General features: G+C 32.2%; 6 protein-coding genes across 15 annotated transcripts in view; 1 reads left to right on the top strand and 5 right to left on the bottom strand.

The window, feature by feature from the left end:
* Positions 1-3,182, bottom strand: part of LOC109817604 (uncharacterized) — a 3,527-nt gene extending 345 nt beyond the window's left edge. The window contains exons 1-4 of the mRNA XM_020382910.3: positions 1,915-3,182; positions 1,765-1,816; positions 1,619-1,686; positions 1-1,312 (exon numbers count right to left, since the gene is read on the bottom strand). The exon at positions 1-1,312 is cut by the window's left edge and continues 345 nt beyond it. Coding sequence (XP_020238499.1) covers positions 761-1,312; positions 1,619-1,686; positions 1,765-1,816; positions 1,915-2,061 — 819 coding nt within the window. The 5' untranslated portion in view covers positions 2,062-3,182 and the 3' untranslated portion in view covers positions 1-760. The remainder of the gene's footprint in view (positions 1,313-1,618; positions 1,687-1,764; positions 1,817-1,914) is intronic.
* A 14,237-nt stretch (positions 3,183-17,419) lies between these two features.
* On the top strand, positions 17,420-22,734 carry LOC109817614 (lipase class 3 family protein). The gene is made up of 7 exons (XM_083063047.1): positions 17,420-17,973; positions 18,107-18,304; positions 19,774-20,046; positions 20,318-20,420; positions 20,947-21,065; positions 21,323-21,499; positions 21,758-22,734. The coding sequence occupies exons 1-7, from the start codon at positions 17,668-17,670 to the stop codon at positions 22,502-22,504; spliced, it is 1,923 nt and encodes a 640-aa protein (XP_082919173.1). The 5' UTR covers positions 17,420-17,667; the 3' UTR covers positions 22,505-22,734.
* Positions 22,735-24,205: 1,471 nt separating this feature from the next.
* Positions 24,206-26,906, bottom strand: LOC109817613 (uncharacterized). The gene is made up of 8 exons (XM_020382926.3): positions 26,605-26,906; positions 26,408-26,538; positions 26,250-26,327; positions 25,962-26,006; positions 25,808-25,852; positions 25,646-25,697; positions 24,900-24,996; positions 24,206-24,518 (listed from the first exon to the last, which is right to left on the bottom strand). The coding sequence occupies exons 1-8, from the start codon at positions 26,846-26,848 to the stop codon at positions 24,353-24,355; spliced, it is 858 nt and encodes a 285-aa protein (XP_020238515.1). The 5' UTR covers positions 26,849-26,906; the 3' UTR covers positions 24,206-24,352.
* Positions 26,907-27,676: 770 nt separating this feature from the next.
* LOC109817602 (putative protein phosphatase 2C 34) lies at positions 27,677-32,152 on the bottom strand. Of its 9 annotated transcripts, none has more exons than XM_083063062.1 (6): positions 31,777-32,152; positions 30,924-31,200; positions 30,253-30,561; positions 28,729-28,846; positions 28,423-28,646; positions 27,677-28,016 (listed from the first exon to the last, which is right to left on the bottom strand). In XM_083063062.1, exons 2-6 carry the CDS (start codon positions 31,164-31,166, stop codon positions 27,831-27,833), a joined length of 1,080 nt encoding a protein of 359 aa, XP_082919188.1. In that variant the 5' UTR covers positions 31,167-31,200; positions 31,777-32,152; the 3' UTR covers positions 27,677-27,830. The 9 variants fall into 9 exon arrangements, with proteins under 9 accessions (XP_082919188.1, XP_020238497.1, XP_029131095.1 ...); XM_020382908.3 differs by having other exon boundaries at positions 31,880-32,152; XM_029275262.2 differs by having other exon boundaries at positions 30,924-31,171; positions 31,880-32,152.
* Positions 32,153-33,344: 1,192 nt separating this feature from the next.
* On the bottom strand, positions 33,345-51,928 carry PLDP1 (phospholipase D P1). Of its 2 annotated transcripts, XM_020382913.3 has the most exons (20): positions 51,468-51,928; positions 50,767-50,868; positions 50,490-50,614; positions 50,261-50,402; positions 48,411-48,581; positions 45,816-45,989; positions 45,124-45,366; positions 44,873-44,989; positions 43,638-43,777; positions 43,362-43,511; positions 41,398-41,554; positions 40,759-41,292; positions 40,270-40,380; positions 38,174-38,320; positions 37,895-38,092; positions 37,722-37,823; positions 36,801-36,932; positions 36,648-36,713; positions 33,947-34,008; positions 33,345-33,851 (listed from the first exon to the last, which is right to left on the bottom strand). In XM_020382913.3, the coding sequence occupies exons 1-20, from the start codon at positions 51,717-51,719 to the stop codon at positions 33,605-33,607; spliced, it is 3,372 nt and encodes a 1,123-aa protein (XP_020238502.1). In that variant the 5' UTR covers positions 51,720-51,928; the 3' UTR covers positions 33,345-33,604. The 2 variants fall into 2 exon arrangements, with proteins under 2 accessions (XP_020238502.1, XP_020238503.1); XM_020382914.3 differs by lacking the exon at positions 51,468-51,928 and having other exon boundaries at positions 50,490-50,589; positions 50,767-50,874.
* Positions 51,929-69,178: 17,250 nt separating this feature from the next.
* LOC109817621 (ethylene-responsive transcription factor RAP2-3) lies at positions 69,179-71,244 on the bottom strand. Its single transcript, XM_020382934.3, has 2 exons — positions 70,993-71,244; positions 69,179-70,083 (listed from the first exon to the last, which is right to left on the bottom strand). The coding sequence occupies exons 1-2, from the start codon at positions 71,156-71,158 to the stop codon at positions 69,524-69,526; spliced, it is 726 nt and encodes a 241-aa protein (XP_020238523.2). The 5' UTR covers positions 71,159-71,244; the 3' UTR covers positions 69,179-69,523.
* Positions 71,245-72,089: the final 845 nt, after the last annotated feature.

Genomic DNA, 72,089 nt, shown 5'->3' with positions numbered 1-72,089 from the left:
CTTTGCCATTGTCAGTTTTCATTTTGTGACTTTGAAAGAAATTTGTGACTATGTTTTCATTCAACAGCACTGTTTTGTTAGATATCCTGTGGTTTTGATTTTGAGATCAAATTGATCTGATATACTCTATTTCAAATTGACATAAATATAGATTTTTGTGGTAATCTTGGGAGAAAGAAATACCGGATGCCCTGGTTTCGACTGAGGTAGAGAAAGGGTTTCTGCAGTCCTTGTTAACAAAAATTGATATGGAAATGAAGAAAATCTCTAGTAATTTTGAAACTGGAGATAGGTCACATATTGTATGTAGATAAATCTATTGTGCACAACCTCTTTTCCCCTTATCCTCTTTATATTTGTCACATTATACATTGAGTTTTAATAGATTTTAAATGTACTATGGCAATTTTTATTAACCGCATCAGTTAACTGATGCTGCTAATTACATTTGCCCTGAAACCTTAATATTTTGACTAAAATGACAATTGCGGATTACTTTTTAAAACCTGGGTGATAATAATGTATATATGAATGCTTTAGATTGCATTCATTGCTGCATTTTTGCGAAGGCCAAAATAAAGACTTGTGTTATTGTTGGTAACAAACATTTGTTAGTATTTGGCTGTTTCATTTTAAAATAGCCAGCCAATGCGCATTGATGCTCTTAGGTACTAAGCAGCCCCATAGCTAATACAGATTCACAATGAAAATGCAATTAGCCAATCACATTGCACCAATTGAATGTATAAATGTTTAAAGACTATGATGGGACATAAGCAAATTTACTTGTGAGCATAGTCCTTTCTGATCTGACCTCAAAAACCGGGGAGGCACACTTAGCTTCTCCCTTGTCATTGTGCACAACATTTTGTGTATGCAAGAACCAACATGCTTCAGAATTCTTGTAAACATGGTCTCTCACATGAGGGTAACCTTGGTACAAGTTTTTCATTGGATTGAAAACAGGGATTTCTCTCTCAATTTTAGGATGTAACCTGTTCCCATGTCTATAATCTGCTGGATTGTAGAGGGGAGATTCTTTCTTTGAAATTGAATTTGCATGAAGACAATTCTCTATCACCCTGGCCTCCTCCTTCAGTCTTTCTCTCATCTCCCTGATATTTCTCCGAACTTTGTGTGATCTTGACACGCTAGTAATGTTCCATGTCTTCAAACTTGAAGCTGAAGCATTGGAATTGCGAGGGACTTTTTTTGTTGTGTATGGAATTCTATTGCACTCAATGCAGAATTTCTTATGTCTTTCGAAGTCAAAAGCTTTCCTTTTTGCAGCATCAGATAGACATACATATGCCTACAGAAAAAACAATGGAATGGAGGCATGAAATGATTTGTGCTCATTATTAAAGAATTCTCATTAATGAAAAAAAACATTATAGTTTAAACTCAATTCATAATAGATGTAAAAAAATTTATATCGTGAACCTATCAGAAACATCCGGATTAGCCGATTTGGTTTTGGTATGACTTTCAAGGCCGTAATTATAAAAGTTAATAAATTTACATTACAGTTCATGACAATTTATGGTTTGTTATTAGAAGATAAGATTAGTATATAAACTATTTACTCAAAACATTATAATATATATCACAAACTAACCTCAGAGACAAGCTTGAATGCAATTTCAGACTTGGGGTGTTTGTTCTTGTCTGGATGAAGTTGCAAGGCTGCATCGAAATAACAGTCTTTGTTATGCAAAAGAAAACACATACAGCATAAAACCATAAAAATGAGTAAAACCCTACCAAGTTTATGGTATTGCTTCCGAATGGTGTTTACCCCTGCATTGTCTTCCACCTATGAGAACCCAATATAAAAAGATTTGCATCATATGAAAGAACACAAAAAAGTGGTATATTAATTTTTCATCAACAAAAAAAGGATCAAATACTTACACCAAGAATGCAATACCAATCTATGAATGGTGGCTTAGAATTGTTTGAGACAAGTCTATGAACACACACAATTGAACGAGTGGAAATGGAGCAAACCTCCAACACTAACTGGGTCTTGTAATCTGATTCTTGTCCCATTTTTCCCATCTGAAGTGGGAAGGAAAAAAGGGTTACAAATAGTGAAAAGTAGTGTTTGTTTTCGTTGGTTTTGAAGGCAGTAATAAATAACTAGTAACGGTGGTGGAGCGGTTTGGAATAGAAAGCAAACATTGCGGAGTAGATTTTTTTAAAGTGGGTCAGTTGGTGGGAACAAACATGTAGAGAGAGATGGAGATGTTAACGTTAATCTCTCCAAATGGCACCTCTTGAGACATTTGGCTGTAACGTTTTTTCTTTAATACGGTTTTAAGACCTATTGGGATTTAAATTTAAATAGAATTATTAAGTGCTGGTTTAATTTTCTAGTTTTCAAACTCTTTGATCTACCCTATATTTGTTGCAAGTTGCAACCAATAACACACCCTGCCACTGGAAATAGATTAATTCATCTTGAGCAACTGATGTTGTTAAAGTTTACTTTGATTATGTTATTTATCAAATTTTGGAGAAATTTTTATATAAGAATTTGGCACATTTAGGTTACTAAAAATATAGCACATGCATGGTGCAATATAACTGGACATATATTAAATTAAAGGCTTGAAATTAATTTTATTTAATTTTAAAACTAACACATTTTATTTTTAAAATTATTATTTTGGATGTTAACTTTAGAGTATCTTTTAAATAAATAAAAAATTATGTCAAACAAGACTAAGTTTAATTATTAGATGAGATCTCAACAACTAAAATATTACCACCATATTATTTTCAAAGATTCTTTTCGATTTTATGATTCAATATATAAGACTACAGTGAAGAGTTAGAAATCCACCTAGTATTGGTGAAAGAAAAATGATATTTAGATACTCGCATAGGTTCTATACTAATTCTTAATTGAAGGTCCTTAATTAAGGATAGAAATATGTTAGGTTATATCAAATTGTAAATAGATAGATAAAGTCTATTTTATAAAATTAAAGTTTAAGTTTGATATATTATTTATTATATTTATTGGTCTACGCATGATTAAATTCTTTCACAAATCTAATTTTACTTATTAATTAATTTAAAAGTCTATTTTATATTAATAATATTAAAAAAAACTAAATTTAATTTTAAATAAGTTAACAAATATATATTTAATTACAGGTGTAAGTTTTTTTTTTAAATTTTCATAATAAAAAATAGTTTATTCTATTATTATTAAAATTTAAATTTTAAAATAAAAATAAAAAAATTAACATTAAAGGTATGTACACTCATACAATAACGTACACTTACATACATACGTAATGAAAGAAGATAATTTTATTTAAAAAAAAAAATTTCTAAATATCTCCATACATCCCCATATGAAATAATCTGAATAAACAAACATGAATATAAATGAAAAAATCAGGCAAAGATGGGACTCCTAAGTTTTCTATTTTCTATTTCATATAACCAAAGAATGTAAAACGTTTAATTAAATAAATAAAAATGTTAAAAATAATAATAATTTAATTTTTATATCACAAATTTATTTATTTAATCATATGGTTAATAATATAATGTGTATATTATTAATAATATAATGTATAGTGACACTTCTAGGATTTTATGTCATCATAGCATCGTGAATGGTTTGTGAGTTACTAAACTTGCATGTGCTTCTTACTCTAGTGAGCAAGAAGAGGATTTTCCAGTTTGATGTCTTGCCTTTGATAGTTTTATCTTTTAAAGAGGCATGCTGATTTTGTCATCCAGTTGGCCAATAGGTTTGATGTCTTGCCTTTGATAGTTTTATCTTTTAATGAGAATCTCAGGTTGCGGGGTATTACTATGGTTTCTTGGTACTACCTATGGCTACGTGGTTTCTCTTCAAAAACGTTTGATCATCTATTTTTATCATTGTGTATTTGTGTGATTGTCTTTTGAATTTAAGGATTGACTTGTTTTTATCCTTCTCTTAGTGTTACACTATTATGTAAATAATATGACATTCACATTACACGAATGTTTCATTTTAGAATAAGTTAAAAATCGATTCTAAATAATAAAAATTGACATAAAATTATATTTATTGTTGATTATTCGTCAATTTTTTAGCTGACTTTAATTAAATTGACACAATTTTTTTGTGTCAATTATATTTATCGTTGATCATCCATCAATTTTTTAGCTCACTCTAATCAAATTGACACAATTTTTTTGTGTCGATCAAGTCGATAAAAATATTTTTTATAGTCGATTTATTGTCAATGAAGACAATACTAACTTAATAATTTTATTTATTTTAATTTTTTATTATCGTTTTAGCGGACACTAAGTCTAGTTTATTTTCTTTTTCTATTCTTCCTTTTTCAGCTTACCATTTATCCGCCTAAACTTAGCATTGTTGAGACTCGGTCCTGAACCCTCAATGTATTAAAGTAACTTAATAACCAACTGCACCATGACACATTATGCGTATATAAGATTGAACAAAATTATTTTTATCACTTTTAAAATATGTATAGTATCGGAAAAGTCGATGCTATTTTTTTAAATATAACGTTAATTTTTTTGACACTAACATAAATTAAATTTAATGTTAGAAAAGTCGATGTTTTATTTAAATAATAGCTTCGACTTTTTTTTGTACTAAATTTAATTTAAGTTTATGTCAGAAAAGTTGATGTTATATTTAAATAAATAGCATCGACTTTTTCGATATTAAACTTAATTTAAGTTAGTATTAATTTTTCTGACATTAAATTTAATTTAAATTTATTGTTAAAAAAGTGAATACTACATCTTAAATTGATCGACAGTATTTATATCAATTATTAACCGACACTTATTTTCAGTAAATATTTCAATGTTTTTTTTTTTTTAGTGTCACTGTATTTGATAGATGTCAACACATAAATATACATTTTCTTTTTTGTATTATCACATAAATATACATTAACCCATACAATTCATTAGTTGAATCTTTGGCATAAAATGTTACCGTGGCCTGGGCTGGGTGATGAAAAAAATAATTATCTATTTGTCTTTCATATTGATATTGTGCACTTATGTTCAAAGAGCGTATCATTTTCCATCTTTTTCTTGGGATTCATCATATGACAGTTATTGAGTATTAGTGTAATGTAACAACTAGAATTTCAATGCCTTCAATTAGTATAAGTTGAGAAGTAACATTATTTTTCATTCTTTTAACACTTTTTTTTATTAGTTCGAAGATATATGAATTTGATTTGTTTGGGAATATGATTTATTAAATGAAAAATAAAACTCATTATTTTTTGTGAATAATAAAACCCATATTTAAGAAGACTCACAAATTTTATCTAATAAAAGAGTGTGTTAAAAAGGAAGAAAAAGTGTTAAAAGTATTACTAATATTTCTCAAAAAAAAAAAAAAAAAAAATTGTCCTGGTTCAAGATGATTATGGTATTGAATTTTCCAAGTTCGGACAAAAGGGCTTTCACTATTACCATTTTTTTAATCGTTTAACTGTTTTAAATAGTTTATGAAAATAATCTGATTGATCACACCATTTTTTAATCTTACCTTACACTTGTACCGTTGACCAACGTGTAAATACTAAATAATGATTTTTTTTTCTTTGAAAAGCTAAATAACAAACAAAAAAGGCTTACTATATAATGAAGGTAGATATTGATCGCGTACCAATATTTAATTATTCACATTTTTCACTTGTATAAAAGTATCTCTTATTCTAAATGTTCTTTCTATACATTGCACATATTTGAAACAAAGAATGGTTTTTATTTTATTTTATTATTATTATTATCATCAATCAATTTTATTGATGAGTAATTTTTATTAGAAAAGTTAACTAACTATAATTAGTGAGATATAATAATATAAAAATTATTCTTCACTTATAAATATTAGTATAATCATATCACTAATTCCTAACATCCATTTTCATCCATTATTTTTTTCATTTACCATACTTGAACTATATCTTACCTTGTTTTTATAACATGCATTGGTAATAGATACTTTAGTAATGACAAAAGAGTAGAAAAGTGTAAATTGTCAAATTTGTACGTTATGTAGCTCATAGTCCAATAAAGAGGTCAATAGAATATGATGGAATTGAAAAGGCAAGCAAATTAAAGAAAATGCAGAGTTGGGAGTATGGGTTGGAGTATCAAAGTCTAAGCAACTGTGGCAGTCATTTGCTAATGTGGGAATGGGATATCCAAGTTCATGGCATCCCTAGGGAAAAGTGAACTAACTCATCCCTACCTATGTAAACATCTTTCAAAAATTTAATTGGAAAGTCTGACCTATACTTTGAATGCATTAAGTGTGGGCTTTCACCCCTTTATCACTTTTTTAAATATGATTATATCGGTATCCAAGGTGAATTTTATTATTTGTTATTTGTCAATTATATTTAATACTTTTTACACTTTATAATAAAATCAACTACTAATAATTATTGCAAAACCCATTTTGGACACCATATTATATCTATTCCTTGCACTAAAATTTACTAATATGTATTCTAACTTTTTAGCCAATAAAATTTCCAGCCATATCATGATTTATTAGAAGTTTTGTTTTTAATATTAAATTATCCGAATTTTAATATTATATATGGAAAGTATCACTTAAGACACGTTTAATACATCAAATATTTTTATTTATTTTTTTTTAACTTTTAACTTGAAAATCTTAATTTTTTATGTTTGACAACTATTTAAAAAAATTCAAAAAATATAATTTTTATTTCACTTTTTCACAAAAACATTTTTATGAAATGTTAGGAATTCAACATTTTCAAATTAGAGAAAAAATTATATATATATATATATATATAAATCACAATATTCTTTTTAAAATAGAACATGTGTATATAAAGTTGATATTCATCTTTTCAAAGTCTTTTTTTTCTTTCTCTCACTCTCACTAGTCATTCCCCCTCCCTCCCTCTTTCTCTCTTTCCCTCTCCTCTATTTCTCTCTCTCTCTATCTTTCTTATATCTCATTATTTGTTGATCTTGTCAATTTTAAAAATATTATTAAAGTTTATTTTGTTTCAAAATTTTAATGATATTTGTTAACATTTAAATTTTTTTGAATAAAATGAAATTATATATTTTTATCTTTCTTAATTATAAGGTAACATTTTTCTTTGTTTGTTTCTTTTGTTGAATTCTATATTTAAATAATTTTAACTACAAGTTCTAAACTTTTTAAAATAGTTTAATGACTTAATATCATATTTATAATAAGATTTGAATAAATAAATATATGTAATAAAGTTATTTTAATAAAGGATATTTTTATAAAAAAAATATTCATATACTCAATAATATATATACTAGTATAATGAACATGAAAATCTTTAATTTTCGAGAATTCTTCATGAATATTTCCTACCATTTTTATGAGTAATTAAATAAATTTTAGTTTATATACAGATAAAACTTTTTTTTAGTTATTCTCAAGATTTATGATTGTTAAAATTACAAATCTTGAGAATCATAATTATTGAATATGAAAAATTTCCTCCCCTATTAAACACCCTCATACTATATTAGACTACTTAGATTAAAATCGATAAAATTGACCAATTGCTAGACATTGAAACAATATGTGTAAAGTTTCTAAAATTTTAATCGAGATGTCTTTATTATATTTCTGGTTGATTAAAAAAAAAAAAAAAAAAGACTACTACTAGATAACCATAAAGAGACATGATTTTTTTTCTTTCTTTCATAAGAGTTGGTTTGGTTGGTAAAAGTTAAAACTGTATTTTAATAAAAGCACACGTTTATAACCCATTATTAATATTAATAATTTATTTGTGGGTAATTACATTACTTTTGTGAGTACAATTTTGAATCAATATATTTGACACCGATAATATTTTAGGATCTAACTCAATTCAACTTAAATAAAAATATGTATCATTTTAGATAAGTAAATTGACATTTGTATTTTTTTAATTAACAGTAATTTTAAAAAAAAATAATTATTTGATATAAAATTATTAAATAATGTAATAATTGATAAAAATTATAAAATGTGGAATTTTACCTTGACATGCTGACAAAACAATCAGTAAACCACTGCTCCACCCCTATGTATACAAGTACAAACTACAAAGAATGAAAATTATGAGAGGCATACAAGAAACCTTGGACAAAAGAAAAGGGCCAAACAAAACAAAAGTTGAAGTCCAATTCATATGTTATTGTTACAACCTACCACTATGGCCCAAACTTTACCTTGAGAATTTCAAAGAAAAACTAAGCCGAATACATATAACAGCATTAGGCTAATATTCCTTAATAAGTCCCCACTCAAGTCAATATTTTTTATTCATCCAGTCAAGTCAGGGAAATTTGAATTAAGAGTAATGTAATATAGATTATTAAGACCCTTCATATTAGAGGAAAGAGTTGAAGATGAATAAATCATTCAACCCTGGTGGTGTGTTAAACACTTAAAGTTATAAATCCTTAGCATTCCTTACTTTCCTCATCATTCTCAAATGAAAAGAATGTGTCTATCATGTTAGCCTCGTATTTATCACTTTGCTTATGGACGTGGCTTTTCATCATATCACTTAAATTCCAGAGAACAGAAGCTTTCTTGAATGAATGACCAAATGAAGTATTGAATACTAAATCATTAACTAGATATCAAATTATTGACCAGAAAATTGATAACAGCGAGCAAAGTAGCAGCACCCTTATCTGCATCCAAGTTTGAACAAGACAACTACCTCAATCAGCTCAAGCAAAACAATAAGACCAAGTTACCAAGATTTTGAGTTACAAGTTAATTACTTAAAGCCACACATATATATCACTATTTCCATGATATCTTCAAAGGTTCCAATGAACAGTTCAACCAAATCACTAGTAATCCAGGTTTAGATAGATATGTACTAAAATGAGATGCACAAAATAATAAGGTTGAAATCCACAAAATTTGTACTTATCAGTCAACATTAACCCTTTGATAAAATCCGGATGCTACCCCCTTATTATGTTGAAGATTCAGTTTTGCCTGACATAGCTTTAACAGGTGAGATGCTTATTATCCTACCCAAAACACTTCACAAGTTTGTACAGGAACATTTCTTTTTGAATAAACTTCTCCCATAAGTATTTATAATAAAAAAAATAAGAAAAAGTTAGAAAAAATTAACCTCCTCCAAAAGAATTAAAATTAATTTGTAAAAGTTCTCTCATATTAAATTTTTTATTTAAAATAAGCCTTTTAACTTATGCAGAATATATTTGGATTTATATCAATTTTGATTATATATAAATTAGTAGAAACAATAATTAATTATTTTTGTATTAATTTAATATAATTGTTACTTAAAAGTGGATCATAAATGTAAAATCAAAACGTGTGTGTAAATAATCTAACATCCTTGTCTATCAAATTAACCTTTTGGAGTAGATAGACACTAGACAACAAGAGCCCTTGGAATGATCGATCCTTAATTATCTTCCAAATAATTTGTTTCCCGTCACAAGGGCATGAGAATCCCAACCCAACTCATTGACCCAAACTCCATCATAGCAACATGCACGGTTTTGACTTCAATAATCTTAGAGGGTAGAACCTCCCCATTAGTAGCAGTGCATGCAGCTTTTCCTTCTATCCTAGTTTGTAAGGTAGTTGGTTTTTGACCCTAGAAAAGAGTATAAGCACAAGTTATAAAACGGTTGAACTAACACAAATCCAAAGTCATATACCTATAATGGTAGGGACTTCAGATTCCATTTCTCCAAGAATGATTTTACATTGGATGTAGCCAACCAACCGGTGCAATTAAGGAGTATGGTAATGTCTCCCTCTCACTCATGCTCAAGTTGACTTCCCAAATTATATATATTGTCTCGGGGTCAGATAAAATGATTCTTATTCCATTATAAATGAATTCTGATATTATCAAACTTAGTTTTTTGTACATCAAATACCATGTATATAGCTTTTCTTCCTAGTTCTTCGTACAAAGGAGACTGTGATGTGATATATGGTATGTAGTTTGATTGGTTGGATATTCATTGATTAAATATATTTAGGACATCTTTAACTTTACTTTATTTTCATCTTTTCCATTAGTCATTTTTCCTGAACTAAGCTGCATACCTATCAATAACATCAAATATGTTCAGGAAATCTTGTAACTTTTTATGAGGAATTTGTTGTCATTAAAAGACATCATACCCAGAGAAATTTGTCCCAATTAATATTAATTTATGGACTTGAGATAATATGCATATATATGACTTTAAATTTGAACTTTAATGTCGTAATTCTGATTGATAAAAAAATTTATGGATTAGATTATGAATTACATTTGTTTTTTATTCTGTGTTAAATTTTGATCGTTCATTTCTAGACTTAAATTCATCTTCAGACATGAAAAAAGCAAGGCTATCTCTGGCCCCATTTTTTTTTATACTTAAAATCTATTTTTAAATTAAACTAAAGGTAAGAGCTTAAAAGAAAAAGTATTAGTTTTTTGTCGGTTTTCATTTTCTTCATCTTAAGCATCTTTTCAAATAATATTTGTTGATGTACTAAAAAATACTACTGTGCCAAAAAAAAATCGTTGGGTAAAAACTTTTTTAGATTATAAATTTGTTCAAAATTATTTATTTCATCTAATAAAAAAATATATTTATAAAAATAAAAAAATTAGTAAAATTAGTTTAATTAACGTAAAATTATTTCATTGATAATAAAATGAATAAAAACATTAAAATCATATATTTAAAACTTTTAGTTTTGAAAATTCACATTTTTTAATAATGTTTTTAGTGATGATTTGTAAATTTTATATAATATAAAATAAGAAACTTAAACATTGAGTACAATTGATAAAATGTTTAAATGATTCTATGTTGTTTTTAATTAATAATCAACGATATTTTTAAAGAAATAAAGAAATAAGAATTTCATAATAAAAAATACATATAGAATAAAGTTGCTAAATAACTTATTGAGATATAATATAACTTGGTCATTTTAAGGAGCTAATATACAGATGTAAGTATTAGTGGTTATTTATGGAGAGACACATGAACATACAACTCAAACTCGTATTTGTGTGGGAGTGTTCCAACCACATAATGAGACACACGCCTCTACCTTTTTATTTCTTTAATCTTATCCTAATAGCCACATGATATTACCAAAGACAAAATACCTTCCATTAAGCAACAAACTTCAATCATACCATACACGCATACTTTTTTGTTTTGGGTTGCATCAAACTATCTTTCCACTTTAGACCGCTATAATTGCACACTATTTTCTATAGAAATTATTAAGATAATTTTTTATTTTTTCTACAATTCTTCTTTTTATTTACATATTCAAAAATCACATTCTTATAATATGCGAATTTAGAATATTTATCAACAAGGTGCAAGTTTGAGTAAATCCAGACTCAATCTCTTTTTAATAAATATTTCCTGCCCATAATTTTTCATGTCCAAAGTTTTTCATACTCTCTTAATAAATATTTAAGACTAGCATCTTAAGTTTAAAATATCCTAATTTAATATTTTAAAATAATTTACTAAGAAATAATTATATTTATGAAACAGAAATATTAATTATTAAATAATCCATATAAAAAAAAGTAATTAACGTCATTTAAAATGTGTAAAACAAAAAATTTTGAAAAAAAATGTCTAAAACATTTAAAATAATGGTGCAAGAGGGACTAAAGTATCAAATCTCCTAATTAACATAACTTATTTATTGGATGAAAGAAATACTACTTATCTTAATTATAAGTAACTAGAGGGGTAGAGGCACGAAAGTGCCTCTAATAATTATTCATTATTAAAATATTAAAAAATTGTATATAATTATTTAAAAAAAATTAAGATTCTTTTTACATCTGGAGTATAATGGTCCATTAAAAAATAGAAACCAAAAAGTGGTTACATCTCTTATATCTCCTTTATAATAGTTATAGATATAGAACAAAATTATGAAGATTAAGAAAAAGTAATTAAATTAATTATTTTAAATTAATTTAGCTATAAATTTCAATATTATTTTAAAGATATCTTTTGTTTTAACTTTAAGTGATTGATATATATTTAAATAAAGTAAACAATTAATTAAGGGTATAAAAGAAATTTACTTTTGAATAATTTTAAAAATCAATGTTTGTAACTTATAATTAGAATCAAAGAAAATCTAATTTATTTTTATAATTCGAATTATAAGTAGTATCTTTATTTTTTTTGGCTATATATGACTATATTCTAAATTAAAACTGAAATCTAAGAACCAATTTATACTTGCTAAGAAATGACTTTTACTAACTAGAAATTATTTTAATACAGATAAAAATTAAATATAAGAGTATTAAATCAATCTTTATATCTAAAACAAGACTCTACAACTACTTATGTAACGACCTGCCATGACCGTCACACTACGGAACAACACTACTGGAATATATACTAAAATAGTATAATAAAATAATTACAACACAAGTTGCTAATCAAGCAACCAGCAACAACCAGCTATATACAACAAAATATGCTACTATAAGATAGCCTACAAAAAAAAATATCCAACTCCAGACACCTCCTGTGGCCTCTAACAACTATCTCCCAACCTATCCTTGCCCTGCTCCCATACATCGTATGATCATCACAATCCAAACCACATGGAAACATGCAAGGGTAAGCTAGAGACAATAAACAACTTAGAATAATTAAAATATGCAACACACCAACAATATAATCATCTTCACATCTAACATAGAAGACAACAACACATATACTATACATCTTAGCGTTATTTCACCACTATATCAACACTTTATCGCAACTACTGTACAAACTATTAGAATAGTTACCATATTCATCATAGCAACAACCAACACATGTATTGCACACCTCTCAACAACACATGTTTAAAAGCAACTTACAACATAACAACACTATCATCATCTTCAACAATGTCAACATACAACACAATCACAGCTTAACAACACAACAACATATATACAACTCATATCAACAACAAATCAATTCATCAACAACTTATGCATCGTCACGCATTTCAACTCGGAGATCTCCTACAACATGGGTGAGCAGTTTAAGTGGCTAGGTCCTACCGAACCAACAACAAAGAACCTTTTTGGGCTTGCTAGGTAAACAACAAATTTGGATGCCAATCCATAGCACAATAACGATTTCTTAGACTTTGTCACTTAAACAAGGAAGTATAGTATTATGTCAGGATAGAACAACTAGGTTTAGGCCTACCACAACATTAGCTAGCTCAACTAAGCCACCTATGAGATTAGTCTACCGACTATCCTCCAAATACTACAACCTTCCAACACTCGGTTAGGAACTAAGTTCCTGACTTCGTACATTACTCAAATTGGCCGCTTGTAATCGGTATAGCTCGATCTGGCCCCTATACCGTGGTTGCTTTGTAATCGGTATAGCTCGATCTTGCCCCTATACCGTGGTTGTTGTACACGTGTGCCTTGACCTATTGCCCACACACGGGACCAACTAAGTCCTAGAGGAGAACAACACAACATCTACTCCAAGGGACAACTTCCCAAGGAGGGTTTTCAACAAATTGGGCTCTTTGAGCACCACAGCTTTCTCAATCTACACAATGGGATGAACAACTTCGAAAATATCTCCCTTAGTCCTAGTGATCAACAACTCATCATCACAGCTTAATCAACTTACAACTCAACAGCACAGCTCAACTCAACAACTTAAACAACATGATCAACTCAACAACACAGCTCAACTCAACAACTTAAACAGCATGATCAACTCAACATCACAGCTCAGCTCAACAACTTAAACAACATGATCAACTCAATAGCACAACTCAACTCAACAACTTAAACAACATGATCAACTCAACAGCTTAACGACTCAACTCATAATCTACAACTCAATCATCATAAAATAATATCTTTCAACACATAGTACAACATAAAACTTTATAGCAACATACAACTTTCCTCTAACAACTTAGCAACATAGTCTACTAATAACTTCTATCTAAATCTCAACACATAAATAGTTCACACATAACATATAGCAACTTTAACAACGTATCACATATTCAACACATTTTTATTTAGCACAACAACTTATTTAGCACCTATACACAACTACACAACTTCACAACTCAACTTCAACATGCATCTCATTTACATCCCATCTTCATCACAAAAGCATCATCAACAACATCATTAATCAACATTTTATCATATATTATCAACACACAACATTTTCATCACATAACACAATTCATACTACATGTTTACAACCCATCTTTCATGACAACTTACCCACCCAAACAACACCAATCAACCTAAGCACCTAAAACAACTTTCAACTTAACCAAATCACTTCTTGTGAAATGGCAACCTTCACATAAAATAGCGTATCAGGAGTTATACTACTCCTACCATTCTCATCCTTATCTCATATGAAAGATAAGAAGATTTACTACAACTCTCATGAAGACACCAAGTCCTAATTCCTTCATCTACCTTGTTAAAAATTCTAAAAATCGCAATAGCTATAACCAATGCTGACAACTTGACCCCTCTTCACTAAAATAGCCACATATGGAGTTTTAGACCTCCTTTTTGGGTGATTCCAATGCCATTGGAAAGCTAACATCCAAGTATACAACTTTCATGAAGACTTAAAGACCATGCATACTCACGCTCGGCGCATTCAGATCACGCCCAACACAAAATTAAACAAAGACTCATAAGAGTCTTAACAGAGACCTACAGAGGTCTCCCTGCCCGGCATGTTCAGATCACGCCCGGCGCCATCTCAGTAACCAAAAACACAAGGCCCACGTCTGATAGCGCCCCCGGCGTGGTTCCCTTCACACCCGACGTGATCCATCCAAAGACTTCCCACTTCAAATCGCGCCCAGCGAAACTAACCTCGCCCCCGGCGAAACTAACCTCGCCCCCGGCGAAACTAACCTCGCGCCCGGCGTGATTTGACAATGGTGATCCCTGATGAATGCACGTTCGGCGTCAAGAACTACGCCCGATGCATGTTCAACTAGAAACCTCCAAAAACCTCGAAAATTCCTTCAAAACCTGAAAATCAGCAACTTCAACCACATGCAATCCATGAAATGAAATGCATAGACTTCATATAACTCAGAAACAACCTCAGATTCAACATGCAACTTCTCAAGGCATCAAAATCATCAAAAACCCCATTTTTCCCAAAACCCCAAAAAAATGAGAAAATCTTCAATCCAACCATGAATCCTCCGAATTCAAGTATCATTTGAGTTCCTAAACTCACTTACAATCAAACAACATACAATTTAGTTTCCCTTACTTTAGACAAGTAGAATCCGAGCTTTGGGGAGAGGAAGAAGAAGAAGGAGAAAGTTCGGGCTTTCGACTAGCTACCCACATTTCTACGCAGCACCTTCAATACCACAAGGAAACTTAGAAAGTTCAAATGAGAAAATAAGGATTGAGGAGAAAATAAGAGTGTTGAGAAAAAAGAGGAAGAAGAAGCGGGTCTTACAACTTAATTAAAAAAACTTGATTAAAAAATATCTTTTATTTAAGATGAGACACTTTCTTTACGAGGGAGTAAAATAAATAAAACTATTACATGAGTTAGACATGGATGAAATTGACAATTCTATTATCAGTCACATTCAATATTTTATTTCTTTGAAAGTAGCACTAATGTAGGGATAAATGAACAAAAATTATAGATGTTGGGTTGGATCCAGCCACCAGCCAATGTTATTGCACCGCATTCCCCGAACCGCGGACCCACCCCTCCTTCTATTTCTCTTACACATTCTAAAATATTATAATTCAGGTTTTTTATGATAACAAAATATTACAATTAAAATTCACTTTTAAATACTAATAAAGAGTGCATTTATATTTTAAGTATTTAATAAATTGTATTCATCATACCTTTTAAATTTTTTTAATAATATTAATAAATTACAATTGCTGTTACTTTGTAAAACTTTTAAAAAATGTTTTTACTCGGTCATTTATGTAAGTGTCTAACACTAGATATTTTATTCAAGAACAACAATTGTCTCAGGTAAAGTTAACTCTAAAAAATAAATCTTTTAATCGTTAATTTGAATAAAACTTTATTAAAATGGTTGATTAGATTTATATATATATATATATATATATATATATATATATATATATATATATATATATATATATAATCACAAAAGAATTTTCTGATGTGTTTAGATACACGAGGTTTGTGTTGGAAAAAAAATGGGGCAACACAATTAATGTTTTTCCAAAAATATTTTTGCGGTCAACTTGACTGATTTGGATAAAAAGGGAATACTTTTTTCTTTGTTACTAAGTTATTTTAAAACTGGATACTTTTAGATTTGAAGGTAAATAAAATTAACAATATAATTAATGTAACATATTTTATACTATTTTTAGTTATAAATTGTATCCAAATTGAATTGTAGTTAATTTAATATTATTATTACACTAATAAATTAATAATATTAAACTCGAAAATTAATTAAATTCACCATTTTCTAAAGCTACTCACTTTATTTTTTAATATTACTTTTAATTACATTTATTTTCACATAGACTATGATTATTCTCTATTAGAAACAATTTTTTTTTTCAAAATTACTTATTAAATCAAAACAATATCATATAGTTAAATTAAAATAATATCGTGTCAATTAATTTATAATCTTTTTAATGCTTAGTTGATTCATATTTTTATTAACTAAAATTTTAAAATATTTTATACTATTTTAGTTATAAATTGTTATATGTAATAAAATTATTGACTTTTAAAATAATAAATTAAAAAAAATAGATCTAAATTAATTTTTTAATTATAAAATTTCTCATCCAAACACACCACAAGATTAATTAAATTTACAATTTTCTAAAACTACTCATTTTATTTTTTTAATAAATTTTAAACACACTTAAGTTACAATCAACCCTTATACATGAACCAAATCTCTTGAAACAATATCATATTAGTTAAATTAAAACAATATCGCGGATTCTTATCTTTATTGACTACACTTTTAAAATATCATTTCCGAATTCCGATACATAAATTATTTTCAACATTAATCACTTCAAATCGAAATCTTCGAGAATTAATTCAATCATCATGATAGACTTTGACAAAATTCAAAAGAAAACCCAACGGTTTTAAAGTGTTATCGAATTAAAGAAACATATAATTTGTTACTGTATTCGATTTTAACCTCAAGACTCAAGAGTCTAACGTGCCCACCCTCCCACTCATCATATCATAATGCTTCGCCCTACCCAACCTACCCTTCCATTATGTCCAAGTATCCCAAATAAACAAGGGCATTATAGTAATTACGTTGAAAACAGTGAACAAAGCTTCTTGTGTGTTTCGGATGATGTGTTCCCAAGTGGGTAACCCTCCCCATAAAGAGAAGGACCACCTTCTCCTCTGTTCCTCTGTTCAGTTTCAGATTTCACACCCAAAACCCCAAATTTATTATCTTTTTTCAAACCCCATTATTTCCCCCAAACAAATTCGTCCCCATTTCCCTCATTTTACGCGGTTCTTCGATTCTTGAGGCACCTGGCTGATCTCCGGCACCGTATGGCGGCGGGGACAATGGCGACGGCGGCCGGTGCGGCGGTGATGCTGTACTACGTCCTGAGCCGGCGGCTGGGGAAGAAGGCGGAGGACGATGATGAGGATCACGTCGCCGGTGGCGACCTGTCGAAATCCAGCAGATCGGTTCGCCGGAAGAGACTTTCCCGGCGGCCGGCGCAGGCGCCGGCGACGCTGCTGGAGTCGATCGTGACGCTGTCGGAGACTTTGAGGTTCACGTATTCCGAGACCCTCGGGAAGTGGCCCATCGGAGATTTGGCCTTTGGCATCAACTACTTCATGCGCAAACAGGTGATAAACTATGAAGTTCTTAGTTAAATTGTGGTTTCAAGTGAAATTGAGTGTTTTTCTGCTTCTGGGTATGTGGAAATGTGCAAGTTTTTGGGGGATTGTGGCTTTGGGAGTAATGGGTTACATTTTGCAGGGTAATTTGGCAGTTGCAAGTGTGTATGCTGGGAGTGATTGTGTGCAGCTCAAAGGGGATGACATAATTGTGGAGCTGTATGAACTGTTGAGGCTTTTGACTTTGTGTATGCTTTTCTCCAAGAAGCCATTTCCTGTGTTTTTAGATTCTGCTGGGTTTTCCCTTGATGATGTGCTCATTCAGAAGCCAAAAGCTGGGGTATGTTTTGTCCTTATCCTCTCTCTCTCTCTCTCTCTTCTCTATATGCTCTTTTACTTTTTATTTGTGTTTTTTATTTTATATTTTGGGGGTGAGTGGTGGAGAGGAGTAGGAGTGTGGGACAAATCACACGCTCTCACTGAGAGGCTGACTCAGCCACCAGATGGGTTTAGAGATAGTGGCATCATTCTCACCATGTTTAGAAGGGAATGCCGATGAATTGAATCTAAAAGTCATTTTGTTTGTCTTGATCCTCTCTGTATAAATATTTTATATACTGAAAGAAAACTAATACGACAGAGAACACAAGTTTTTGTTAGGTAGTTTTGTGTGACATGAAGTGCTCTTACGTTTCCCAGTTCATCTTTGTCCCTAGATTTGGTTTTATATCGAAAAGCTTTTTTTGACTCTTTGAGATAAGGGGGGCTATACTTTAGACTACCCGTGGTATCAGGCTTTCTGAGAGTGACCCCTTTGTTTTAATTTTTTGTACTGATTTCTATAATTTTTTTTAACGGTAAGAGCCCTTGAGGTTTAATAAGGAGAGAGATAGACACAACTTACACATGATTCATCAACTCACATGAGAGAATCCTCTTCCCCTTGTGGTATTGTATTTGTATGTATAATTCATGTTATGTAGTGGAAGTGTGTATGCCCTGATTTAACAAAAGGGCTCTGAGGTTATATATGTAAATACAATATGTATTTTAACAAATTTAAATACGCAAGAGGTTAAAGACAAAGTGAGTAAGTAAAAGTGTAAAACTAGGTTACTCTGTTGTTTTTTAATCTGTCAACTATGCTTTTATCTTATCCTATAGCAATTAGCAAATAGCTTTGCTGCTACGATTTTTCTTCTGTCTTCTAGTGCTACCCTGTCCTGTACTGTCAGTACCCAGATAAGTCTAGAATGTTGGCTGAGAACAGACTAATCTGTTCGAGCAATCAGAGGTTTGACATTAGTCTGAAAAATAATCCACAAGGGAGACTTATATTATACAAAACTTAAATGTTATAAATTCCCTCTCAGATTATAATTTGGGTTGTTCATTTTATTTTATCACCATTTGAGGATTCTTTGACTTGATGAAAAATGCTCAGAGGAAGGAATAAGAAAATAGAAAATTGAGGTAGATGTGATAATCTATGCTAGCCTGAGACGGTTGTTATTGGTTACTATTATATACATTTTATATCATTTAATCATCAATGGCCTTATACACAGTGACGTTGACTTGTATTTTAAATCTGAAACTGTTGTGGCTCTCTTTCCATTTGTTAGTCTTTAAATCTTAAATAATATGTTATTCTCTGTCATGAAAAAGTATGCACCTGTTTTTTTTTTTTTTTTTTTTTTTTTTTTTTTTTCTCTCTCTCTTTTTTCCTAACTTTCAACTTCTGAAGTGTTTCTGCATGTTTTCCTAATTTTCTTCAATTTGATTCTATGGCATGATATATTTTTGCAGCTTCTGAAGCCTGCATTCACAATTATACGTGATACACAGTCAAAATGTTTACTTCTATTGATCCGGGGTACTCATAGCATAAAAGACACACTGACAGCTGCAACTGGTGCTGTTGTCCCATTCCACCATTCAGTTTTAAATGATGGTGGGATAAGCAACTTGGTTTTAGGATATGCACACTGTGGCATGGTTGCTGCAGCTCGTTGGATTGCTAAGCTCTGCACTCCTACCCTACTTAAGGCTCTTGGTGAATGTCCAGACTTCAAAGTCAAGGTATTGGTTTGATATTTTATTTGGAAAACTGTATCATTACATCGATGTATAACAGTAGATAACTCACCAATAATGATAAATTATAGTATAATATATTTTCATTTATTTTCTTCTTTCTTACATTATGCCTTATTACTCTACATTCCCTTTTTCATAATTTATTTCTTCATTTTAAAATTGTATTTCATTTTTAATTCTCTCTCGTGAGTGTTGTATACATGCCTGTATAAGTATGTTTACTAATCTGTTTTCCTATTTTATCTTTCTATAGATTGTTGGGCACTCACTTGGTGGTGGTACTGCTGCACTGTTAACATATATTCTTAGAGAGCAGAAAGAGTTCTCTTCAAGCACATGTGTCACATTTGCCCCAGGCATGTAGTTATACTACTTACTCAGTTTCTATTCAATTGAGCAATTAGATTATTCATTAGATTTTGCATTTTATAACTCCCTGTCATTATCTTGATTGATTGTGTGAATGTGCATGCAAGTTCACTGAACTTTCTCTGTGGCCATATGAGATTTCCAATTACTTCAGCACATTATTATTGTCAAGGATGTACTATATCTTTGAAGTTTGTACTTTTCTTATTATTTGTTTGATGGCAAAAGTAACGATTACTTGATAGCAAGCATGCCTATTTTTGCCTAAAAATTGTAAAATTTATGTAGTTTCTAGTTACTTTTGCAAATAAACACTAAACGAAAGATAAGTGATGAGTGCAACACATCTCATGATATTTATTTGTTTTGAAATTCTTGTTTAATACAATGCTGTCCATGATTCTGTTTGATTAATTTGCTTTATTACATTGAATTTTCTCTAATATGGGATCCTTTCTGCTTTTATCATACTTCTCTTGCTAATTTGTTGTATCGTGATTTTCTGTTTTGCAGCTGCTTGTATGACATGGGAGTTAGCAGAATCAGGAAAACACTTTATTACTACCATTATAAATGGTTCTGACTTGGTGCCAACATTCTCAACTTCATCTATTGATGATCTCCGTTCTGAGGTGCGTTAGCTAGGACTTTAGATGATTTTGTCAAAATATTAAAGTTCATTACATACTTCATCGAGCGTCTATGGCCATTCCTATTAGGCTAGTTTTTATCTAAAATGTCCTTTTCTTTTTTAATCAAACTAATAATTTAGAAAAATTATGTCAAAGTTAATTAAATAGGAGTAACAATGTGGACCACATTAGAGTTGCAAGACCAAATTTGTGATGTATTCTTGTTCTGCTTCTTACCCAAGTTGGTTTTGAATCAGGTCACCGCATCCTCTTGGTTGAATGATCTACGTGATCAGGTTGAACATACAAAGGTACTAAATGTTGTCTACCGCTCTGCAACTGCACTTGGATCTCGCTTACCATCTATATCTAGTGCAAAAGCTAGGGTTGCTGGTGCTGGTGCTATTCTGTGGCCGGTAACCAGTGGTACCCAGGTAACTTCAACTTCAAAACTTTCTGATTTCCAATTGACATTATTTCACAGCAAGCGGTACACAGTGCTCCTTGGGATGTAGTTTTCAATTAGGACTTCATCAGAAATTGGCAAAGTTTTTAGTTATTTATTTTTGCTTAACATGAAGGGATGTTTTATCTGTTGATATTATTGAGACCTATATTACAGATACTTGATTAGTTCAGGGATTTCCCATAGTTCACCCTTGATTGATGGAGATTCTATTTTATACTTGCAGGTTGTGATGAAGCGTGCACAAAGTGTTGCTGAAGCTGTTGTCAGAACTCGTTCATCATTGTCATCATGGTCTTGCATGAGTGCACGCCGCAGAAACGTGGGTACATCTTTAAACTCTAAAGCAGAGGACATAACTGAAGCCTGTCTAATATCCGAGAGAAGCACAGAAACTCTTATGACTGAAGAGGTAGTGAGAGAACCTATGCTTAAGGATGAAAACACTTCAAGTGGAGGATCCGGTCATGATGACACAGATGAAGATGAACAACTCATTCCTGCTAATGAAGACATTACCGCATCCGCTGTCAGTGATTTCACGGAAGGCCAATTATGGTACGAACTGGAGAAGGAGCTTCAGAAACAGGATAATGCGATGAACATTCATGCTCAAGAAGAAGAGGCTGCAGCAGCAAAAGAGATCACAGAAGAAGAGAATCAACTTGTTGATGCTGCTGAATGCAGTAGCAATTCAATCACAACATCAGACAACATGGACAGCCATAGGTTTTATCCCCCTGGTAGAATCATGCATATTGTTTCGGTACCTTCATCGGATGAGTCGAATTCAGGTTCTGATGACCCTGTAGAAGAACATGTCTGCTTGTATGAAACACCTAGAGAGCTGTACAGCAAGCTCAGACTATCAAAAACCATGATAAATGATCATTACATGCCAATGTATAAGAAGATGATGGAACTATTAATACGAGAACTTGAGAAAGATAGCAGCTGTGCTATTTTGAATTAACAGAAAACAATATAGCAATTGCAAAATTGTTAGTGAATACAGATTTCAGAGTTCTCATCATCTCTGCTGCCATCCTGTAGAAATTTTTGATGTATGAATTTGATTCTTTTAAGGTAGGTACATGTATAAAATGAGAAAGTAATGATGCATTTATTGTTGATTTATAAAGGTTGTTAACATTACATAGGCATTTTATTCCGAATCAATGGGAAGTGCGTTTTTTATTGTTATTTTAACACATTTACTCATGTTAAGAGGATTTAAATCTTAGTATAGTTGTGCTGTTCATGAATGGTTCCTATGCAGTCTATGCTACTAAATCACTGGGGGTTGGGAATCGGGTTCAACGGTTCGGTAATTTTTTTTTTTTTTTCACACGGAGGACTTGCGTGCAATTTGGAATCATGACGCATTTAGGAATTCCCAAGTTAAAATTATCAGCAAACGACTTACATTTGCCCTGAAATAGTTGGTGCAATCATAAATGTGAGATTCATATACATATTATTATTCTTAAGGGAATGACATGGGTAGTGATATTTGAATTGAATATTTTGGTAATATGTATTTATATTTATTGTAATCATTTACCTTGTTATATTATGTAGATTCTTATATCCGTCCTGAAAGCCACCAGAGATCTAAATACGGTGAGATGATTGTTGTTTGATGCTTGGATAATCGAAGTTTACGATGTACACGTATCAAATCTATATTGTATCCTGATACACGCATTATGTGGTCACCTTCGTTTTAAAGCTTCACTATCTCTTATCATCAGATTACTTAATGCACATTTTTTATTTGGACAGTGATAGAATCATTATCTTAAATATAACATTTTTATTAAAACTTGATAATGATTATGCTTTTTCAATAAAGTTTCAAGAGATTGAAGATTAACGACAATAGTATGATAGTGATGACAAACCAATTTATAAGTATAATCTATATTATAAAAAATAAAGAAATCAATAAAATATATTGCTCCGGTTTTTAGTTCAATCTATATTAATAAAATTAATAATACAAATAAAGCAATTTACAAATGACATAAATAACATTTTAGTTCCACCGTTTTGCTGCCCCTTTTTAGTCCCTGCTCACTGTTTCTAGTTCTATATTGCTAATTTTCTATGCACTTTTGATCCTTATAGTGCTTATTGTTTGATACAGTACCGTGACTAACGGTGTGCCATGAGTTCTCAAGTCATCCCACATCTATAATGTAGTACCATAGTAAATTGGTACTCCTTCACAACAACCAATTTCACACAAATTTAAAAAATTATTAAATACATTTAATCTTATAATTTTTATTTATTTATAAAATATACATTATTTACTAAAATATTTTTAACCATACTTATAATAAATAGCACTATCATTCATTGTCTTAGAAATAAAATTAATTTGATCAAAATTTACTTATATTTTAATTTAAAAAATGTAAGAATTTTTATTTACTAAAAGGAAGTAGTACTTATTTTTTTTTATACAACAATTCTTTTTGCTTTTTCAAAAATTTAAAGTTGAGAAAGTTAATTTCTCACGTTTGAAAAATGGTTTTTACTTATGTTTTCCAAAGAATTGTTCCTATGACAATATATATATATTTTTTAATATTCTTAAGTTAAATGAAAAGTTTTACTTCAGTAAAATCATGTTTCTTTTATTTTTTATTTAATGGAGTAAAAATAATTGATTCTCAAATATCATATAATATTTTCAGAAACATGAACCAAATATATTTTAATCGTTCTAAGGAATGGAATGTTGATTTTCAAGCATAAAAGTTTCCCTTCTACCGAATGGCCACATGACAGTAAAAATGGCCTATTGGAATTATCAACCGCCATAGCGATGCTTGACGGATTCAGGGGGCTGCTCTTCCATGATGCCAGAACCTGTTGTTGCCAAGTACTCGCGAATGGTTGTTTTGCGGTCAGCAAGAAAAGTGTGGTCCAGAAAGTTGTTGTAGGCTGTTTCACCAAGATTCTTTGCTGCTAGTACACTGCAAAAATATTTCACTGTTAATTTACAGGGAATCCAAAAGTAGACTGGGTTTAAATAACGGACAGCTATTGTACTATTTGGCTTTGTCGAAACTGATAACCTCTTTTTATTTTACACATTGAAAGCATATTGAGAAAGAGGAGCAATGTTGTATTGTTGTCCATGAATTTGTGACAACTAAATTTGACAGGACAAAACTTAGGTGCATTTTCATAGGTATAATTGATGTTATTTTTTCAACTAGAGTTGAAGATTTATCTCGGTAATATATGTAGATTTCATTAATATCCATAACCCTTACACATAACCCTTACACTGTTTCCTCTGTCAACATCAAATCAATAAATTACAAATCGGCTTTTACTCAAAACGTGCTTACCAGTGTCGAAGATAAACACGGCAAGGTAACACATCATCTCTCCAAATTTTATCTATATTCCACCGTCCATATTGCTGAAAATAGATTTCCTTGTCTCCTGAAAGGAACTGTAATGTGAGAATGCATAAATGAAGACAAAAGACATGAAATAAGAAAGAAACAATCTAGGCATGACAAATGGCATGCATAAACAAACAATCGGATCAACTTTTAACGTAAAATGTAGAAATCACCAACAGTAAAATGATTGGATGAAATTCCTATTATCTAATGAACCATTAAACCCTTCTGCCTAGCCAGAAAATTTATGAAATATTGAGGCATACCTAGAAATATTTTGACTATTGTATGCATCCCGCCAAGCAGAGACAAAGAAAATTGATATAAGATAAATTAAAGTCTCTAACTAGAACTTCATAACTTGTTATTACTTACAGTCTTATAGAGTCCCAGTCCCCCCTTTCTCCTTTCCAGAAAAACCTTAACGTCATCCATCAGTGAATATTTGCTGAATTTGTTACAATATATATTTATTAGGATAACATGTTCATGTTAAGTCATCATGAGTTTTTCTACGTACACAACTCTATTCAATTCCACAAGATACTTGTTTATACCTATGCCAAAAAACATGGACGCAAACATAAATCCACAAACATGAAAAAGTTGGACAAAACCAGCCTTACCAGTTTCCAAGACAATACAAGACTCTTGCCCTTAACAAGCACAACGCCAATGAGACTTACCTTTACATCTAATGTTGAAAAATTCCTCGTCACTATAACGGGCACAAAGGACCTGAGAAAAATTTGCCTCATCAAATAACCAATTTGCTAACTAAATAATCAACAATCATTATGAGCAGACATAATTTATTCATTGGCACAACAACAGCAATCATCACATACCGCAGGAAAGTCAAAACACTTGCCATCGAGCGTTTCAGGAAGAACCTACCACACAAGCAACTAAACATCTCACACCACCACATATAAAAATATCACAAGACAATCAAAATATAAAAACAACAGCAAGGCTCAAAATTAACATCTACAAGCTTACAGCAAGAAACCGAAACTCAACCTCCCTCTTGATAAAATCTGGAATCTGCAAATTTATCCGCAGAAAACGTTAGCACTAGAGCTCAAGTTAACAAAAAGAAGAACACACTGAACCTGAATTTACTATGCAGTCAGCAAATCGGAAGCTGGACGAGCTATAAAAAAAATAATAATTTGATTTTCTCCTCTTATAATCTTCATCCAATAATCAGAATTATCTGAATGCGTAAAAGTAAAATTTGACCGAATCCGGTTTGAAAATTGAAGCACTGACTAGTGAGCAATGTACCTCTGATTTTCTGATCTCAAAGACTGTTACGACAAGAGTTTCTCCTTCACAGGGCTCCACACTCAAGCTGGAAATCTCCTAAAAACAAGAGAAAACAAAAGCATGATAGAATTGCAAGTCCAACGTGGCTACTTTTGAATTTGACAATGAGAACGAACCATGGTTTGGGGCTTGGCGATGCCGCGCTCGAAGAAAACCGGAGCGACGTGAGCGAAGACGCGGCGGAAGCGGTTGAGCCTTGCGGTTCTGAAGTTAGCCAAATCGGGGAAAGTGCTTCGCGCGCTTCTCTCTGCGGAGAGAAAGAAGAAGTTAGTGATAGGAATAGGTTAGTAGGGAGAGTGAGGTGGTTAGTTACCGGAGAGGAGGGAGCCGAAGCCGCAGATGGAGATGTAACCGTCGGGAGAGAGGAGAGGTTCGAAGTCGGAGTGGTGGCTGAGTTCGGCGACTGGATAGGGTGATGATCGGAGAGACATGGCGGTTTTGGGGGAAACGAGGGAGAGAGTGGCGCGTTGGTGGGACGCGCGAGAGGCGAGTGGCGAGAGTTGGAAGGGGAAGTTAACGGAAGTGGTGCTACTGCTACTGCTACTTGCTATGTTCATCCACGCAGCGCCCAATTGCTCAATTCACTCTTCGCTCAATACCCAATATCTTTTTTAAACAATTAAATCTCTACATACAAATCACTTATTATTATATAATTTCTTTTTTTTTTTTAATTATTTTTTATTTATACTATATCTATAATTAAAAAAATAATAATAATAAAGAGAATATAATTTTTTGATTTTCACTTTTCTTAACACATTTAATTTTATTTATCATTCTTACATTCCTTCCTTTTAATAACTATATTTTTTTAAAATAACTTTCTTTTTAATATAAATATTCTTAAGATAAATATCAAATGACAAAAAATACAATACATTCTATTTCAAAAATCACAGACAAAGTATGGTGTTGAGTTGGATTGGAAAAAGTGCACACCGGATCTTCCTTTGTCTCTACACTACACCCGAATTTGTTCTATGAGCCACAAAGTAAATAGAAAGAAAAAGAAAGTTAGAAATACAAAGTGATTTTGAGAACTTTTGTTGCATGTTTAGATCAATGTCAATGGCAACGAGCGGTTTGACGATGTTGCCCATGGACTTGCTGATCGTGGTCTTCTTGGTGCGAGTGAAAGAGAAAAAACAGAGACGAGAAAGAAGAGAGATGCGATGGATAAGAAAGACAAATTTAAAAAAAAAAAACTGGTTAAATAAGTTGCTTGTTAAGATCATAACCGATCTAACAGTCACAAGAGTCTAATGTGATATGATAAAATTATTAAATTTTATTATAATATTTTAATAATTTGTCTAATGTGATTTTACGTATAATTTATAGCGGAAGTGTATCTATATTATATTCGAAGTTTCATGGTTGGTAAAGCCTGAAGATTTGTTGGAGACAAATTCATCCTTCAAAATGTTTCACCAAAGAAATAAAAGCTGAGAACATGCAAATACAGAAGTATTTAATTTGTGCCATAAAGAAGCAGCAATGAGTGGTTTAATCACACACCATTGTTATTGGACAATTTTAGTGAAGAGAAGGGTGAGAGTGAAAAAAGAGGCAAATAGCGGATATATCATCAATAGCAATGCCTCTTCTTTTACGTTTCCACTCATGCATGGCACATTTCACCACTCTTTCAGCTGCCTTTTCCTTATCTGGTGTTGAACCAACAATTCTCACTGCTTCTTCGTTGGAAATTACATCCCATACCTGAGATCAATAACAGAAACATATACATAAACTTCACACTTGCATCATAGTCATAATTCCATTTAATCACATGCACAAGTGACATGCTCACTATAATATCATTGGCATTTCACTCTTTTGTCAAGTCCTACTTTCTCTTTTATATCCTGTCCCATGAATTTTAGTGAATCAAACACACCCAAAGGGTGAGTTTCATACACACAAAAAGAGAATGGCACAAGCGTATCATTACTACTTAACCAATCAAGCATGATCTTCATTTAAATGATTTGGTCCAACATACTGTTTAGGAAACAATAACATTGCATTTTGTTACACTTTTGCAATTTCGATTTGTCATAAAACTGACCATAGAAGGAGTTATTGTATGGTTAAAGAGAAATATGATAAAAAATTAGGTGCATACCCCATCTGTTGCCAAGATGACAAATTCATCCCTGGTGGTTAGTTTTCTTTGTGTAACATCTGGTACAGAGATTAGTCCGAAGTCCTTTAAACAGTAGTCACCAAATGCTCTAGATATTGCTAGTCCTGGGGTCTTACCATTTGGCATCCAAACCCTGTACACTCCTGGTTCATCTTCCATACAAAATACTCTCCCTCTAGATTGCATTATGCGCTCTGCCTCCTCTGAGATTAACAAAAACAAGACTCAAATTTCTGCAATAAAGACAAACACTTCCTATGCTGGGACGTATGTGAGTGAATATACTTGGTAAATTTGGCTTCAAGTCAGTGGTAAGCTGAACAGAAGTCAAGGTGCCATCCTCTGAAGTGGTTGCCAAGACAGCCCTAGAATCACCAACATTTGCTATAGTGAGATGTTCACCCTGAAAAGTTAGAGACACGAACTTACAGCTACTTCAGATTAATACATCAAAGCTAAGATCTAGTATAGCTCTTACAATTTAGAGCTAGACCAACAAAATGTTTGCTTATTCCAAATTATGTTATCAACCAACATTTTGTTGCTCTTGCTACATTATTAAGATTAGGGAAATTATGGATAATCAACTATAATATTTTTTTTGGTTCTTATATTATTAGGGATAGGGTGAATCTTGGAGCAACGATAATCATCAAGTTGTGTAAACAGCCTTTTCCATTGTAAGGCAGCATATATCCAATTCTTTACAACACTGTGCCATCAGTTTTTTAATCTAGCAATTAGAGTAACTTTGAGCTGATTTTTGCATTCCATGGCATCCAAGCTTGTAGCAAAATCTAACCACCACTTTGACAGTTAAAAAAGGGATTAACGTACTCTTACCATTAAGTGCATGTTTGTTTTAGATTTTGATAGAATATAATTGATTTTGAACTGTTAAACGTGACCAAAATGTCTAATCTGTCTCTAAATTAATCTCAATTGCTAATTTTACATAAGAATGTGTGCTACAGCCTATAAATTGATTATAAGATGTGACCAAACGGACACTAAAATTATACAACTAATATGAAAATATGACTAATGTAAGTTTTTTTTTTTTTTTTTTTAAAGTAATAGGGGGTTACAAGAGACTAAGAGCATCTAACAAATTATGGCAGAACATGGAGATAAAGTACCTCTTTGTTCCTGATCATAACTGAAGGATCTCATGGATAAAAACATACTTGGATAATGCAACTGATAACTTATATACTGAAGACTTGCCTTACCATTTCTCGAGAAGGAGAAATTGATCATGTTGAGTATCACGGTCATAAAGTTGAAACTATTGTCTATAAATTTTTAAGTTCTCAACATACTATCTTAATTTCGTTTCCTGTGTGATTTTTTAGGTAGGCGCAATATGGCTCTTTTCATGACAGTGACCCACAAAAACAAAAGAAAGGAACTGTATACATTGGAAACATGGCATACATGATAAAAATATGTGAAGTCTGACAAAGTTAACATATTTCGAAACCATTATTTCAAATCGTAATGAAGTTTGTGCTTTGATGAGCTTTGGAAAATTTGATTTTGTAAAATTGATTGTGAAGTGATGTGATATATGTTTGAAGTTATTATTATAAAAATAAGTTAATAGTAAAACTCGGTACAAAATTTTTCATCCAACACAAAAACTACATAAAGGTTGCTTCGACGTGGAACCAAACATGAGAAAATTTACTGAAGATCTCGTTAACTAGTATTTCAAAGTGATTTGAGAATCCAACATGAAACCAAACACACACTAAATCAAATATCAATGGTTGAAGATACCGTATTTATCATATAAATATGGATAACCTGTTTGATAATTGTCAAAGCTGTAGTACCACTTTGAAAGGAATCAATCCCAGCATGCTGCTTTAGATCTTGGTCAATGGCAGCACAAGTGCTTATGTAGGACTGCTTCCATATGTCAAATCTATGGAGGTTCCTGTCTGCTTCCATCTTAAAATCCAGGTCAAGTGATGTTGCAGCCAGATTTTCCTGCCAGTTGCACAGCAAAAGAGAAGGTAGTAGTTTCCTGACTCTTTTGGATACCAAGTGCCCCCAATGGCCATGCCCATCAAAAACTCCGCAGAAGATGATGTCTTCTTGGCAACCAAATTCCTATCATCAGAAACAAATTAGAACATAATATATAAGAACTTATTTGGGTAAACTTATTCAGAAGCACTTCTGTGAGAGGAAAATATGAAATAAATTTTTCAATAAGCTAAAATTAACTTACACATAAGCTATTTTTATGAAGTTTTTTCCTATTAACTTTTTCAAAATCATATTTTTTAACTCATGTATAAACTAGTTTTAACTCAGACAAATTTATTTTGATTTTCCTTTCTATTATTCTCTCTTAAAAATATTTCTGAAAAAACTTATTCAAACAGACCCTAATTGGACATCTTAAGGTTTTTGTCCCACTTATACTGAAAATGGCAATAATTCAGTCCCCTATTGTTATGTTTGCATACCTCCCAAACAATAAGTTTGTCCTGATTGAATCCTTTCTGGCCCTTCTTAGTGAACACAGAGGCAACATTGTTGGCCTTGGGAGACTTAACAATTCCAGATGAAGTCAATAACAGTTCATTTTTCTTTGCTTCCTTTGCCAATGCTTCCACAGCTTTCCTTCCACCATCCTTTCTACAACTCTTGTCTTTCTTCAACGACACTGTTCTTGCCAATCCATTGACAAGAGATGGAAAAAGAACCATGGCTACTACATTCGAATCACAGTTGCATTATACACTGCCAAAATATTTGGTCCTTATTATGTTTATCTTCAAGTATAAATGCAAGGATTGGAAATCAGGTAGTAGGTGCCCTTTAGTCACCAAAAAAACAACGATAATAGATTAAAAAAAAAGATATTGAGAACCCAGAAACATGTTACATGATCGTAACAGTAAAAAATCTTAGAAGATGAAGATTAAACCTAATTCAACCTTACATAATTGACTTATATTATGAAGATGTCTTTCACTTATATATTTTATTTTCCAATACATCCCCTTGTGTCAGCACTATTAGATTTGATGTGGTGGCCATTTTTAATATAGACTTAAGATACGTTCTAAACTTCCAATACTATCTTATAAATAAGCATTTAGATTCAATAATACTAAATTGACATGTAAGATGAAAATTGTCTATCATTGATTTATTTTGGTTATATCATTACTCAACGTAAGATCTCAAAAAAAAAAAAAAAGCAAAATCATTATGATATATAAATTTATAGTATCTCAACTTTCTCATCTGAAAACATAAACAAAGTTTCAAAGAAGCATTCAGGTAATGTCAAAAAGACAGTGCATTTCTTACACTACTCAAAATTCACCCCAGAGGAAGATGAAAAAGAATTCATAACCGCAGAAAACTCAAACTGAGTAAAAGAAACTTAATATAGTAGAGTCTGATTTCCCACCAAATTTGATCAAGAGAAAGAGTCAGTTACATGTGCCTGAGATTGGAATGACCACCAGCAAGTCCTATCTCATGCTAGAACTGAGAGATGATTCTTCTAAAGCTATATATTATTACTTAACTCCATGAACCCAAATTGCAGCACAACTAGTGTACGATCGTGGCTTTTACTTCTTGTAACTTGTAATGTAAGGTGGTGGCCGATAGCGAATCTTATTACAAACGTCACATGTGATGGCCAACTTCAGAGGTCAAATTAGTAATTTAAAAGCAAAAATGGATATATTTCCGTAATTCATAGTTTGCATGAAACGAGGTCGGTAGTTAACAATTATATTACTAAAGCAACTTACCAATTAAGTATGAATAAATAACTTGTGTGGATGAAATTTCTCTGTGTTTTAGTCGTATGCATTAAATTAAGTGATCTTCAATCTCAATCAAACAGAAATTTTCTTTGACTGAATATTCTAATAGCGAGGCTCAATCTGTTGGGAACTTAACAGTTTTTAACGACACGTCCTCGAGATGATAAACCAAACGTAAGCCTATCTCTTGGCCAGTTGTTATATAGCCCCAGGACTTCAAGGTCAAACAAGTGGACACTGGTGAGATTATTTTATGAGCCATGATGAACTTGGTTAGCAAACAAATACAAAGTCATGGCTGGGGTAGCTTTGGTTGGAAGCCAGAGAGGCGTGATGGCTGTATAATATTAACATAAAAAGAAAGACTGCTACATAATAAATTAATAATTATTGAACATCGTCACCATTGGAACATTGCAACATCTCAGGACAGATGTATGTGTGATTTATAAAAAGATTCGTATTCAGAACATTTCATAAAGAATTTGACAAGAATGTCACCAACCTAAAAGGAAGTGATAATTTGATACATGGTGGTGGGGGATAGAACGGAATAAAACATTATAACAGGATATTAATGGACCTGTTACGCAGAAAACCATTTTTCCAGACAACGTTTATTATGGGTGACTGCTGGAAATCAGGTCAACCCTGAATACCATTCTGCATTTTTTTAAAAATTCTCCATTTTATAAAATAATTTTATGTTATTTTCATATATCGAGTATAGCATTTAACGTCAGAACCAAAGGTTGAGAAAATGCTTACTTTAATTAAATTGTATATTTTCATTATAAATAATGTTTATATCATTAGAATGGGCAAAAATTTAAAGCTATACTTTGAGACAAACAAGCTAATTCAACAATAGGAAAAAATAATGCAAATGAAATGATGCACCACTGCAATAGCATATTGTAAGAAAGACGAGATTATTAATGCAGTCTACGTTGAATCGAAGACCATTTGTAGTTGAAAAGTAGGTCTAAAAGCTCTGTAATAGCTCCTGAAATCAACCATGTATACACTAAAAAATTCTAAACTTTACATCTTCGTAAACTCACCTAGTGGGGTAAAAACAAGAATGAAAGAAAGAAATACAGTAAATATCAGCGTGTATTATTGAACTGATTTCTTTTTTCTATAAAAATTAAACTTTTTTTTTTTTTTTACAGTGAACAGTTATAGATACATTCTTTACAAGAATATCATGATTAAACCTTGTCTCCCCCCACCCCTTTTTCTTTTTCTCACTTGCAGAATCGTAATAAAAAGGAATTCTGCAAGAATTAAATTACACATCCCTGTAAAAATTGTAAAGAAAAACCCAATATGTTATGTACTCGGAGACATCGAACTCAATGGAAAACTTGAGTAGCGTAGTATTCGCTTTCATTAAAAGCAGGTCTTAGACTTTCCTGACACATGAACTCCAGGGGAAAAGAGACAAGATGACCCCTCACTGCTGCTAATCTATCCAAGGGATCGGTGTTCTTAATGCCACCATCATGATATGATTCTAATTTTTCTGGGGCTATTCCTAAATCAATGGTCGTTTGACCAATTTTGTCTTTCCAAAAAGCCACACTTTGTCTGAAAGCAAGTCTGCAGAAACATTAGGTTTAAAATAATGTTAGGACAAGACAAAAGAGAAGTTTCACCCAAAGATGTAAGATGAGCGAAAACTATCATTAACATACCTGGTGTGTATCAGATCATTTGGTACGCAAGAAAAGACATCCTGGTAAATAGTAGTATTCGTCTGTAAAATGTAACACCAAGGACAATTGTCAATATTCTTATTGAAGTCTTATTTCTTATTCAGTTATTCAGAAACATCGTAAGATCTAAAGAGGTATTCAATCATCTAGAAAACATTAGGAAAAATGAAAACGTGTGTGCGTGTTATATCTGCATAAAGAGACAGAAAAAATGGTTTAACTGAACAGTTTACGACACTAAACGTATAAAACCTAAAACATACAATCATAAATCTGTTGTACAACTAATAGTAATGCAACCTAAATAACTTCACAAGGAGATTGGGCTAAAGTGTAATCTGACAACAATGCCATACTCCTGAAGCAAGCATTGCACTCTAAAAGAACTTTGGAGTCCAAAGGTAAGGTAGCTGCCAAATTTCATACCATCAAGTTCAAGCACACACTAGTGACCCGTGTCTTTTTGGCGGATCACATGTGTCATTTCCAGTCATGTCTTTTATCCCCAGAGTTTGGAAGTTAATCTGGCACTAAGGACTGATTGTGTTACATATTTTGGAAAATCTTTTTTCTAGTAGAATTAGACACGGATTGTCATCATTATTTGTCATAAAAATTAAATCCTCAGTAGTTCATATAGATCTCAAATGCTTTTTAATGATTTGAACAATATTCTGCATTTCGCTTTACTTCTAACTTAGAAGGCTATCCTCCATTTGATTCGACTCTTCTTACAACTTACAAGGGCCTTATCAGCCGTCCCATATTTTCTTCAATTGGTGATTCCTCCATTTTTACTATATGCATTATTTCTTGATCCTATCTAGTCTTGCATGTCCACAGGCCACTCACCCATGACAGCATCCTTGTCTCTCTCAACACTGAGCTTATGCTCTTCGGGACATTTTACCACCCAACATTTAATGCTAGATAGCACTGTGGGTTTCAGTGGTAAACTTTTCCTAAAAGGTACCTTTCTGTCACAAATAACATTTGTGGGCTGTGACATTTCTCCATTTTATCCCTCCTACGTTGAATCCTATTACAACTCTCAATATCTTCATTTTCTTTTACGATGCAAGATACTCCAAACTAGTAACTCGTGAATAGTATGATCTTCAATTTTTAACTCTGAGCTAGTTGGAGGTGCACGCCTTGTTAAACTTGATTTTCAAATGCCCCATTCAATTTCTATTTAATCAGAAACCATGTGCTTCCAAAGCTTTTTGCAACAACCCTAATTAACATTTATTTCACTCTCTTGACTTTCCCATTAGGATTATAGTCTGCTAAAAGCATGCATTGTTGAATTGACTCTTAGACATGCTTATAGCAAGCACATCCAAAACTAAGGTAAAAAGATAAGAGTATCCAAAGTAAACTTTTGGCGTGACCAGGTAATTCTCAATGACCCCAACACTAGTAGTAACCCTATTATACAATCTCTTTTGTTCTCTAGAGTCTAGAACCTTCCATAAACATCTCTTGGCACCCTATCATAGGTATTTCTGTTTCCTTCAGTGCCTCTCCATCAATCTTCATAAATATTGCTTCCATTATTAATCTGGCTAGCATAGAACAAAATTAGTTCTTTGAAATGTGAGTTTCTTGCCTTAGTATCCATTCAGTTACCCTTTTCCATAATTTCATGGTATGATGGTATAGCTCATGAGTTTAATCCTAAGAAAGAACTACCAAAGGGCATAACAATCCTGCAAATTTTTTTTTTCAATTTTGGAACTAATCACTCAAGTGATTAATGAGTAGTAAAATGATCAATTTTCCTAGACAATGGTTATTTTTACTAGGAATTTACTAAATGAAAACTTCCCTTAATCTCCCCTGCCGATTTTAAAATGATTGAATCCATTGCCTTGCACTAATGAACACATAGGTTTTGCCAATAAATCAGTAATAGAGAGGGACAGAATATATAATAGAACATTTTTTACGTAATTTATGATAATTCAAAGTAGAACACTAGATGATATCCTCCTAAAATAGCAAAAATATTTTTAAAAGGGTTAAATTGCAAAATAACCAATGTTAACTTTAGACTTTTCATGAATTGTGTCTTCTAGTTTTAATTTCTGTAGTTTACTTGTTAACATTTAGCAATGTGCAACTTTTTCCAAACGTGTCACTGTATTTATTTCATATTTTCGTAACCAGATACTTTCTAGCATTAAGAAATTTTAAGTGTTGTACGGGACTAATAATTTTAGAAAGGGATTTCAGTTTCTAAAAGTGTAAAGTTAAAGTGGGAACTTGCAAAAGCAAAAACTTCAGGGGGCAATTTGCCAGAAGTCTAAAGTTAAAGTACGTAATTTGCTATTTGACCAAAATAAAAAAATATATATATAAAAATTGAAACGAAAAGAAACCTCAAAACAAACACATACAAAATGAACAACCAAATCTGTATCAGCTAAAATCAACTCGGATCTTCAATCCTTAACTTAATAAAAGGACAGAAATATGATTAAAACGGCAGAGGCCACTTTTAAAGGATAATTATTTATGCAAAAATTACTTTTAGAAGAATGAATTGTATGCATGGAAATGTTCATGCAATAGTAATTTTATAAGAATATATCACTTAAAGCACCATTATTCATCTAAAAAAAACATATCAAATTAGCAATGAATATCAAGTTGGTAACATTATTTTTCTTATTACCTTCGCTGTTGCCATCCAAATATCCTTGTAAGTAGATTCAACAACTGGGTCCATTATTTGATTGACCTGAGGAAAAGGTATTAAAATAGTCATTACAAATCAGGCACATGAAACAACTACTCGCTAAAGAATGAAAAATCACTACTCTCTAACCTCTCCTGTAGGTAGACCCAAGTGCTCAGACCATAAGGACAATCGGAGGGTCAAGGAAAATTTTCCTGCTTTCCAAGGCTTTCCATCCATATAAGAACCAATCAACTCTCTGTCTTCTATAACCACACCAATCTGAAATCCATATACAGGAAAATAAAGGAACAGAAAGGGGTGCAGTAATTATGCATTAATAGATAAAAGAAAGCCAAATATAAGTTTAAAAAATGAAGCAAATAGTAATTAACAGACTAATCTATGAATTCAATACACAACTTTAAAGGTGAGAAAAAGGGTGTTGGTGATAAGATATACCTGTCAGTTCCGTTGAAAGTATTTTTTCATTAGTTAAATATTTTATTTTAAGGTGTTGCCTCAAAATTTGTGAACATCAATTATGTCAAACTGAAGATATGAATAAAGAAATTCAAAGTTTATGAACATCAAGGATTAAATTTGTAGTCTACACCTAAATCTCCCAATAAAATATATAGGAAAGAGAAAAGCTAACAAGATATTGGTTGGATTAGGAAATAGTACTTCATGTAACATGATAAAATGCATTTAGTGTTCATGGGCGTTTGGAATTAGGAAGTTGCACTCAATATAAGTGAAGGAAATAGTCTCCACCAAGTCTACTAAGAGTCTACATATATGAATGCTATGTATAACATACACATTCTCTAGAACAAGAAGGCATTCTCATTCTCAATTCTCTTCATAGAACATTTTTTTTCTATCTTTCTCCTCTCCCCCTCTAAATTCAACAATATCAACTAACATGATTACATAATATAAAAATTAGCATTATGAAAATTATTTCAATGAGGTTTTATTAAATGAGAGACAGAGAACACAGTGTAAGTTAATTTAAACCCCAAATCAAACTTGTGCAGCATATACAGGGAAAACATAGAACTGTACCTCAGAATCTCTGGAGCCAAGTAAGCTCCTATCATTAATATTAGCAGATCCTATCAAAGTTATACAATCATCAACAACCATGATTTTACTGTGAACATACACCTGCAAAAAAGTGTATATCATTAAGCTGACTGAAACTACCTCTGTCTATGACCATAGATGTAAAAGAATACCTGGCTGGTTGCCACAGGACCACCATTAGAGAGTCTACCATAAGATCTTAGGCCGTAAAAAGAGATGTAGTCATGTATTTTAGAACCAAGAAGTTCATAAAGATTATGCAAGATAGAATTTTGCCCTCTGCAAATGGTTCGATACTGCCAATGCATTATGGCTCTCACAGATGCTGCACCACTATCATCAAGGCCGCCCTAGATAAGTAAGAAGTAAGTCTAACGCTCATGCAAAAGCAATATTTACAGTGTTGAAACAAAAATAATAATAATCAGAACCTGGAAGCCAGGCAGGAGAGGTATGACAATTATAACCCTGAAACATTTTTTGTCATTGTAAGCTCGCATAACCCGTCGATATAAAGCTTCTAACACACGATTCCGTATCATCTCATCTCCAGAAAGACCTGAGATAAAAAACTGATTCTGGAACATGTTCCCAAGGATGAAATAGAACAGTCAGAGAAAGGTCCAGAACAGATTAAGGATGTGATAACATATTACAACTACCCCCCTTAATATTGGGAAAAATCCAAGTCCCACATCGACTAGAGATTAGGCAATTAAATAGTATATAAGTGAAAAACAACCCTCACCTTACAAGCCGGTTTTGTAGGGTTGAGCTAGGCTTAATCCACTATTCTAAGATGGTATCAAAGCTATCCTAGATTCTTAAAAATAGGCCACCCACCATTTATCTACGTACCAAGCCCAATAGTGTTGGACGTGAGGGGGTGTATTGGGAAAAACCCAAGTCCCGCCAATCCTAGATTATTAAAAGGGCCACCCAACATTTATCTACGTACCAAACCCAATAGTGCTGGACGTGAGGGGGTGTATTGGGAAAAACTCAAGTCCCACATCCACTAGAGATTAGGCAATTGAATAGTATATAAGTGGAAAACAACCCTCACCTTACAAGCCGGTTTTGTATGGTTGAGTTAGGCTTAATCCACTATTCTAAGACTTAAGCATGAACAATTGAAGGAGAAAGCAGCAGAATATATAATATTGCTTCATCAAAGCTGGTTGCATAATCCATAATATCTAGCACACAATATATATTACAAAATTTCAGAATATTGGGGTCTTTATTAACGTAGTTGTTCAACTATATTCACCTTTAAACTTGGGTAGGCATTGCAAAGAAAGTCCAAATAATTTAGGTATGAGAGTTTTTTCTCTTTAAATTTAAAAATTGAAAGGGTGTTTGGTAATTTTCAAAACTATTTTAAAATGGTAAAAGACGAAACTAATTACATGAACCCATATAAAAATGAACCATCAGTTCAAAATTATACTTAGTTTAATTTGTCCAAAACCAATTTCTAATATTAAATTTCTTTTTATAAAAGTGAATGATCATGTAACTATTAAATATCATCTTAAAACTAATTGACATTAAACGAAATTACCTAACAAGTATATAAATTGCACCTCAAAACATGAGGAAGGGGATGTGGAACTTTCCAATACCCCCACCCCTAGATTCCTCACAAATAAGACTATAGGAGTAGGTGAAAACAGTCTGAATTTGTCATCGTTGTGTTGCAATAAATATTTTGTCCATTTGTTCAGTTATAGTAAAAAGTAAAAACAAAACATTAGGTTTAAGGAAAATGAAAATTACACCAATAGGCCAAGAGGGACAATCCAGTTTCTATATGAGGATAGATCACGGTCCACACCTGTCATTGATGTGTTTACATGTGTTGATTTCTTTATGTGTGGTCTAGATGCCAAAGGGCTTCTATGTCTGATAGAGTGATGTCAATCATTTTGCTTTTCTAAATAGCATTTATTCCTTAAACAACTATATCTTATGTGGCTTTCCAATTTCCCATAGATAAATTTTGTTCATAATCCAAACTACCAATAAAATTAATTAAAAACTACATCTTTCCAATCATCTAAATCTAGGTGTTAGGCATAGTAGATAATATATTAGCCATATGATCCTTACAGTCCATTTAGCTCATATTAGACCTCGTAGCATGGCTTCACCACATCAGCCAGAATAGATGTCTATAAAAGTTAAAAAGGTGAATTTTGCTTTTAAAAGGAAATTGGAAAAATATAAACCTATTAGGTGTTAAAAGAAGCAATTATCTCAGAAAGTCAGTTATAGCATCAGACAATTCATGAAAAATACAAATAGTTCATAATAATGGCCTTTTAGTTACTATAGGCAATAATTACATAGTAATTCAAGTAATCATTGTCCATGTTCTTTCATTTTTATTATCTATTTGCTAGGTTTCTAATTTCTAGATAGATTTATTATTATAACAAGGTAAAACCACTTTTGCCATAATCATCTTCATAAAATAGTAATTCAATGGAGATATGATACAAGAAGGAAGTTTATTTAATACCTCAATGTAGATGAAGTATTCAGCTTTTTCAATAAGAGAGCAATAAGCACTGTGGATGCTCTCTTCGTTTTGACTTGTTCCAGCAGACCATTGACTCACGCTCCTAATAACCTATCAATTAAAAGTTAATTTATTAAGAGAGAATACAACAACCAATGTTGAAAAATTAACAGCATATAAGTGACATGAAAAGAACAAAGAATAAGACACTGTAATGCACCATCATGAAATTCAATAATTCTAGCAAGAAAAAATATATCACCAACTTCACATGGATTTTAGTCTTTATGATGTGAAAAAATGGAACAAAGCCAAAAGTAACCAAAAATATGACTTATCTCAATAAAAAGTATTTAATGACAAAAATAACATCTGTTATGTTTTAATGAACCTTGTGACAAGATGAACATATGAAAGGTATATATCATAAACAAAATTGAACAAATCTATGGCACAATTATATTTAAGTAGGCCATGAGAGTAGCGCACTTGGCAACGGCAGGAAGCAAGAGGACCAACTTGTCCTGATTCATCAGCAAAACCTCCCTGGTCACCCCGTTCTTGTGTTTCCCACCATTCTGAATCTGTACTTTGTAAATCAAAATGAGCCACTCTATCCACAGACTTTTTTTCACGGTCATGCTCAGAATCTAGATCATCTACAAAGCCCTTCATGGGTGTATCTGGACCAACTGCTACAATTTTGGCCTTCCGGAATGAGAATGGAAGACCACTTCTTATCCTTCTTGGCTTGTCAAGGTGATGTGAAGAGGAGATTACCCCATTCAATTTTTGGTCTCCTTCATGAGTATCCAATCCATCAGACTCCTGAGGCAATAGTAGAGGAATATCTTGGTCTTGGGAAGATGAACAAAATGAATCATCTCTCTTAAGGATAGTATGATTGTCAATGCTCCCACTTTCAATCTGTATCTCTCTGCTTCCTCCCAAGTAATGTGGAATAACCATATGATGCTGAGGCATAAGTAATGGTATTGCTTGCTCATACGGAGCTTTGTTCCTCTGATGTGAAGAGGTGGAAAAGAGAAAATATTATTTCCTTTAGGGAATATAGCAACAGGATCAGAATGCTTTAAAACTTCAACGAAATTGCAAAATAAGACTAACCTTAGCATAATTCCATCGCTGAACAAAATGCCTAGCAATGTCACGGCAAGGTGGTCCCCAAAGGGCACAATGAACATCGTGCCAAGGCATACGAGGAAATTTTTCACGATCCAATTCATCTTTCATTGTATCTTCCCAAGAATTTGGTTCAGATTCTCTGTCAAAATTGAAAATGAATATATGAATTACATTCAACAAGAGCGAGCTACTCTATGATAAATTAATGATGAATGACATATCTTAACACATTCCAAGTGCAAGCTTGCCAATAATTTTCTTTGGAATTTTGTAGATATTTATTGTAGCATACCATATCAATATATAAAAAGTTAGGACCAAAATTTGGATAGAATCATTGTAATTAATACCAACACTAATGTATATAGAGATCATATGTGGACTGTCTAGTCTACATACACCATTTTATCCCTAATCAGGTTGTTATTAAGATTCTTAGCGTTTTCCAAGTCTAATATTGCCACTGCTAGAATAAAACAGAAAAGTGAAATAAATAGTGTTAGAAGAGAGCATGGAAAGCACAGACATAATCGGCAGAATTTGTCTCAACTATACAACAGAAGTTTATTAAATAGGAAAAATACATATAATATGCATAAAATAGGGAATATTTTTTTCCCTTAAATTATAACATATTGCCCTATTTGGTGCTATACAATAAATAAATATATTTTCTGATTCTCAAGATAAAGCATTGAGGTGAATTTGAGTACCTATGGGAAATGCATTATATGAAACATCAAAAATATTATTTCTGCACTTAACACGTAGATATCAACCTCTTTGTGGGGGAAAAATCAAATCAACCCACACCTCTCTCCTTTCCAGCAAAACATTGTGGAGGTACAAAGAATTGTTAGATTTTAGGTGTAGATGAAACATTTTCCATAAAACATAGATGTCCAACATTAATAAATAATAACTTCAATCTGAAGAAATTTTAATTTTTGAGAATTACTTCTCCAGAAAAGCATTTCTATATAAAACATAATTGGAAAGAAACAACTAGTCCAAAAATGTCTTCTTTTTTTTTTTCTGGTTTCTGCTTTTGCTCCTTAACAATGCTTGGTTGCGGGGAATGAGGAGGAGCGGAGAAAGGAGGAGCCAAAGTCCCTCCCTACCAGTATAAGAGGGATATGAAGAGGAAGATAAATAAATTATAAGTTTTGGACAGTGTTTTTATTTTCCATCCACTCTTCTTGTAAACCAAACAAGGGGACCCTCCCATCCCCTCCTTTAACCAAATAATGCATAATATAAGCAGAATTTTCTAACTACTCTCTAACAACAGACTTTGAGCTACTACTGTCACATATAAACAAGGACTCCAAGGGGGAGCAAGCAGGGGCCTTGTCTCCCTTCACTCTTCGAAAAAATATATTATGATAAAATACATTTATTATAATAAATATATGATTATTAAAATTATATTTAACTTATTTTTTAATTAATCCTTTAATTTGTTTGAGATTGATTCTTCCTGTTTCAGTGGTTATAATTGAGAGATCGCTTTCAACTATATACATGGTGAAAAATAAACTTAAGAACAAGATAAAAGATAGATTTTAAATTAATTGTTTAATTTTACAATTAGAGATTGCTTGAAAGTTTATACATATTCTATATTGTTGATGAATTTTAAGATTTAAAAGAATGATATTCATAAGTTAGATAAACAGTATAAAGTATTTAACAATTATGATTAAACATTTATTTAAATATATTATTAAAAAAAAAATTCCCCCTCCCCACACCCTCTTTAGATAGTGTTTTGTATTGGTCTTTGCATATAAACACTCCTATTATTTCTCCAAACATTTCAAATAATCAAAATAAGTGTTTCCCTAAAATTAAAACTAAATTTTGACAATTTCATAGCATGGCCAAATAGACACTAACTCTTAAACAGAGTCTTTGTGATTTTATTTTGTATTCACAAAACTTACCTTGGGTTATAATAGTCTTTTCCAGGCCAAACAAGAGGAGGGAAATCTCCCACTTTATGCTCAGATGTGTCATACCGACCAAAGCATAAATCCAGTCCTCCAATAAAGCAGATATGGTTATCAATAATGACAAGTTTTTCATGATGTGACCTGTGTATAATAATAACAAACACATAAGAAACCACAAAAATTGCTGTATAATTGATATTTTCTATAATTAAATAAATAAGTTCATAAAACTATAGACTAAACACCAAGTTTTGGGTAATTGCATACCACAGGTAAACACCAGTAGAAAAGTGGTCAGGATAGCGTAATACCCTCACATTCTCATGAATGCTAAGAAGCTTTTTCTTGCTATAAACACTGTTGATTTTCAAAGCAAGAGCCACCTCTTTGTAGAGAAGAATGTAAATCTGCATTAAGAATAATCATGTAAATCTCAACACTATGGAAATAATGCAATCGGAAAATGCATCATCCAGGTGGCATAAAACACAGCTGAGTACCTTCATAACTACTTGATCATTGTAAGGACTGTACTGATAAACTATTAAGTAATAAAATAATTCAATTGATCGACTTCTCTCCGCTATGATATTAAAAACATTCACGGGAGACTATAGTTCTAAGTAGTAAATACCATCGACCAGTCTCATTCATATATCAACAGAAAATAAAACAAATTTCGGACCCACTTGTACTACCAAGAGAGGGGAGATCAATAGCAATTTTAATGAGTCATCCTAAGAAATGTCCAAGTGTGTATTATGCTATGCAATTCAAAGGTTCCAACAAACCATCGTCCCTCACTACCTAATTAACTAAAATCATAGGATTTTGGCATGCATATGGTACAAGGCAGAAGCATGGACAATGTAAAACAGCAAATTTTTTGACAGGTTTCAATACATTGCTTGAATGGATTTGACTCCTATTTTAAAGTGTCCATGCAACATGCTTTACGCACTTTGCAATGACTCAAAATTTAGAAAAATAAAAAATGTTGAAACAATTCCAGTACAGAAAACTGGGAGAAGAAAAATAGACCAATGTGCTCTAGCTACAGTGAAATTTAGGCCAATGTCCAAGGGTGTAACACAAAATATTCACTTTGATCAATGATGATTACAAGGGGCAGTCACTAAACACTCAATGTTCAAACCCTCATGCCACAGACACAAACACAAACATATCTACGGGTCCATATCCATTTGCTTCAACCAAACCAAGGGTTCAAGTCAGGTCACATGTTGGGCAAGACCTTAAATTAAATACAAAACACTTCTGCAAATAAAAATAAATTCAGGAAGTAGTCATCCAGTGAAAGACATAAAATTATTACAGTAGAAAACAAATGCAGATAAGATGACTGAAAGCCATAGTCATGCTTAAATCCTTGGAATGGGTGTAATTATCTCTTGCAATTTAAACAACTCAAAAAAATAGTAATCAGGAAAAAAAATCTCTTAAAGGCAAGGCATTGTGTAAGACTTCATATTCAAGGGTACCTGAACCCCTTGCTTAGCTTTTGCTTCCAACAAATTATCAAGCCTTGATGAAGCATTAGTGTGAAAAGGTCTCCGCATATACAGTTCTGGGCACAGCCACCAACCACATATAAATATCTGCATGAATATCTCAATCATTGAACAGAAACTTGAAAACAACCATTATACATACACACACACCTATAACACCATTATAGGTGTTTGTATGTGATGAAAGTGGGCTTGAATTTTATTGCACTAGAAAAACAAACCTCTGATTTTGCATCCTCAATTGAAGAAGCAATGGCCTCAAATGCCGCTCGCCCATCAACAAACCACTGGGCTTGACTTCCATCTTCGACTAAGCCTCTTGGAGGAGCAAATGAACCATAACGATGAGGATGACACCAGCCTTCAGGAGGCCTGAGTCCAGCATCATTAATTGCAGCAACCCAATCTTTAACTTTACTACTACTTTTCACTCTAATTCTGATACTCCGGATTCCACAACTCACCTATAATATTTGGTTAAGTGCTAAAGTTTAGAAAAAGCATCTTTCTCTTATAGTATTACCATACATCGGATAACAACCACAAGTTAGCTACTAACTAATAATTACATAAGAATAAGCCTCAATCCAGTCGCTGAAAGGATATTGGAACATCAATTTGGTCTTCAAAAGAGTATTGGCATCAATTTAATAAACCACAATTCAGTCATTGAAGGTTTTTTTACTGGGATCAAATTGATATCAATTGTTAACCAAATACAATCATTTGTGGATCAATTTGATGTCACTGATCTTTCAAAGACCAAATAGATGTTCTAAAAACCTTTGAAGGACCAAATTGGGGATATACTCAAGATATAGTGTAATATAAACAGGAAGACCATATGAATTGGCATTATTTTAAAGCACGAGACTATGAAGCAACAATAGAGATAAAAAGGCACCCCTCTCACCTTGAATGAATGGCGTAAAGGATTTCGTTCCTTCACTTCACTCGCCAGTGATAACCGACCATCCCCATTCCCATCTGAGGCAGGCAATACATCAAAAACAATGATGTCCAGAGGCTGTGTATCAAAAGGATCTGCCAGCAATGCCAGGAATCCAGGTTTCAGTACAGCCCATACCTGTACATAAAAAGACAGGAAAGTGATACTGTGAAGTTAAGCCAAATACAAAGAAAGTCACCAGAAAATATTACAGTAGTAGAGTTTTGCTCTTTAAACTGTGTATAATCACTGTATATTCAGTTATCTGTTTGTACTTGTCATTGTCGTGCAATGTTGCCAAATATCCATTATAACGGAAAAACGTCGCGGTTCAGGTCCAAACCGCCATTCGCCATCCGTTTTATGAAGGTTTATGGCGGTGTCCGCCATTTCCGTTATGGCGCCCGACATGGCCATGGCGCCATGAAGCTTTACGGTGGTCATGACGGTTTTTTTTTTAAAAAAAACCTATTTTTGGGCTTCAACCCAGGCCCAAATGGAGTAAGCCCTATGTTTTTTGGCTCGTCTCACTTCTCCCTCATAGTCACAAAGTTCTGCATTTGAAGAGGTCATGCGGAACCTGCCCTAGGTTTGTAAACCTCTTGGTCACCTTCGTTCAACTCCAACCACTGCTCTCCAGTTACCTTTGCGATCGACGACCTGAACCGCGGTGGCCCAACACTCGGCAAGCAACTCCGGCAAACATCTCCAAGAAACATAGCAAGATTTTTTTTTAACCTACTTCTTCCTTCATCTATCCTTCATTTGCATCTGTTGATGCATATTTTTTCATTCTCTTTTTTTTTTTCTACTTCTTCCTTCAGCCATTCTTCATCTGTGAGTGCATTCATGAATTTATTTTTAGTTCTAACATTCTATTCCTATTTTGGTATTGTTCCTATTCTTATTTTTAGGACAATGTCTAGCAACTCAAAAACCAAAGTCAAACATCCTCAAACTCTATTAAGAGGATAGACATAGGATGGAAACATTGTCATTTTTAGCATTATTGTTGTGTTTTAATCATGTTTGAAACTTAATGAATTATGGTATTGTTGTTATGATATTTAACTATGTATGTTGATATTATGTTGTTTTTTATTTATTTATATTGCTTGTTATGTATTTTTTTGCTATTTTGTTCGTGTATATATGTATATATATATATATATAGATGAGGGTTATAATAATACCGGTGTAACTTTTACTAAATATTACACCGCTCAATAACTTTATATTAATTGTGAATTTTGAAAATTCCACCGTTAAATTGAAAGTTCATATCACTTTATATGTGTATATCAAATTTTGTTAAAATTGAACAACAACTTGAAGGTAATCAAAATATTCATATTTTAGTATATTTTAAAATGAATATATTACGCCAATTTTGTTTTATAAGAATGAAGTATCAAATCATCTTGGGTTAATATAAAATTTTGTATATATGAACTAAGAGTAAAGAATTTTCAATTTAATGGTTGGATTTACAAAATTCACATTTAATATAAAGTTACTGAACGGTGTAATACTTAGTAAAAGTTACACCGGTCAATGGGATCCTTTTTGATGCCACTCTTCAAAGGTCAACGGTGGGTGCTCTCCAGTATGCATCCTTTACTTGGCCTGAAATTAGATTCTCAATCAACGTTTGTCAAATATATGTATGAACCTTTGGAGATTCACTGGACCATAGTTAAAAGGATTCTTAGGTACCTTAAGGGTACAATTTCCTATGGACTTCATTGCAGCCTACTCTTGCCTTTGCTCCTCTTTCCCTTCAGGCCTATTGATTTGTGATGATGATTGAGCCTCTAACCCTGATCATAGGAGATTTGCCTCTATTGATGTTGTCTTTCCTAGGCCTAATCTAGTTTCTTGATGGTCCAAGAAAAAGACTGTCGTAACTCATTCAATTACCAAAACTGAATATCTTAGTTTGGCTCTTGCAACAACTGAAACCTCTTGGATTCAGTCTCTTGTGTCTGAGATGTAAGTTCTTCACACTAATCGGATTTACTATGACGACATGAGCACTATGGCTCTTGCTCATGATTCATTCTTCATGCTCGCAGCAAACACATGGAACTAAATCTCTATTTTGTCTACAAGAGAGGGATTAACAAGCAAATCACGCTATGCATGTATCTGCCTCTAGTAAGTATGCAGATATCTGAACCAAGGCTCTTTCTCAACTTGGTTTCTTGCTCTCAGATCCAAGCTCAGAGTAGTTGACTATTTGGACTCCTCCCATACTGAGCTTGCAGGTGGTATTAGAGTAGAGTTTACTTTGTAATGTGTGTATAATCACTGTATTTTTAGTTATTTTTTTGGGCTTGTCATTGTTGTGACAGATGTACTATGTAACTAACTCTTTTGGTATTTTCTTGTACAGCTATATATAGCTGATCTCTTACCTTTTACAAGTGACTAATTCATTTTCTCATAATATATAGTTTCTTTTCTTGCATGTTCTCTCTGCAACCTAATAAAAAAAGAAATAAATAGCACCAAGATAAAAGAAGCATATTGACCAATTTGTAAAGCAGGATTCTTTACCTTTTGCCAGTTGTCGTTACAGCAACTAAAACAGTCAGACAAACAACACTTTCTGGAATCATCATCATTCTGAATTTTGGGCAGATGCTTCACCATCACATATTCTTCCTTCAGCTTAGGGCCATATTCAGGTGAAAAAGATAACTTTGATACCTCCAAAAACTTACAAACCTAGCACATAAAATTGCGTATCATAAAAAGTGTTTAGTAATCATAAAAAACCAAGCAGCTTCAACAAGAAATCAAATGGAGAAGATCAAACATCCAACAAATTAGCCAATACAGAAAACATAAATAGGCATGGATTTCAACTAAAAATAAAACATGTTTTACATGTTCCAAGGTCCATATCATATATGTACTAAATATGGTAGCCAAAATAAGTGGCAACAATTTGTTTAAATTCAAGCCTAACAGAACCAATGGGCAGCCATGTGCATTCAACTCCCACCATTGTAGGGTCTATGATGGAGGAGGCCCATGGGCCAAGGGCCCAACTACTAGGGCTATGGCAAAGAGGATCCAAGAGGAGTGGGCCCAAGCTCAAGGAAAGCCCATCAGACTTTTTAGTTGGGCTTTGATTCAAGCCCAAGTAGAGTAGGAGTAGTGTAGGTTTGGGCCTTAGGGCTTGTATTTCATTTTAGGCCTTGTATTTTGGCCACTTAGACTAGGAATTTCATTTCATGGTCATTTGAATTTAGGGTTAATTTAGGGTTACAAGTGTATTGTCATTTGAATGTAATTAGCATGGCATTTGGTATGCATTTCGGCCATGTGCACACATGCACATGATGTGACCGAAATGCAACTCAAATGGATGCCAAATTACATCACAAATGAGTGCACATGGGGGGTGACCGGGATTGGCTCCAAAATTTGAATTTTGAATTCAAATTTTGGGCGCCTAAGGTTAAGTAAACCATACCATGGTTTCACTTAACCTTAGGCTAACCCATGGTTTACCTTAACCTAATTTTCCCTATAAATTCTAGTTGGCCGAGAATTGTAGACACTTTTGGAAATTATTGAATGAGTTTTCTTCATTTGAAACCTCTCCCTCCGAAAGTCTCTCTCAACCTACCTCTACCCTCCTTGAGCTCCTCTCTTTGTAGAGCTAGGTTGCCATACTTCTATCCGGACTTAGCTTAGTCAAGCTTGGTCACACTTGTTCTTCTTGGAGTTTCATTCCTTGCATTGCTTCCAAGGAACTGAGAAGGATTAGAAAGCATTCTTTGAGGATTCTTCAAGTGGAACCTCATCAGTCTAGGAAGGATTTGATACATGCAGCCTTAACCCTAAGAGTGGAGAGGCTATTTCCAGACTAGAACAAGAAGAACCATGTCAACCTTACTTGAAACAGATTCTTGATGTTGCCCTCCTTGCCAAATCCAGTAATTAGATGCATGGATTTCACATGCAACGCAAGTGTGCAGAGTCTTCGTAAACTTATGTGATTGATAGTTATCAATAAAACTAATATCCCAAAGTTTTGGGGCAATAGTAAAGTTACTTGCTTGTGATCTGGTACTAATGGATTTGACTCATGGAAGCCCCTCTGCTCATGGGGGGTATGGATGTGTACATCTGACCCTCACCACCCACAATAGTGGGATCATCATGCATCTGGCTGCTTTTTAATGAAACTAATATCCAAAATCAAGTTATTCCGTTGCCAGAGTTAACACATCTAGTTCTACTCTTACTTAACAAATAGCCCTACCCATAACATCAAACTACAACATTTTATGTATATATCTGAAATGTCTGACACATTAACTGACAATGAATCAATGATTCTTTTCTATAGCATGATCAGCGTATATTTTAAAATGCTCATGCACAAAGCATACCTCACGAGAGTTCACAATACTGATATTTCCCAAAAAGTGATTAAGATATCCTTGCATTGCATGCTTTGCTCTGTCTGCAATAGAATGCTGTCTTCCTAAGGCTGGCCGTATAATTGGTAGAGCAGCACTAGATGGAACATCTCTGCACAAAAAACAACAAAGGATATTATGACCAGAGTAACGGTTGCAATTATAGACTGCTTCACAGAAGTTGCAGATTGGGGATCACCTGTCCTTAGCACTTTCATGAGTTTCATCAGTCTGTAACTGGACAGTATCATCATCAGCTTCATCGTCATCTTGCACCATAGCAGTGTGTTCTCCAATTCCTAGATTTTGAAGCCATTCTTTAACCTTTAATATAATGTTTCAGTGAACATTACATCAAAATCCAAACTTAGCTAGACAGAAATGATATCACCAAATAATACAATAAATGCACAAAAGCCACTCATATATACTATATAAGCAATCAACCAAAAATCAATATTAACAACATTGCTCACCTGCTCTTGCTTCTCGTGGATTTCTTCAATAATGGCACGCTTCTTTAATGCGAAATGCAAAATAAATACTTGATGAGCTTTCTTCATTAGCTCCCACTTGAACTGGAATGCAAATGAGATATATAAGTATCCTCCTGTAGGAAGGAAGACTGAAAGAAATAAATACTCAACAACCAACGCTTTTCTTTCATCCAACCATTTACAGCCACAGTGAGACATACAAGGCCAACACAGGTATAAAAATATTGTTCACCTCCATTTATTTTTTGTCTTCTATAAAAGAATTCCTACACACACTTCAACTCTAAACAACTACAAAGCTGGTGAATGCCAAAAGTAAGCAAAAGCAGAAACTGTTGCTCGGAGAAAGTAAAACTAAAAGGAAAAGTCAAAAGCTAACTAAGTTGCATTCCTTTGGAGAATAGCAACAAACTGCAGAACCATTGCATCATGCATTTCTGGTTCGAATTAAACCCTACGATAAATTTGCCAAATACACACATACGTAAGTACATATGTATATATATACGAGCACATAGCGATACGACGTGAAAAGAACCAATCGGATTCAAACATAATATCCAATTCCTTTGGATTTCCGTCACACGATTGGCTTCAGTGTTTGCGATCAGAGATTTTTCTGTTTTCCGTTAAAAGTTCCGCGAAATCACGAAGAGAAAGAGAAAGAGATAGCACGTTACCTGTTTGTACTGAACTTGAATTGTGTAAGAGAGTTGCATGGGACTGATGTCGCTGGCGTCGGGGCGAGAGACGGAGACGATGGTGGATTGCGGCAGTTCTTCGAAAATCCGATGGGCCTCGGCGCAGCTGTGGCGGAACGACGGGGCCGAGGACATGTCCTCGACAGCCGCGGCCGGCGGCGACGGCGGCGGAGACGATTTCATTTGAACGTAGCGGGGGCCGCCGGGAGCCATTAACTTCTCCGTCGCCATTGGAATCGAAGCGTCGGCGATTGGGAACTGTGCGGGAATCGAATGCGGCGAGGAAGTGGTGCTGCAACGACGTCGTTGGTCTTTTCGGATCCAAAATCCAAATTCAGAAGAGAGAGAACGCTTGTTTAAGTTTTCGTGAGAAGAGGAAAATGCGGAATATGAGTTCAACTCTGAACAACGCCAAACGAGTGCGCAAGTTTGATTTCTTCACTAGCCAAGCCTTCTAGTCCTTGCTATTTTCCCTTTTTTAAAAAATTAAAAATCAAATTAAACATTAAAATATATTACCTATAATCTATAACAATATATAATGAAAAAAAAATTCATTTTTATACATGTCTTTACTTTTCAACTACACACGATATCTAATCTCACTTTCCAAGGGGTATAGCTCATTTGATCATTTGGTTGTGTTTGTGAGTTGTAATTTTCTAGTATTAAATTCTATTTTTATGAATAAAAAAAAGAATCTCACTTTCCCATAACTAATCTATTATTTATCTTTTTTCATTTAACTTTCTTCCTCTTTTTTGTTTTACTTTGTTTTTAAATAAATTGTAGATACATTATGTATCTCTTTTCTCTGATCATAAATAAATATGGTGTATTATTACATAATTGAAATTTATTAAGTTAAAATTTATATATAAAGAGATTTATAATTGAAAAATTTTATTATCTCAATAACTTGCATAATAAAAAAATCATTATTGGAAAAACAGTTTAAATTATTGAAGTAAAACTTTGTTTCTAATTGAATAATTGTCCCAAAAACATTTAAAAAAATTGTATCCAAATTTTAGGTTAAAAATTTATTACTATAATTAAAAGTTAAAAAATTATTATATTTATAATGTTTCATAGTAAAATGATATCGCAAATATTTTTTATATTAAAAGTGTTTATAGTGTGTTTGGATGGAGAATTTAAATGGAGTAATTTATTTATTTGAATAATTTCAAATTCTTTGATGTAAAATATCTTGTTTAGATGGAAAATTTATAAGGAATTTGAAATTCGAGCATTTGTTTTTTTTTTATAAGCAAAAGAGATTTATTAAAAAGGAGTACAATGGGTACTCTAACCCATATACAAATACAATAGGCCAAAGAATACTTGTAGCAACTAAAAAACACGGTGCTTATTTTACAGTCAAGTAACAGAAGATATGACATCTAATAAGCAATTACTAAGTGATTTAGCACAGATTTCACACAAGGACAGTGTTTGAAATACCCTTGATGATGATAGTATGTGATCTTCCACAAGTATAATATTGCTCGTAGCTTAGCTTAGGCACAATCAGCTAAAGAATCTTACCCTACGTACTCAGATGCTCAGAAACTGAGTATATGTCCAAAAAATTTAGACAGACAGCAGGGGAACAAACCCAAGATGAATAGGGGTACTGGAAAGAAAGGTCATTAACCTTAAGTCACTTCCAAGAACGCATTTGAATCAACTCCAATAAGTTAGAATGTAATATGACCTTATCAGAGAAGATAGTCTCATTCCTAGCAATCCAAAGAGACCATAAAACAGTCATCTACACAGTTGACCATCTTAACCGATCCACACTAGAGCAAATAGGTAAACCCACAAACTGTGCTAAGTGAAGGTGGCAAGAATTATGGAGCACATACTTTATACCAAACCAATTTAAACACAACATCCATATGCAATAAGCAAAAAGGGCATTCAAAAAATAAATGGGACACTGTCTCCAGATCATGGCCACACCAAATACAGAATCCATCTCCAGCTTGTAGAATCCCTCTTTTAATTAAGTTTTGTTTTGTTGGTAATTTATTAAGCATAGATCGTCAAGCAAAGCCAGACACTTTTGAAGGAAGAAACTTGGACCATAGGTAATTATATAGAGGAAATTCACCAAATATATCCTTATTCACGATGACATTGTAAGCTGACCTCACAGAATATTCACCACCTTTCAAAGCTGACCAGACCCAATGATCATTGACTCCTAGTTGCAGGTGCAAGAAATCAATGTCAGCTTTCAATTGTTGTAATAGTTCACCTTCCCATTGAAACAGGTTTCGCCTCCAGGACCAATTCCATACTTCGTCCCCATCTACTATTACCCTCAAATTAGTAATGGTGGCATTTTTATTAGACACAATAGAGAATAGCCTTTCATATTTTACACAAAAAGTTGTTGGGCCACACCAAGCCTCCTGCCAAAAACATGTATCTGTCCCATCCCTTACAACCTTATTACACCTACTAGAAAACCAACCATCTGTACTTAACTCTCCCTTGTTAATTCTCCATAAATCAACCCACCAATTAGAACCCTTACCCACCTCATCTCTCTCTCTCACATGTATTTTCCCATATAAAGAAGCTAACACCCTATTCCACAATCTCCCCTTATCTATTAAAAGCCTCCACATCCATTTCCCTACCAATGCAAGATTAAAACCCCTTAAATCTTTGATGCCCAATTCCCCATGCCTTATGTCCCTCACACATCATCCCAAGCAACCCAAGCAATCTTACTATGATCCTCATCTCCACCCCAAAGAAATCTCCTAAATAAAGATTCTAGTATAGTAATAATACTTGTCGAAGCCTTGAAGAAGGAGAGATAATAGATCGGGATGGAATGCAGAATGGATTTCAAGAGAACACTTCTGCCACCAAATGATAAATTTTTGCCTTTCCACTTAGACAATCTCTTTTGTACCTTACTAATTACTGGATCCCACGTTTTTAACAATCTTGGATTTGCACCAATTGGTAGACCCAAGTATGAAAAAGGTAGAGAACCCACTGTACAATTTAAGAAAAGAACCATTCCATCTAACAACTCTCTATCCACATTGATTCCATATAGTTTACTCTTATGGAAATTGACTTTAAGCCCTGCAACCACCTCAAACAACTGAAAAATAGTCTTAATAGCCAAATATTTTGCAATGAGGCCTCTCCAATGACTAGAGTGTCATCAGCATACTACAACTGAGAAACGAGCACTGCCTCTTGACCAACCTTATAGCCAACAAACACTTGGGACTCAACTGCCTTAGCCATCAAAGCATGGAATCCCTCAGCAACAATAAGGAACAAAAAAGGTGCAAGAGGATCTCCTTGTCTCAAGCATTTGTGAATTTCTTTGAAATAGTAGAATTTCAAATTCTCCTAAAAAGGTAAGAATTTGAAATTCCTCATATTTTTTTTTATTTCACTTATATATTTTATCTTATCTCTTATCTCTTCATGTTTTGAATTATTGAATATTCAAAAATATTTTTAAAATTATTAAATATTATCTAATATTAATTTTTTAAATTATTAAATATTTAAAATTTAGCTAATATTTATTTTTATAAAATTTAATTTAAAAATATCAATATATAAATATATTTTTAAAATCAATTTTATCATGGTAGAATCAAATTATCATATCCAACCCAACAATTTAAAATTTGATAAATTTGAATCGACTTATCCAAACAAAATATTTTAAGAATGATAGAAATTGAAATTAAAGTAATTTAAATACCAAGAATTTAAAATTCGTTGAATTTATAAAAATTTTCATTCAAATACACCATTGTGATTATGATTTAGATAGACTAGTAATTTTATGATGTTTGGATGCAATCTAGAAGTAGAAGTTGTGTTTGAAAAAAGGTGTAGAATATATAGTTTTATAAGAGTAGTGCTAATAGTATGTTTTAACCGTAGTTATTTGATATTTGAATGGTAGGTGGTTGATCGGTCAGAAGTGAGAAGACGGCTAAAATGGAGTTGTTGCAAATTGGACCTCTTGCTTCTGTGATGGCGCATTAATTTCATTCGGTATTTTTATTTCCTTTGCTTGCTTTGTTGTGTTCTCGTTGAATTTATTCGTGAATGAATATGAATGGTGGAACATTTGACCAAAACACCAGTACTTCCATCATGTGTACAATTATCAAACACTTGGCACAAGTTAAGTTGTAAGAACTAGGGACCGAAGGAAATAAATTAAATCACTGCATTTTTTGTCCAGCTTTTTATAAATTTAATTTCTGTTTGAAAACAGAATTTAACCAAATATAAAAAATTAAAATAAAAAAAAAACCAGCATGTCCTAACTCCTTTTCCTCAAGCAGATCCTCGTGTAAATGCGGCCACAAACTCAACTACAAAGTTTTTAAATTGTTTATAAGGTGAGAATTTTTTTTTATTTTGTACAAATATCCTAAAATTTTATTTTAGACTAATCTAATTCGATTGAGAAATAAATAAAATTTAATTAAAAATTATTTTTATCAAGAATTAAATTTGAACTTGTATGAAGAATTCAATCTTTAATTATGAACTTTTCAAATATAAGAATTTAATAATAAAAAAACAATTCATTAACCAACAAATTATTTTTAAAAATATTAAGCATTGCGAATTTGTATAAGAAGAAATTGTAATCAATCATCATAAAGCATTCCTATATATGTATTTTTTTTCTTAAGTTTAATTACTCATTCATCTTATATATAGCTAGAGCTACACAAATTTTATATTTTTTTTATTCATACACAAATTTTATATTTTATTCCCTACACTTAAAAATCATATGTTTTACTTTTTATATAATTACTTTCAATTTTATTTTGATCTTCATTATTAATAAAATAATATCATTAATGATGATTGAGATGTGTTATACTTTACTTTTTAACCTTTATATTTACATTATTATTGCATTTGGGTCCCTCTATTTAGTTATATACATAATATTTATGCTTTAGTTTCTAATTTAGAATTTTTTTTAATTCTTATTCAATTTTTTTATGTTTTCATCTCTATAATATTTTTTCCTTTCTTTTTCTTCCCTATTCTTTTTTTCTTTCCCCTCTTTGTTTCATTTAGAGAACATTTGATACACAAAATATTTTTACTTTTTTTAAAATTTAAAGTTAAAAATGTTACTTTTTCATATTCAGTTTGTTGTTTGAATTCTTAGGAAACATTGTTTTTCAATAATTTTTTTACATAGATTTTTCATGAAATTGTTCTCATTAGAAAGATGGGAAACTAATGTACCCAAGTTAAAAAAACAAATTTTAATATGATAAAAATATCATATTACCTTTATTTACTTATTTAATGTCATAAAAATATTTTGTTCCCAATAATATTTATAAATATTTTCAAAAACATGTATGGTCAAATACCTCCTTATTCTTTTTTCATCATCAACACTTCTTTCACGATTTTATTTTTGTAAGTTTTGTTTCTTTTATATTCTCTTATATCAACTAATACTTTTTCTAAATAGAAATTTTTAAGGTTATAAAGTTAAGATGAGTTTCTTGGATAAGATGAGATAGCCTACAAATAGGACTTTGTATTGACACTACTTGTAATCATAAAAACTTGTTGCATTATTTTAATCTTGTTATATAAAATCCTAAAAATTTAACTTGTGATGTCAACACCAAAAATCATCACTAACAATGGTGTGTCATAAAAATATATTATTTTTCAAATTTTGGCAGTTTAGTAGCCATAAAAATTATTTAGGTATTTTTACAACATTAATTGTTTTGATCTAATGTTAGTGAATCTAAAACTAACATAGCTACATGGCACCAATCGATAAGGACTAAAACATATTAAAATAAAAATTGTTCATATAAAAATTACACAATATTCAATTATTTGATGTAACGAGATTAAAATGATTAAAATAATACAATAGAAGTTTAATGCATCATATACATCAGAATTTTGTGCATCAAGATTTAAACAATGTAACAAGTCATCACCATTAGAAAGAGTTAGTCACAAATTACCTCTTGTTATCCAAGAAATGCATTTAAACTTTGCAACCTTAGATTATATAATCAATGGTAATTAGATGTAAGATAATTTAAAAGAACACAAAACTTGTAAAACAAATCAAAGAGGGAGATGTTAATGATGGGAAAGAAAAAGAAGGTTAATAGGAGGAAAAAGGATAAGAATGGTGAGTGTGATGTGATAGAGACTAAAATATTTAATAAAAAAATGATCGTATAGGAATTAAAACAAGTAGTTTTTAAGTTTATGGACTTATCATTAAAAAATGTTTATGGACTTAAACATAAAAATTGTACAAATATAGATATTAAAACATAGTACAAGTCAATGTTAAAAATATCAAACGAGACAACACAACACAACTCATTAAAAAAAATATGTTAGAATGGGTTATATTAATTTTTTCATTGGGTTCAAAATATCAACCCAACCAATTTGTGATAGGTCGCGGGTTGGGTTAGATTGACTCATCATTTCATCAGTAAAACGTAAATTTATTTCATTTCACTTGTTTTACAAAATTTCTTTGAATTTCATGGTCAAATATAATTAGTAAAAAATAAATAAATATTATAAAACTAGTTATAATTCAAACTATTCAAATGTTCAACTTGTGATAGGTTAATATTAGGTTAAATTGACTCATCAACCCATAAATAAAAATATAAAAAATATTTTTATTTTAGTTTTTTTTTACAAAATTTCTTTGAATTCCATGATAAAATATAATTAATAAAAAATAGAGAAATGTTATAAAACTAATATTCAATAAAAACATGTATTTAATAAATATATCAACAATAATAAAATTAATATTGATCAATATATTTATAAATAAGTCTTAATAAATAAATAAATTACATATAAAATATCATAAGTCAAAGTTAATAAGTAGAAGCTAAAAAAAAAAAATCATAAGTAAAATCAATGGACTAAGCCAATAGATAAATCCAATGCAATCGATCATTTAACTTGCTTGGTTGACATGTTGCACTTGTACTATATATATATATTCGAGAGATAAAAAATGCAACTCAATCTTACCCTACCAATTCAGACAGATTGTGTACGTCAACTCATTGGGTGAACCATTAAACCTAATTTGACACCCCTATTTAATACCATGATAGCAGTAATTTATAACATGGAGTTAGTTTTACAAATATAGGTCCAACCAGAAGTAAAAATGTTTGTATAAAAATTAAAATGAATGGTTTTTAGATGAAGGACATGTCTTTGTGGACAAGTTATTTGGCAGATTTGCACATGTACTTTCGCATTCTACATACCTTCATGAATGGGACATGAAAACCGTCCTATTAAATTGCAAACTCCAAACAACAATATCTTTCTTCATTGCTTCATCAGCGTTACATTCCTTTTCTCAAACCGTGAGAGTTCAGAGTTATGTGCAATAAAGTGGGGAATTCGATTGCCTTGTGTATAAATCCAAAGTGTATGGTTTAGCGGTAAGGGTTAATTTATGCTTAAATAAAGTTAAAGGTTCGAATTCTGCTTGTATATGCAGTAACGTTAAATCTTGGGACCAAATATCCCACTTTTGAGGAATACTCCTGGGAGGAACCTATAAAAAAAAAAAATTCAACCTTGCACGTTCGTCACAGTTAAAATTATCATAAATATATAGTTTTCGTAGCTCCTTCAAAAAGTTGGAAAACAATAGTATTTCATTAATAAACTATTTTCTTTTAATTTATTCATCAGATCTTTGAACACTACTAGTAATTCTCAAACATGCACCTAGCTAATATTTTAACTGATAATTTAAATAATTTTGTTTGACAACCCTGATAATTTAAATAATAACTAGAAGATAAAATATATTTATATAGTTGGTTTATATGATGGGAAACGAGAAAGAAAAAAAATAGAGAAAATCTGAAATGAATTAGTCAATATGATAAGAAAAGATTAAAAAAAAATTCAAAAAGTATCATTAAGAAAAATAGGTTGAGGGATCAATATGATATCCTTAAATTTTTAAGTCATTTTTATTTGTGTTTGGAAACATTTTCGTTAGGGTTCCATTGATCTAGCTAGATAATTTTAAAATGGTTGAGGGATCACATTGTTAGTTAAATTATTCAGTAGGGTCTCTAGATTATTATTTTATTTTTACCAGGGAACATGGATGATAAGAATTATTTATAAGTTGAGGAATCTAATTATAAACTTTTAAAGGATAATAATCTTTTAAAAATTGTCAAGCAATTCAGTCACCAACGCATTAATTTTTCTTATAAAAAGTTTAGTATATAATAAAAATGTTAAACATTGGAAATTTGTATTCGAAGAAAAGTGTGATTAATCATCCTTACTGATTTCTATCTAATATGTTTACATGAATAATGATAATAATTGGAGATACAAGTGTCTAGAATAATTTTGATGAAGGACATGTCTTTAAGGACAAGTAATTTGGACACTTTGCACGTGTACTTTCCCATTCTACATACGTTCTTCAATGGGACAAGAAAACCGTCCTATTGAATTCATGTCCACAACTCCAAACAACATTATTTTTCTTCATCATCTATACATCCTTTTCACAAACCGTGTCACCTTCATCAATCGTTTAATACTTTAATGCCATGCCATGCCACCTCGTAATGTGCACGAAGCCTAGGCATGTGAATTTGCGTGAAAGCTAAAACTCTAAAACTACGATAAATAGAAGGGAAAAAAATACAACCTTCTTCCATAATAAGTAAGTAATGTGTAAGAATTTAAAATACTCCATTCATTTCTCAATAATTATAATTTTAATATTTAAAAGATGTCTTAAAATAAATAATGTTCTTGATTTTTAATGTGATATTAATTATTTTTTAAAATTTATCTCTTTATAAATTATTTAACCATTATTGTTAAAATAATAGACTTATTGAGGAAGAGGAGTATTTTAATCAAATTTTGAGTTAAATTATATTTTTAATCTTGTATTTTATTTTATTTTTTAAATTCATTTGACTCTTTATCAATTAAAATGTTCATTTTTATCTTTTATCTTTTATATATTTGAATCAATTTGATCTTTTTAAAACAACAATCATTTTTAATTTCACAACATGATTTTGAATTAATTTTTAATTAAAATAAAAATAATACTTACTTTAAAATTTATTTATTTACCTTATGCGATATTTATTATGAAATAAAGATAATAACATTTTGTATAAATACTGGCAAATAGAGAAATGTTCTTCCATGTGCACTAGTCACAATCCCCTTGAACTCGAAGGCTGAAGCGTGTTTAATTAGTGTTCTTCCCTCTATGGAGATGATGGGCTGGCCATAATATCTACGAGGATAAAAGGGCCTCTTGAAAATAGCAGATTCGGCCCAATATTATAGTAAGTGGATAATTCATATATCAAACATTATGGTGTCGTGTCGTGGATGACCAGGTTAGTTAGGTACTAGATGATACAATCCATACTATCGATAATAATAAAGAAATCTCTTTTTATTTCTTGATATAAACAATTTTTGGATTGTTTTAATTTTCTAATTACTTCTTTTATTTTATTTTATTTCGTATATTTTTTTCTTTCTCTTTTTTTACTTCACTTTCACACTTATTTAGTATTTGGTCGGAAAAGAATAGATCAGACAAAAGAAAAGGAGATAATTTTTTTTTTATTTGATTCAATTTTTAAGGAAAGAGAGGAAGTAAAATCTCTCCAAACTCCCCCATGTCAAAAGAATTTGGAGGAAAGAAAGAGAAAATATTTTAAAATATTTTTAATATAATGTCTAAAATATTTTTATTTATGTTATTAAATTTAAGATTAAAAAGATATAAAAGTAAATTTTTTTTAAATATTAAACCCACATTACTGTATACCAAACAATCTGCCATTTAAACTGTCTTTGAAGCACCCTCTCTAAACTGAAGAAAATTCATAAATGGTTAGCAATTTATCAAAATTTTTTTAAACTTATTAGAGATTATAATATAAGTTGTTTATTAGATTGAAATTTTAAAAGATTATTTTAATATAAAATATTTTTTTATAAATTTGAATTTTTAAATAAAAAGAGAGAAATAAAGTTATTTAATTTTTAAAATATTAATTTTATCAATTAAAGATTCATTCATAGATTAGACGATTTATTTTTTAAAAATAGATTAGATGATGAGATTTTTAAGTAAATTATTTTTATTCTACCTATTATGATTGGTTTAAAGTAATATCCGATCTCTCTAATGGGAATATTAGAGAAAGGATAGATATGGCACTTTGTTGTTGAATAACACTAACAGGATCCTGCAACAACCTCTACTACACAAATGTTTGTATCTTCATTGGTACAAGCTTCATCCATACCAAATTCAGAACGTCCTTGTGCTGATGAACATCAGTTGCAACATTCAGCAACTTGTAGGTTGGCCTCACCGTCTTTAGACCTGCCCCAACCCCATGCCATACTCATTCATCTTTCACTCCTTCCCCTTACACACACTTGTAAAAAATTATCCACAAAAATAAGAACTACAAATATATATAATAAATATATTTAAATGATTAAATTAAAATAAAATACACATTACTTTATAAAATCATCATTTGACTACTAATTAATTTTTATTTTTAATCATCTATATATATATATATATATATATATATTATATCACCTAAATTTATATTTTTAATTTTTTACATTAAAATAAAATAGCCACTTGATATATTCCTAAATATATGTGTATATATTCTCTCTCCACTTCCTTTGATAGTAAATCTATTTAAATTTTACTCAATAACTCATATTTTGTATCAAATTTCAACGATCTAATCGTTGAATTAAAAGCTTTTTATAAATGGATCAAGCCCACAATTTCTTTTAAAAATTATTTGATACTTCATTTCATTAATTAATTCAAATCAACGTATAAAATATTTTTATAATTATCCATGAATTTGAATTAACAAAATGAAATATTAAATAGTTTTCAAAATTTTCTAAAAATGTATACTTAATCTATATATTAAGAATTTTTAATTTAACGATTGTATGGTTAAAATTTGATGTAAAACATGAATTGTTAAACGGAATAAGTCTAAACAAACTTACTCTTGGAGTTAATTGATCCCTTCTCTCTTAAAAATTTTGATCTATGCATTATAATTTTTTAATTTAACAATTAAATTATTAAAATTCGATGTAAAATATAAGTTATTGACATACACAAATGTTCAGTTATGCAAATTTAACACAATTCTTATCTTACAAAATGAGTTTATAAGATTTAATTAGACTCAAACTTACATTTCAAGAGTCAAAAAAACTTATTAAAATAGAATAAAATAATTTATTCCATCTCATCATATTCAATGTATCTTGATTACTAAAAATATTCTTAATTTTATATTTATTAAAATATATACCAAATCTTAAATAATAAAAAAAGGAGAGGTGATAATTAAGTAAAATCCTTTTGAAATTAATAAATCCTCAATTGAAATCCATAATATTAAAAGTAAAATATAGTTTTTTTTAACAAAATTATCATTTACTTAAAAATCATAATTTATTTGGCCTGCCACCGGCGTCTAGCGCATATTTTTGTTGTATTCAATTTCTTCTCTTTCGCTTATAGCTTTGAAAGACACTGGAATCTATTGCGTTTGAAAACGATGCTTTGAATAATTTAAGACTTTCTACTTTCTAGTGTCACATTAATATCTAATATACTAGATATTGGGTCCCACTAATGTTCGGGGGGACAAAAGTTAGGGTTTGGTTCATGCACCTTCTAACTTTCCTATTATTTTTTTTTCAAATGAAATTATTGAATTGTATTTTCGTCACTCCTAAGTGTCTCACCTCGTCAACTCAAAGCTTTATGCATTGATCCGCAACAGTCTAATGCATGTTCAAAAGATATGCCTTTGAGAATGTTGATTAATCAAGTACTTTACCTTTTAAATCGTAAATTAGAGTGGTTACAACATCAAACGACGTCGCCTTCCCCGGAACAATCATGGTAGCTAGATATGTGAAAAATGATGTTAGACACTCGTCATAGTACGTAAATACTTACGCTTTGATATAAGTGACAAAATTAGATGCACCATTAAAAAAAAAAAATTTATCATATAATAATACACATCTTATAATATCATTAAAATTATTTTTATTTATATTATAAATATAATATATAATTAAAAAATATAAATATAAATTATAATGACATAATATATATATATATATATATTATTAAATCTTATTCAAAATCAATATTAAAATCATGTATAATTATATATTAAATTAATTTATATTTATATATATTATATCAATAATAATATTTTTAATATATCATTATAGTTAACATTTCTTATGTAGAAAGGATGAAAATAGAGGAGATATGAAAAGTTTATGTTATTTAGTAAAGATGAAATTGTGAAGAGAAAAAAAAACGTGTCCCGTAATAAAAAATATTTCTTTGGTGAAGTGATGCAAAATATAGTAGAAATTGCACTATATATATATACGTCATCAATTTTATGTGCCCAAGGTAACACTAATAATCAATTGTATATACGTTATGATTGATAAATATATATGCTATGTCAATTCTTATTATCAGTATACTAGAGTGCCAATATATATAATTGATATTTCCGAGTGTTAATTAAGTACATGTTTGGATTAGTGTTCACAAACCACATTCACAAGAAAAATCACCTCAAATGATTTAAAATATGCAGAAAGTACAATAGTTTGTTTTTTCTGAGAGGTAGATTGAGACTAACATGATGTTAAAGCAAACATATACATTAATTAAGTTGGCAATAATAATTAATTAAATGCAATTTGAATTAGCGTTCACAAATCACATTTATAAGAAAAATAATGATAAATAGTTCAAAATATATAGAAAGTACAATGGTTTGTTTTTGCAAGACGTAAATCAAGACCGACTTAAATAATATTTTCATGAATGTAAATTAGTTTTTAATGGTAAATTTTAGAACATTACGTAAACATGCCTATTAAGAAAAAAAACTCGACACTGACTTAGTGCTAAAGCAAAATAATTGACAATGATAATCGATTGAGTAGTGCATAATTAACTTTTCATAATTTTCCTATGAAAGCAAAATGCAAATTCTACTCACTAAAGTGCCAATAAAATAACCAATGGTCTACAAATGACAATCAAATTATTTTCTGTGCTCTTGGATCGTTTATATAGGTAAGTTAAATGTTGTATATTTGAGTAAAGTAATATTTTTTTTCTAAACTAAAGAACTTCGTGATATTATTCATTTTTTTAAAAATATTTCTCTCCATTAAAAAAAAAAACTCAAAATATTACGTTATTTTCTATCTATTCATTTCTTGTCCATTTTTCTCTTTCTTATTTTTATTTACTTTATTTCTTTTCTTGCTGTCAAGCAAAATATTGGAGAGAGAGAGAAAAGTATATTTATGATAAATGATAAGATAATAATAGATAAATAAAGAAAATGCATGATAATCGACAAGTGTTAGTGTTTGAAAGTTTAAGGTGTTCATGTATCATGGGTAGATATAGAATATCAAAACGACGTACGTGTCGTCCCATGTGATTAAATTTGTGTTGCCAAAAGCATAGATTCCCCTAGTTGAATTTCATCACGAAGCTTCCTCTTAAACTAGCTCCATCGATAAATTAACCTAGCCAGTAGAAAGTTATAAGATTTTCTTATATAATATGTTCCTCATTCAACCAGTTTTGTTCATACTTGACATGCTGTGCCTTGATCAGTCTTCCATTCTTTCAAAACAATCGTACATGGATAGTCAAAGAACACGCGGGGCATAGAAATTTCTGCGTTTTGACGGTCAACTACATAGGTACAAGCTAGCTATGTTGGTAATGACAATGCACTTTAGTTTTGAAACCATTTTTCCCCCACTCAACCAGCAATATAGTTTATATGGTGAGTTTTCTTTGCTAATGATGATAATGTCAAAATGTTGGTTGGGAGTGGAGAAATCACAATACGTAGAACATGTACTCAAAATGAATTTGTTTCGTCATGCATTGTCAATTCCAAGCCTTCAAACCTCAAAGTCCGTAACATATTACTCCATTACATTTTTTTTTTCATAGTGGTTTAAAGTTTTTACACCGGACTTAAAAAAATAATTAATATTTTAATTTTTAAAAATATTTATTACTTACTTTTTTATTATATTCTTTATTTTTTCTTTTTATTTTTATTTTTACATTTTTAAGTCTTGAGACGGTTGATTTGTGTACACTTATTATTGTTAGAGCATCTCCAGCGCCCATTTTTCCCTTTTTTTCTTAAGCATTGAAACTTATACAAAAATTTTTGATAAAATTTAAACAACTCAAATAGGCTGATGTGGTAAGGAGGTTGCTTATAAACAACCCCGTTAGAAATGCTCTAAGTTCGCAAAAAAGTATATACCAAAAGTAATTTTTTTTCACATGAAATGTTTATGGTAATAAAAAAAATGAGGCATGAATGAAGTATATACCTGACAGTGTGTCCTTTGATTAGTGAACCATGGTCCTTTGATCAAAGGATTTATATTTTATTATATTTAAATATTATATTTTAAAAAATATATATATTAAACAAATACAATCCACACTTTTATAATTTTTTATTTATATATTTTTTTATAATTTAAAAAATTAATATAATTATTATAATTAAATATAATAAGTAATATTTTTTTTATAACTAATTTGTATTTTAAATAACGATACTTATTTAAAAATCGTTGTTTATTATAAACCAATTTCAAGTATCATATGGTTATTCTCTAATAAACTTTTTTAATAAACACCGTTATTTATTATTAATATACATCACATTCATTCACCATAATCACTCTCCATTGGAGATTCTTATATTTTGAGAATCTCACATTTCATGACACTCTAATTCAAGTCACTGAGATGATAATATATATAATTACTTATATTTATTTAAGTAATTAACTATCAATATACGTATAAGTCAAAATTAAGGAACAACATAGCAATAACCAAATAAATTTTGTTAATTAATTAGTGTACTGGAAGAATCCTATCAACCACGTGGAACGACACGTGACACCCTATCGACCATCGAGATGGTTGAGACACAAGTTGTTTATGTACCCGCCTCGGCCATATCTCGCCCGCCGATATGACTAAAGCATAGATTGATAGTTCGGCACGGTTCTCGGACATGGCAGTGCTCGTGATAACGAACCTACGAGATCATCAAAAACTTGGCCAGGGCAGTGTAACTTGCTGGCCTTATTAGCAACGTCTCGGCTTGGCAAGAGACCGAGACCCACAGAAGCAATCTCGGTTGCCCTCTCGGTTCCCTCGGCTCGGCAAGAGACCAAAACCTAGAGGGAACCCCGGTCGTGCACCTCTCGGCTCGGCCAACGACTGATAAGACCAAACAGTGATTAAGACGACAATCATGCTTAATAAGGACAAACACGTGATTAAGGTATAATCAACCAATTAGCACCGTATTACCTAATTTGGCAAATGTCAGAAGAGACCCACCACGTCCAGGGCCCATTACAAGTAGTATAAATAGGTCATTTAAAATGAGGTATGCACTGTTCATTTATTACTTTCAAGATTCGTGTTTGTCCTAACTTGAGCGTCGAAGTGCCTTTTGCAGGTACCTCCCCCCTCTGAAGTATCTGTCCGGAGCTCTCGTTCGGCCCTCAAAGTACTAGAAGATTACGAGTGTGCCCTTAAACAGGTACATTTTGGCACCCACCGCGGGGCCGAACCAAAAGCTTTGAAGACAAACTGAACAAGTGGAATAATGGTAGCGACAAGGAAGACTACGACAATGGAAGACCCTTGGTTCAAGGAAGATCACGTCGAGGTGGTCGACGAGACCGACCTCACGAAAATGGCTGTTGAAGGAAGAAATGATGGCCATGTGGCAGCAAAGGGAGAAGGACGCAAGAGAGATGGCCGCCCTAAGGGAAGAAAATGCGGCACTAAAAAACCAAGACCCTTCTTGGAAGCTGTCCGAGCCGAGCCAAACGCATACGCATGGATCGTTCCATTCCCTCGGGCACCACACCTCCCTCCCTCACGACTTGGCTCCTCCTCTTAGGGGCATCCCAACCCAAACACTCGGCCGACCCCCACACAGTGTCCCAATCGGAGCACACCAACACCCGTTCACCCCAAACATCATGCAAGCTTCTCTCCTCGACCATTGGACAAGTACGACAGAACGACCGATCCCGACGAGCATGTCCACATTTTTCTCACCCAAGTCACTCTTAGCACAACTGATGATGCCGCTTTATGTCGGATCTTCCCAACATCCTTGAAGGGATGAGCGTTAAGCTGGTTCACTCGACTCTCGACCAACTCGATTGACTCTTTCAACACGTTGGCCTCCCAATTCACCATTCAATTCGCCACCATCCGGCCCTACCAGTTGACCTCCCTGGCCTTGGTGGGCATTCGACAAGAAAAGAAAGAAGCTCTTCGGACTTTCATGAGCCGATTCAACAAAACGGGGTTGGAAATCCGAGACCTCAACCTTGTAGTGGCCCTTCACCACCTTACCACCACCTTAAAACTGGGACCTTTTGCCAACAGTATCTGTAAGAAGCCGCCAACGGACATGGATGACTTGCGACGACGAGCTGATAAGTACATGCAGATGGAAGAGTTGATAGAGTTCCGCAATCAAGCTCGATCGGAGATTGCTGCCAAAATCGATAAGCCAGTCGAACCATCATAATAGGGCTCATAATGATGGGGCACGCCCCATCATTACAAGCCGTCATTCTTTATGACAATGCTGCCTCTGTTCATGAATCGAGGCGACGTTTCGATGACACACGACACTCAACCCAAGAGATCAAAATGAAAAACCACGACCCTTCACATGACCTCGGCTGAAAGCCTTCGGAACTCGGGAGACTAGTGTACCACCCATATCGGTACTAACTCCTCGGCTAAAAGTCTTCGAAGCTCGGGGGACTAGTGTACAGCCCATATCGGCACCAGGGCCCACCTCGGTGCCAATAAGATCAGACTACGCCAACTTGTCAAAATAAGCCTAATCGCCCCTTGATTAGATAAACCGATAAGATGGAGATCTTATCATATCCTAACCAACTCAATTATCAACAAGAAAAAACCCTAATCATATCAAGGTACATGCACTATATATATGAGACTCATACATTCACAAAGACTAACTTAAGCATTAGAGTCTCTTTTACAGGTACCAACCCCATCTCGAAGTAACAGACGTATCAAGTAGAAGAGACTCACCGATCTTATCCAGAGATCATCTCATCCACCGACTTCAGGTAAGAACACCATGTATTTTTTCATAAGTAAAATATCGAGTTTAAACTTCGTATTAAAAAAAAAAAAAAACATATCCATTATATCGTACTTATTCTCGATTCCGATAAAATAATCTCCTACAGAAAATCCGTAATTCCAGACTAAAATTATATAATCTCGTTCGTGCGCTATTAATTAATACATACCATCACACTTATCCAAGTCGAACATTATTCGTTGAAATAGTTTGCACGATAATTACATTATTAACAAGTAGGCTTATTTAAAGAATTAACTAAGCATACACATATGAAGACAATCGAACTTGGTCTAGAAATTAAACATCAGATTCACGCACCAACATCACAATCACAAACGAGGTATTCTCGGTAAAACGACACCATACATATAATGGCATATATTATATACATCCACATGCTCGACGCAAAGTCGCAAACACTAACACTAATAACACTAACACGCCCTAATTAACTTACCTTTATTTATAATCATAATATAATGATCCCGCTGATCCATACGGTGCACCTAATTATAAAATGGTTGGACCGTCCAAAACAGAATTTGGCAAAGGGAGAGAAGAGACAAAGCAACAGAAACTAAGAACATAGGGCAACATAGTTTTATAAGAAAACGGCTTTGTTTTTTTTGTTTAGTAAACGAGGTGACGGTTGGGCATAACGACGTCGTCCAGCATCCACAGGTCGTCAACCATGTAGTTGTTGTTGTTGTCGTTGTTGTTCCACTCAACACCACCGTTGGGCAGAGGCTGCTCATTCTCCAACCCCAGGAACCACTCCAGCTGTTTGAGGTCGAGCTCGTCGCCGCCGTGGATGGCGGCGTCAGGCGGCGGGGTGGTGGTGGTAGTGGTGGTGGTGGTGGTGGAGGTGGAGGAGGATTGTTGGGAGTGGTCGGGGGCGAGGCAGCGTTTCTTGGAGGGCGGCGGCGGAGTGGCGGGGAAGTTGAGGTTGGCCTTGTCGCCGCGGATGCGAGTGGCGGCGGCGTCGTAGGCTCTGGCGGCTTCTTCGGCGGTGGGGAAAGTGCCGAGCCAGACGCGGACGCCTTTGTGTGGGTCCCTTATTTCCGCAGCCCACTTGCCCCATGGCCTTTGCCTGATTCCTCTGTACACGTTCTTCCGAGCTCGCTCACTCTTCTTTCCTTTCTCTGCAACCACATCCACGCTTTTCTTCTTCTTCTTCTCACATGCTACCTCTGCCACATACGTACAAACATTGCGTTATTCCTTATCATCATGCCACACCTCACAAAGTACTCTTCCAAAACACTATGCTGAATTACATTCTTTTCTCACCCTCTTTCATATTTTTACAAATTTATCACTCATCTTTTCAATTTTTTTAGTTTTTACCGCTTAATTAATTAATATTATGTGTTTAATATATTATTATACGTGTTATATCAGTGATCAACCAATCAATTGACAAATGATATAAAATTTTAATTGAGTGAGAAAAAATCCATAAAAATATAAAAAGACAAGTGTAAAAAAAACTATATATACTAATACTATACTAAACTAGAATAAATAAAATAATTTATTCGTTTGGTTGTGAATGGCTATTGTGGATTTTCTGGAAACGGGAAAGGCCATGTGTCTTTCGGGATGGCATCCGTTGGGATCAGGATTCGGGGGTTGTTATTGTGATGGATCATATTATATGATCAGGATTCATTTGTTTAATGTATTTTTATATGCTTTGAGAGTTTGCTTCTCGTGTTTAAAAACTGTCAAAAAGTTGTAAACTTTGCCTTTTCTTTTTTAATTACCTTTACTTTTCAATTACAAGGAAAAACGTGATCAAAAGAAACATCGACGTCTTGCTGGTTGTTGAAGGAAAATCAGTGAAAGCTTCAACTTTACTTTAATTTTGGGTTCGAACCTATCCAACAAACACCACCTATTTATCAACAAAAATAAGCCCCAGAATAGATAACTCGATCGGTAATTCTAATGAACAAGTAATTTCGAGTTTGAATATAAAACAATTATTTGCAAAATGATTTGTTTCTCGTAGCATCAGTCTTCTTTAGGTGTCGATTGGGATTTTTTGCATATAAAAGAAAAATATAATATCAAAATAGTAAAAATTATGGAGGTACCATTTTTGTGTTGAATTTTAGGCAGTGGTGGTTGGCGTTTGGAGGTAGCGGTGTCGAAGGCAAGGAGGTCAGCGAAAGGATCAAGCTCGGACCAGAGATCCTGCGCGGCGAGGTTGCGGCCACGCTTGACGCCAATGAAGTCTGAAATAATGGCACCTCCACACATCTTCACTATCACTATGAGTCTCGTGAGCCGTGACAGACACACATCAAAAATACATGCTGTGTGAAAGAGAGAGAGAATGACAACGTGCTGCGTCTTCACGTTTATATAGAGCCCACGTTGCTTCTCAGTTCTCCCGCACACTGCAGGGCCCCACTCAGGACCTCAATCACGAAATCGTTGTTTCACCATCAGACGGTGGAGACTCTTGCCGTTTGGCTTCGGAACTTGGGAGGGACCGATTTAACGCTCCAGATTTAACGGCAGAGAGAGAGGAACACACGGTTTCAGTGTGGGTGTGGGGTCCACTTCGTTTTGGAGTTAACCTCGCATCATGTGTCACCCTCCAATTCTCTCATAATAACGCTCTAGACCATCGATGTAATGCCAAGTTACTATGATCCAATCACCTACCTACCGCTGTAAAATTTTCCATCACTTTATTTTACTGTTTTTTTCGCAATATTTGAAAGGGAAGTGACTGCATACAACTTTGTACTACTCTGTACAATTACTACATGCACTGTGTGTGTGACCCATACATATTTACCTTTTTATTATTCATAAAAAATTCAGACCCTGATTAATGGTTAATTTCTTTTCTTATGTAGTACCTAATTCCACACCTTTAATATAAAAGTGAAGAAAAAAATAAAATAAAGCTACTCTGTTTGCATATAATTCTTGTTTTGCTTTCGTTTCACCGTAGAGGTAAATATAAATATTTACCATCCAGTCATTCACCGAAATGACGTTGGAAAAAGCTGGGGAAAATTTTCTTCTCAATGGAGGGCCGGTGAAAGTATCTGGTATAACTAAGGTAATTATTATGTGGTGAATGATCTGAATCAATACGGTAATTATTATGTGGAAGTTTTTTAATTTATGAGAAAAAATTATGGCTTATAAAAATTAGTTAGTTTTGATTTTGATT

The sequence above is a fragment of the Cajanus cajan genome, chromosome 1 (genome assembly GCF_000230855.2).
Source record: "Cajanus cajan strain Asha chromosome 1, NIPB_CcT2T_4, whole genome shotgun sequence".
In the NCBI taxonomy this organism is placed as follows: domain Eukaryota; kingdom Viridiplantae; phylum Streptophyta; class Magnoliopsida; order Fabales; family Fabaceae; genus Cajanus; species Cajanus cajan.
Note: the sequence above shows the minus strand (reverse complement) of the source record. Positions and strands in the feature narration are given on the sequence as shown.

Coding starts and splice junctions, on each gene's coding strand:
- LOC109817614 (XM_083063047.1), top strand. CDS start 17,668: ATGGCGGCGGGGACAATGGCGACGGCGGCCGGTGCGGCGGTGATGCTG. Junction 17,974..18,106: donor ACTACTTCATGCGCAAACAG/GTGATAAACTAT, acceptor TACATTTTGCAG/GGTAATTTGGCAGTTGCAAG. Junction 18,305..19,773: donor TTCAGAAGCCAAAAGCTGGG/GTATGTTTTGTC, acceptor ATATTTTTGCAG/CTTCTGAAGCCTGCATTCAC.
- LOC109817613 (XM_020382926.3), bottom strand. CDS start 26,848: ATGAACATAGCAAGTAGCAGTAGCAGTAGCACCACTTCCGTTAACTTC. Junction 26,328..26,407: donor TCGCCAAGCCCCAAACCATG/GTTCGTTCTCAT, acceptor TCTTGTTTTTAG/GAGATTTCCAGCTTGAGTGT. Junction 24,519..24,899: donor CGTGTTTATCTTCGACACTG/GTAAGCACGTTT, acceptor ATATTTTTGCAG/TGTACTAGCAGCAAAGAATC.
- LOC109817602 (XM_083063062.1), bottom strand. CDS start 31,166: ATGGTTCTTTTTCCATCTCTTGTCAATGGATTGGCAAGAACAGTGTCG. Junction 28,847..30,252: donor CTTTGACAATTATCAAACAG/GTTATCCATATT, acceptor CTAACTTTTCAG/GGTGAACATCTCACTATAGC. Junction 28,647..28,728: donor CTTGAAGCCAAATTTACCAA/GTATATTCACTC, acceptor TGTTAATCTCAG/AGGAGGCAGAGCGCATAATG.
- PLDP1 (XM_020382913.3), bottom strand. CDS start 51,719: ATGGCGACGGAGAAGTTAATGGCTCCCGGCGGCCCCCGCTACGTTCAA. Junction 45,367..45,815: donor CTTTACGCCATTCATTCAAG/GTGAGAGGGGTG, acceptor CAAATATTATAG/GTGAGTTGTGGAATCCGGAG. Junction 41,555..43,361: donor AAAGACTATTATAACCCAAG/GTAAGTTTTGTG, acceptor CAATTTTGACAG/AGAATCTGAACCAAATTCTT.
- LOC109817621 (XM_020382934.3), bottom strand. CDS start 71,158: ATGTGTGGAGGTGCCATTATTTCAGACTTCATTGGCGTCAAGCGTGGC. Junction 70,084..70,992: donor TAAAATTCAACACAAAAATG/GTACCTCCATAA, acceptor CGTATGTGGCAG/AGGTAGCATGTGAGAAGAAG.